Source organism: Podarcis cretensis (assembly GCF_951804945.1).
Source record: "Podarcis cretensis genome assembly, chromosome: 7".
NCBI classification, from domain to species: domain Eukaryota; kingdom Metazoa; phylum Chordata; class Lepidosauria; order Squamata; family Lacertidae; genus Podarcis; species Podarcis cretensis.
The window spans coordinates 61,440,826-61,512,914 of NC_137176.1; the positions used below are offsets into that span (position 1 = coordinate 61,440,826).

Here is a 72,089-nt window from a genome sequence, read left to right on the forward strand (position 1 = left end):
AGGGTTAAAAAAGAAAATCATTTACTAGAGACAAAGAGCAGAAAATAGGGAATATCTCTGGTAAATAGGGAATGTTGGTGCATATGAAAGTAGAGATGTCAGAGAGAAGGATTCTGTCCTTAGCTTCTCCCTGGAATGGATCAGGCGGCTCTTGTTCAGGGAACATTTTGAGCTAGGAAGAGCAATCAATCACGCCGAGCCTTCATCTGCAGTCTGAAGTCGTACAGTTTCCATGCAGGTTTGGTACTTCAATAAGAGTAAGGCCTGTACTATGGATAGATTGGAATGGATGCTATGCCACAGATTATAACTTCAGAAACAAAGGGTAGTTGCACACCAACATGTAATGAGTGTGGAAGGACTTATCGCTTTAATCGGTACTGGCCCGAGTCCATTTCAAAATGAAACACCATCACAAAATGTCACTCGTATTGATTCACAGCACATAAAGCCCTTGAGACCACCTTCTTTCTCATATGCCATTGTGATTCATACAATCAGTCATGGCTGTCTCTTGATGATGTGTTCCATGTGGCAAGTCTGAAGGCTTTGGAATTGCAAAGGTTGAGTGTGAATCTCATCTATGAAGTGTCCTGAAACCGAGGCAAAAAAATTATGGTTCAGGATGAACAGAAACTTCTGTGAATGACAGGAATTTGTTTGTTTGTTTGAGAAACTGTGCTAATATTATCTTCCTGGAGCTGTGAGGAGCAAGATGAGTTCATCATCCACATAAATATACTGTATACTAGCAGGACTTACTATAACAAAGCTCCTTTCATCTCATTCTCTCCCTCTCTCCCTCCCTCCCTCCCTCCCTCTCTCTCTCTCTCTCTCTCTCTCTCTCCCTCCCTCCCTCCCCCCCTCTCTCTCTCTGACCCACCACTGGTCAGCATTATGTGTCCAATGAGCACGTCTGGTACTCATTAGGCTATTTTAGGACATACACACAATTGATGCTCCTTACGTTTCAGATAAATAGAAAGTCCAAATGGCTATTATTGGCCATGGTCCTCCAAATGACCGAAGGAAAGGGCTATTTATCCCCTCTTCATAACAGAACAGCTTAACAATTTTAATAATAATAACTTTTTTATTTATACCCTGCACCATCTGGCTGGGTTGCCCCAGCCACTCTGGGTGGTTTCAAAACGTTGTCTCTTCTAAAAGTTGTGTAGTTCTTTATCCCCTTGACATCTGATGGGAGGGTAAATTGGACTATATAATATACACTGGATGACAGCAAACATTTAAATGTATGTGTACTCCATGGTTTGTTTTTTTTTAGATTCAATTTTTTTAAAGGCCATTAAAGCATTCAAACCCCTTCATGGATCACTGCCTTGCCGTGGCGAAGGGGCTTGAAGAACTCAGAGAAGCTATGAACTATGCCGAGCAGGGCACCCAAGATGAACAGGTCATAGTGGAGAGTTTTGACCAAACGTGATCCACCTGGAGGAGGAACCGGCAAGCCACTCCAGTATCCCTGCCAAGAAAACTCCATGGACAAAGACAACAGGCATATAAAAGTTATGACGCTGGAAGATGAGCCCCTCAGGTCGGAAGGCGTCCAACATGCTACTGGGGAAGAGCGGAGGGCAAGTACAAGTAGATCCAGAGCTGATGAAGTGGCTGGGCCAAAGCCGAAAGGACGCTCAGTTGCGGATATGCCTGGAAGCGAAAGGAAAGTCCAATGCTGTAAAGAAAAATATTGCATAGGAACCTGGAATGTAAGAACCATGAACATGGGTAAGTTGGAGGTGGTCAAAAATGAGATGGCAAGAATAAATATTGACATCCTGGGCATCAGTGAACTAAAATGGACGGGAATGGGTGAATTCAGTTCGGATGACCATCATATCTACTACTGTGGGCAAGAAACCCGTAAAAGAAATGGAGTGGCCCTCATAGTCAACAAAAGAGTGGCAAAAGCTGTACTGGGATGCAATCTCAAAAATGATAGAATGATCTCGATACGAATCCAAGGCAGACCTTTTAACATCACAGTAATCCAAGTTTATGCACCAACTACTGGTGCTGAAGAAACTGAAATTGACCAATTCTATGAAGACTTACAACACCTTATAGAAGTGACACCAAAGAAGGATGTTCTTCTCATTATAGGGGATTGGAATGCTAAAGTAGGGAGTCAAGAGATAAAAGGAACAACTGGCAAGTTTGGCCTTGGAGATCAAAACGAAGCAGGGCAAAGGCTAATAGAGTTCTGTCAAGAGAACAAGCTGGTCATCACAAACACGCTTTTCCAACAACACAAGAGATGACTCTACACATGGACATCACCAGATGGGCAGCATCGAAATCAGATTGATTATATTCTCTGCAGCCAAAGATGGAGAAGCTCTATACAGTGAGCAAAAACAAGACCTGGAGCTGACTGTGGCTCAGATCATCAGCTTCTTATAGCAAAATTCAAGCTTAAACTGAAGAAAGTAGGAAAAACCACTGGGCCGGTAAGATACAATCTAAGTCAAATCCCTTATGAATACACAGTGGAAGTGAGGAACAGGTTTAAGGATTTAGAGTTGGTGGACAGAGTGCCTGAAGAAATATGGATGGAGGCTCGTAACATTATACAGGAGGCAGCAACGAAAACCATCCCAATGAAAAGGAAATGCAAGAAAGCAAAGTGGCTGTCCAATGAGGCCTTACAAATAGCGGGGGAGAGAAGGCAAGCAAAATGCAAGGGAGATCGTGAAACATACAGGAAATTGAATGCAGATTTCCAAAGAATAGCAAGGAGAGACAAGAAGACCTTCTTAAACAAGCAATGCAAAGAAATAGAGGAAAGCAATAGAATGGGAAGAACCAGAGATCTGTTCAAGAAAATTGGAGATATGAAAGGAACATTTCGTACAAAAATTTCCATAATAAAGGACAAAAGTGGAAAGGACCTAACAGAAGCAGAAGACATCAAGAAGAGGTGGCAAGAATACACAGAGGAATTATACCAGAAAGAAACGGATGTCTCATATACCCCAGGTAGTGTGGTTGCTGACCTTGAGCCAGACATCCTGGAGAGTGAAGTCAAATGGGCCTTAGAAAGCACTGCAAATAACAAGGCCAGTGGAAGTGATGGTATTCCAGCTGAACTATTTAAAATTTTAAAAGATGATGCTGTTAAGGTGCTACACTCAATATGCCAGCAAGTTTGGAAAACTCAGCAGTGGCCAGAAGATTGGAGAAGATCAGTCTACATCCCAATCCCAAAGAAGGGCAGTGCCAAAGAATGCTCCAACTATCGCACAATTGCACTAATTTCTCACGCTAGCAAGGTTATGCTTAAAATTCTACAAGGAAGGCTCAAGCAGTATGTGGACCGAGAACTCCCAGAAGTGCAAGCTGGATTTAGAAGAGGCAGAGGAACCAGAGACCAAATTGCAAACATGCGCTGGATTATGGAGAAAGCTAGAGAGTTCCAGAAAGACATTTACTTCTGCTTCATTGACTATGCAAAAGCCTTTGACTGTGTCGACCATGGCAAACTATGGCAAGTTCTTAAAGAAATGGGAGTGCCTGATCACCTCATCTGTCTCCTGAGAAATCTCTATGTGGGACAAGAAGCTACAGTTAGAACTGGATATGGAACAACTGACTGGTTCAAAATTGGGAAAGGAGTACGACAAGGCTGCATTTTGTCTCCCTGCTTATTTAACTTATATGCAGAATTCATCATGCGAAAGGCTGGGCTGGATGAATCCCTAGCCGGAATTAAGATTGCCGGAAGAAATATCTACAACCTCAGATATGCAGATGACACAACCTTGATGGCAGAAAGTGAGGAGGAATTAAAGAACCTTTTATTGAGGGTGAAAGAGGAGAGTGCAAAATATGGTCTGAAGCTCAACATCAAAAAAACGAAGATCATGGCTACTGGTCCCATCACCTCCTGGCAAATAGAAGGGGAAGAAATGGAGGCAGTGAGAGATTTTACTTTCTTGGGCTCCATGATCACTGCAGATGGTGACAGCAGCCACGAAATTAAAAGACGCCTGCTTCTTGGGAGAAGGGCAATGACAGGCCTAGACAGCATCTTGAGAAGTAGAGACATCACCTTGCCAACAAAGGTCCGTATAGTTAAAGCTATGGTTTTCCCAGTAGTGATGTATGGAAGTGAGAGCTGGACCATAAAGAAGGCTGATCGCCGAAGAATTGATGCTTTTGAATTATGGTGCTGGAGGAGACTCTTGAGAGTCCCATGGACTGCAAGAAGATCAAACCTCTCCATTCTGAAGGAAATCAGCCCTGAGTGCTCACTGGAAGGACAGATTGTGAAGCTGAGGCTCCAGTACTTTGGCCACCTCATGAGAAGAGAAGACTCCCTGGAGAAGACCCTGATGTTGGGAAAGATGGAGGGCACAAGGAGAAGGGGGCGACAGAGGACGAGATGGTTGGATAGTGTTTTCGAGGTTACCAGCATGAGTCTGACCAAGCTGCGGGGGGCAGTGGAGGACAGGAGTGCCTGGCGTTCTCTGGTCCATGGGGTCACGAAGAGTCGGACACGACTAAACGACTAAACAACAACAACAAAAAGCATTCAAAATCTGGGCTTTTACTCAGCACTTGGATTTTCATAGTTTCTGGCCTATATAAAACACAGAGGCTACAGTCAATAGCAAAAGCAAATGGGGCTTTTTGGCATAACGTTGCTCATATATTTTGTTAAATGCCAGGTGAAACTTGAAACAAAGAAGTGGGCACAGAATAATGTGATACAAGTGCAGGGGATTTTGTAAAACTTAAGTCCAATACCTTGCATAATATTTTTTTATAAGTGGGAGACATAGTGGTTCTGCTTCAGCTCATAAGCTCCTCTAAGTATCATTTCTGGGAAAAGCACTAGATGTAGGCAACTGACTGAGCGTTGGAAGTGTGGGTGTCTTTTCCTCTCTTGAACACTGTGCTGTATTTTGATCTCAGTTACAACTATTTAACCTGGCAATATGTTGTGGGCTTAGCACTGGTACTGCTTGTGTTTTGAAATCTCTGCCCAAAATTTCAGAAAAGAGCTTAGGGGCAAAAGGACAGCAAAGAGAGACAACATTTTGAGCACACGAAGAGATTCACTATCACAATAGGAGTAATTATTATCCACCCACTTCTCTGTTGCAACTGTCCAACAGTTTGACTTCACCCCCAAAGGCACACTCCTCTATTATCTCCCAAGAAAGGCAGATGCCAACCAATCAGTGTGCCCACATACCTTTTAGTATCCATAATACATACTTGGGTCTGGCTATTTCTGGGTTCTAATATACCAGTTCTAATTAAATTCTAAAATTCATTAAACCCAAGCATTTAGCACACACTGATTTATAACAATAGGATTAAATGGTGGTGTGAGCAAATACAAATGAAGAATGGGGGTACTTCCACACTAAGCATTTGGTATGGCATTACTTCTTTCACTCGTTTATCTTCGCTGTGGTTCTTCCATCTTTAATTGCAGAAATGGTGGCTTTTTCCAGAAAAGCAGAACAATCTCCAGATGTGCAGTAGCCTTTAGTGCAGGCATAGGCAAACTCTGGCCCTCCAGATGTTTGGGACTACAATTCCCATCATCCCTGGCCACTGGTCTTGTCAGCTAGGGAGGATGGGAATTGTAGTTCCAAACATCTGGAGGGCCAGAGCTTGCCTATGTCTGCTTTAGTGCTACTATCTCATCTTTTTAAGAAGGTAGAATTTTGATATGGGCAGATGTGCACCATGAAAGTAAATGTATGACACTTTTTTTACTCTAGTTATTTGCTAATCAATCTTATAAATAGAGATAAAATGCTTTTCCAGCTATGTTTTTAAAAAGAAACAAAAACCTGAAGGATATGTTGGCAGTATTACTTAATGCTAAGGTTCTTTCTCCCTCCCTCTTGCTGCAGGTAAAAATTATTGACACAGAAATGCAAATGATAATTAGACTTGGCTAATTTGTTTGCTCCTATGTTTGTCTGTGTCAGATACTCCAGATGCTGGATTCAATATTATCGTTTAGTCTGAATGAGAAGGACAGCAAGCAGTTAACATCTGGGATTTTCCCTCCTCCGCAAACATGTTCTTCCCCCATTGCTTGCCTTTCTGGCAGGAGGAAATTGATTGCATCTTTTGCTCTCCTAACAGGGAACTTTTTCAGAAAATCTGTCTTATAGATTCAATGAATAGGCAGCTGTTCCTTGTTTCTTAGAGGGATCTGGATATCTTTCCTCAAAGTAGTGGTTCTGTTTCAGTGATACTGCATTCTCCTAACACACATAGCACTAGACTGAACTACTGGGAGAGTGGAAAATTCTATATTCCCTGCCCCACTAGACTGTCAATTGTGGCTGTCAGTTCTGGGAAAACCTAAGTCTTATTCAGGCATTATTAGAATAGGGATTTAAAAGCTTATCTGGGGACTGTGCACACCAACCCTGATTCCCAGTGTCGCCACCAGCTCTACTTCTGACCATCATGTGCTCAGAACAAAGATTGGAAAGGAGTTTCTAGCTGTATTGAGCTGAAAGTCCTTATTCACCATGATTGGGAATCCTGCACAGTCTAATTGTGGTGAGGCTACTAACTGCATCAGGACCACTGGGATGGGGGAAGCATAGTGCATTACTGCTGGCCACACACACAAAAAAGCAGTAATTTGATTGCTCTGTCACATGTCACAATCAATTTTTACCATGTGATGAGGTCAGTAACTTTTCTCACACCTAAAATGGCCACAAAACAAGTGGTCTGTGAGGATATTGCACCCGAGAGCTAAATGAGATGTCCATTGAACTCCGTGTGCAGAAAGAACTGATATTTAGGGCCAAACTGCATAGGATATTAGTGGGGGTGGGGGAGAAATTCAATTCAGTCCACATTTAAAGGCAAACCTACCTATTGAGCACATTCCAAAACAATGTGCAAGCCAAAGCACAGCCATCCATCAAAATTTATACTTCTCTGAATTTCATAATACAGTTATGCAGCAAAGTAAGTAGTAGAAAAAATGCACATGTGTGCATTAAAATACATACAAAAATTGCTTTGCAAAAAGTGTATATTAGGGGAAATTGCATATAGTAATATATATATTAAGGGACACAGGTGGCGCTGTGGGTTAAACCACAGAGCCTAGGGCTTGCCGATCAGAAGGTCAGCGGTTCGAATCCCTGCGACGGGGTGAGCTCCCATTGCTCAGTGCCTGCTCCTGCCAAGCTAGCCGTTCAAAAGCATGTTAAAGTGCAAGTAGATAAATAGGTACCACTACGGCGGGAAGGTAAATGGCGTTTCCATGCGCTGCTCTGGTTCACCAGAAGCGGCTTAGTCATGCTGGCCACATGACCCGGAAGCTGTACGCCGGCTCCCTTGGCCAATAAAGCGAGATGAGCACCGCAACCCCAGAGTCGGTCACGACTGGACCTAATGGTCAGGGGGTCACTTTACCCTTAATGTATATATTAGGGGAAATGTACACCAAGATGATAGTATGGAAATGTTGAGGACTGACCTGAAGAATCGGAAAAATGAGAAACTGAGAGAAATAAAAATGGTCAGTTTTGCATATCCTTAGATATTAATCATGTGTTTTAACAAGCATACACTTCATGGCTGCTTTTATTTTGGAGAAAAAGCAGTCATGAGTTCCTGATCAAGAACATGCTCCTGATCTGTATTGGGGCTCTGCATCACTTTTCTACATAAAATTGGTCCCTCCTGAGTGCATTTCCCCCCTGAAAATGCTGTTTACTGCAAACAACACCTTTCAGGGCACATAGCCAGGATGGGCAATTTTCAGCAGAAAACGCAGTGCAGATATCCAATCTGGGCAGTGAGTATTGCCCAGTGACTGTATTTTCTCAAAAATACAAGTAGTCAGCTTAAGCTTACTTGTCTGTCCTTTAGTCGTGTAAAATGTTCCTCAAGGTGCCATTCCTCAAGGTGCCAATGGATAATATATTCTCAAGCTCAGTTTGTGAACCAAGAAGCAAATGTAACCAAGAGAACTTTCTCCCTCTCTCTCGGAGTTTTAGCATTGTATCTGTTTATTGCTGGGAACATGAGCCTCCTTCCCATTGCTACTTGAAATCACACGGAGCCCAGAAGAAATACAAATGTATCATATGTACATAGATACATCTACAAAACCAAACAAATCTAAGCCTGAGAATAAATATTGCCTTTGGATGAGCTATGCTCAAGATATCCAAGGAATACTTCAGAAATTTATTGCTCACACAACATTTGTGGCTGGGGGAAAAGGACTTTCAACTATTTACATTTTAGATCCCAAACAGAAGCAAGCAGTCTATGATAATAGACGAGACATGAAATTCACCCCACCTTCCCCATCTAAAATTACCAGTATTGCTACCCAATGAGGAAGCAGCTTGTAACATTCTGTTAACTACAACTTGGCTCGTGTTAAATGGGTTATTCAAAAGGGATTAAACATCACAGTTTGTATTGCCTACATTCTCCCTAGCAGCAAGGCTATGCCTATTTACCTCTTCAGGAACCTGGAATACATTCAATGCAGCTCTTTCAAAGGTTACCCTTCTTTCAGTTCATTTTCAGCTGCATTCAGTTTGTTGTGTTGTCAGCCCAGGTTTTCAGCCTCGGATACTCAGGGCATGATTCCACCAGAGTGAAGCACTTCCAAGTCCCAAAGATTTCAATGGGAGAAACTGAAGCAGGTGTAGGAGCCAACTCCTAAGGGCTGAGGTCCCTTCAGCCCCCTCAATAAAGTATTTGAGGGAGCTGCCACCCCAAAGTTAATAGACATTGCCATTCAAATGGTGTACAAAGAAGAAGAAGAAGAGTTTGGATTTGACATCCTGCTTTATCACTACCTGAAGGAGTCTCAAAGCGGCTAACATTCTCCTTTCCCTTCCTCCCCCACAACAAACACTCTGTGAGGTGAGTGGGGCTGAGAGACTTCAGAGAAGTGTGACTAGCCCAAGGTCACCCAGCAGCTGCATGGAGGAGCAGAGACGTGAACCCGGTTCACCAGATTACAAGTCTATAGCTCTTAACCACTACACCACACTGGCTCTCATGTGGTGATCTATGATTGATTGTGTCGGGTGGGGCTTACCTGGGCCATCCCAATATTTTACTCAAGTTGGCACCCTTGGAATCAGGTATTTCTCTCTTCCGTTGCAAGCAATGAGACTTGCAAACACTTCATTTTGACTGGGATGTTGTGCCCTATGTTGATTTTTTGTGTGGAAAAAAAATCAATCCAAAGGTGCAGAGCAAAGCCCTGTCCTGTGTTAGCAGCAACGAAGTGACCTCCCCAGGGCACAACCATGGGCAGTGTGTATGGAGGGGCTCACTTTTGTGGTGTAAAGGAAAGCAGAGCAATACATTTGGCACTAGCTTGGCTGCAGGAGTTGCTGGAAAGAGGCATACAAATCTCCATCCAACCATCTTAGGGATCCACTGCAGATTTGTGTAGGGTTTACTCCTTATCTCCTCCAGAAGATATCCTGCAAGGCAGTGGAGGTTTAGGATCAGAATTTTCCTTTCCTTAAATGGTCTCCTTTCCCCAGTTGATGAGTCCCATCGGCCCCCCTACTTCCCTCTGCAGCACGTACAGAAACCACCTTCTTGACCATTGGACTCACTATTGGTCTCGTCAGCTGAATCCGCTGGACCCTGTCTTCACATGCGGGTGAAGTTCCTAACTCACTGAGGGTTTGAGACCCATTGGCTACTTTCATCTGGTTTAGTTGGCCAGTAGAAGCTGTTCCCAGAGTGTGGCTGCTGTCACCTGCTGATAGCTTCTAGGAGCCACTGGTAAGAGCTGAGTGCAGGCTGGGGTGAGAACCAAAGAAGGACAAAATACATCAGAAGGAGCGTATCATCAACCAGAGATACTACCCCTCCCCTAATGCCCCATACATCCCACATCATCTACAACCAGGTGTTTTAAGGGGAGATGCTGAGGACTGAACCTGGGTCTTTTTCTGCATGCAAAATAGGAAGTCTTAACTATTGATTATTCCTATGACCAACCTTGCCTGACTGGAATGCTTTTGTATATAGAGACCAGGGAGTTCCACTTTTGATACAAAAAGGATTCCAGGCTTATGCATAAGGTCTCACTGCAGTATTCTGCTTTTCTGGAGCAGGGTGGTGGTGTCCAAGACTGAATCTGAATCTGATATCCTCTAGGTTGCCAGTTTATAGCCCACTGTGGGCTGCTTAACTGCTGAGATACATTTTTGCACAGAGTCTGCCTGGATGATTCATTTATAAGAGCATTCATGTCCTGCCTTATTTCAAGGCAACTAGCATTAAATTTTTTTTTTTTTTTTAATCAGGAAATTTTTAAAACAGAAAAATGAGTTCATGTTAAAAACAGACAGGAACAGCACACAAAAAACCACCACCAAGCATAATCAATCTTTCCTGAATGCCTGTTGGAACAAAACCGTCTTCGAACAGGCCTGGAAGTTGTCACATTCTCATGGTTAAGGAACAAGCTGCTGTGAATATTTCAGAAGATGTAATCACAAACAGCAGCCTGATGTCATAGCAAACCATTGCTATGCCTTGATTTTCCAGGAGAGGGAGTGAGGCACCCACTGACTACTTTTCTGCCTTTCATGGCTCATAGTCAGTTTCCAATTCTTGCTTTTCACTAGGAAAGAGCAAAGATCCGGCTGTTGATTAAGGCCTTAAAGTATGCCTAATGCTTAGATAATATAGTTTAGTCAATCCACTGACATGTGTTCTTTTAACATCAGAGACTAGAAATAAATGAGAAAGAACTAGGGGAAGTGTGTTAAAAGCAGAAAATTTCCGCAGATTATGTTTGAAGTGACTAAGAAAGGAAACATATTGTTTGACAATGAGAAGCAGAGGGTGAACAGAACTCCTCACCTGACCTATATTTAAGGATTTTATTTTTTTATGCATATAGTTTGGTCAAAAGTCAGGGGCAGCTGACTTACAAAGTAATCCTATGTGTTAAGTGGAATTGACTATTATGTGCGGTAATGGCCAGCGAAGGTTGGATCTGCTGCAGTGGCCTATGCTGTGCTGAGCTCCTTGCTGCCTTGCTGCCACTCGTCTCCCTCTTGTAACTGGCACTGATGTCCATCAAACATATTGGCTTCGCTTGACAGTTTTTGAACTGATGTCATCCCCAATTGGGACAAGCCACCGGGGTGGGGGGTGGGGAGAAGACTTAGCTTAGTGATGGAGCATCTTCTCTGCATGCGGAAAATCCCAGGTTCAATTCATGGCATATGCAGGTAGGGCTGGGAGAGATCCCTGTGTGAAACCCTAAAAGAACCATTGCCAATATCTAGAGGGCTCGTTTTCTCCTGCTCCAGAGGGTAGGACCCGAACCCAACGGATTCAAGTTACAAGAATGGAGATTCTGACTAATAATTTTCTGACAGTAAGAGCTACAGTGGTACCTTGGGTTACAAACGCCTTGGGCTATAAAACGCTTCAGGTTACAAACTCCGCTAACATGGAAGAGTTATCTCAAGTTGAGAGCTTTGCCCCAGGATGAGAATGGAAATCGTGTGCTGGTGGTGCAGCGGCAGCAAGAGGCCCCATTAGCGAAATCACTCCTCTAGTTAAGAACAGTTTCAGGTTAAGAACGGACCTCCGGAACGAATTAAGTTGGTAACTAGAGGTACCACTGTATTTGACTGTGGAACGGACCCCCTCAAAAGATGGTGGACTCTCCTTCCCTGAGATCTTAAAGCAGAAGTTGGATGGCCATTTGTCATGGAAGCTTTAGATTCCTGCATTGCAGGGGGATAGACCAGATGATCCTCAGGGTACCTTCCAGCTCTACAATTCCACAATTCAATTAGCGTAGGAAGCAGATGGACCAATGGTCTGACTTAGTATATGGAAGCTTCCTACATTCCACTACTCTTCGATGGGGTTCCAATTGCATCCATCCATCAAGCCAAAACCAAGTATTTTCTCCAAACAAGTTACTCAAAAAGACATTCAAAACAGATATCCTTGTATTTTTACACAGGGACAGATTCAGATAACATGCCAGCACAGATGAAGTCCTTCTGGAAAGGTGTGTTCTCCACACGTGACACTGTGTGAAGAAGAACTAATGGACAGGTGCATTGATGCTTCTGGAGGAACATGCACAGATAAAATGCCACATCAGAATAAGTGCATGTTCAAATCCACTCACAATATTGTTGGATTAAATGGGTCTCACACATACTTGAGAGCTGGTGTGGTTAGAGTGCTAGACTTGGGGTTGGAGAGGCCTAGATTTGAATCCACAGTCACATCTTCTGGGTAACCTCAGACTACTCACTATCTCTCAGCCTGAACTATCTCACGGGGTTGTTGTAAAACAAGATGGGGCAACACCCTCAGCTCCTTAGATGCTTACACACATAGAAGTAAGTAGCAGTGCTTATCAGAGATGGAAACCCTTTGGAAGCAGCTAACTATGCTTCCTAGTGTCAGGTATGGAGAACAACATTTGCCGTCTACTGTGGTGACTCCGAGTGCAATGTGTGTAAAGAGGGTCTATATATTGCAGGCACCCATAGAGGGACCCCTGTGCATTGTTGCTCTGTCTCATAGAGATTTGCAGTCAAGAGAAGTTTGATAAAGAAGGAGGAGATCTGGATTTGGATCTTGAAGACAGACAGAGGGGTTACTGAGGACATGAAATATTACCATTTCTCTGTCAGGGAACATGATTTATTTCTTTTCCCTACATTATTTTCCATGAACAGGAGGGGGAAAAAATCTGTTTATGTACGCAACAACGGCCACACCGACATTGATCACCCAACACTGGAAAGAAGAACAAGTCTCAACTAAAGAAGATTGGCAACTTTAATTAATGGAATATGCTGAAATGGCTAAATTAACTGGAAGACTAAGAAACCAAGAAGACAACAAATATAAAAAAGAATGGAAAATGTTTATTGCATATATACAAAAACATTGTAAAGAAGTTAATACTATAGCAGGTTGTTTTTTTTTTTTAAAAAAAACCCCACTTGTAATATTAAGGACAATGTTCAAATCTGGAAATAATTGGAGGATAAGGAAATTATATACATGTATGATATAAGATAATATAAAAGAACCAGGGGAGGGAATAGAGGGAAGTCAAGGGATCTGAGTAATCCCAAAATATGGATTTAATAAGATGTGAAAATGTTTTATTTTCTATTTTTATTTTAATTGTATTTGTTTGTTATGGTGTATATGCTGATAATGTTTAAATGTGAAAATTAATTTAAAAAATTATTTTAAAAATACATTATTTTCCATGGAGGGCCATAATTTCCATGTTTGAAGCCATTTCTTTAGAAGGGCAGGCCTGCATATTGCCTTGAGTGGCCTCTATAACAGGTTGATATTCAAACTGTGGAAAAATTTTCCAGCACGAAAGGGCACTCTTTCATTAACTGCACTACTTGGCAGGCTGAATATTAGTCCAATTTTAAAAATAATTTCTTTCGCAATACTTGCACTCTCTTCACTGTTCATTGTTTTCCTGATAAATAAAATAAACCACACACCGCTTAGGCTGGCATATCAGCCCAATTCAGGCATTCATTACACCCATCATTACAAATCCATGTGCAGGAGAGAGGGGCTGTTTCTGCTGGCCCTCATCCTGCCATCTGTGGCTCACTGTCCCTCTGAATGTTGGAAGGAAGAATTTGAGGTGGGGAGTCTGCTCTGTGCCCCTGTAATTCAGAAGACTGCACATGTGATATAGAACCCTATAGAGCAGGCTCTCTGCTTTTGAAGGTCAGGCAGTGGGGATGTCAGAGGATTAGAATGGAAGACACATGCAGGTTGTGAGCAGAGATAGCAGGTATGATCCAGCTCCATTTTCCATGCATACATTACAGTCATACCTCGGGTTGAATGTGCTTCGGGATGAACGCATTCGAGTTGCGCTCCGTGGCAACCCGGAAGTAACGGAGCGCGTTACTTCCGGGTTTCGCTGCTTGCGCATGCGCAGACGCTCAAAATGACGTCATGCGCATGTGCAGAAGCGGCGAAAAGTGACGCATGCATGCACAGACGTGCCATCGCTGGTTATGTTTGCTTCTAGATGTGAACGGGGCTCTGGAACGGATCCCATTCACATCTAGAGGTACCACTGTATATGCCTGGAGAACCAGCATGTATGGACTTGTGAGTCCATTTTTTAATATTACACTTGTTTTCATCCTCATATCTTAAACCCTAAAACTTCATCCAAAATCTGTATAGGAGAGAGAGAACCAGGCTTTCTTTCAGTTGGAACTTTCCGGAACTTAGTTCCGGCACCTCTCAGGTAGGCGCCATTGCCATTCTAACAGAATGAGGGAGGTTTTCATGGTGATTTCTAGCATCTCTCTTTTTTAGAAAAATATCACAGGACAGAACATATCCATCAAGCGGTGTGAAGGTAAATTCTCCAGTGCAGACTTTCTTCATTGCAACTCATACAACCACAACTCATACTCCTAAGATAATGCAACAAAAGCTTCATCATGTGCTATTTTGTGACATTTTGGCGGTCGTAATAAATACATTTTGCCTTTTTTTTTCAAAATAAAAGCGGTAGTTTTTAACCCTTAGCCATGTGTGTTGATGTACTTTCTCTCTCCCTCTTGGCGAGATTCTGAGAAAAGCTTATTTATTTGGCATGCAGAGGATTTGCAAACAGCATCCCAGGAGATGACATCATCACCCCTGCTGTGAAATAAGTAGTGTTGCTTCAGCTCTGCCCATCCTCACCACTGGGTGAACCACATCATCTTGTGTATGCCCTTTAGTGAGGTCTGACAAATCTTAAGATGGTATGGTACAGGCTTCTTGGTATGATACTTTTCTCCTGGTTCTCACATGTATGTTTAGTAGGCCACGTGTCTGATAAAGGAAAAGTCAAATCACCTTTAAGGGAACAGCCAGCTATTACTGACTCCAACTTGACAACTCTCTCTGACACAGTTAAGCACAAGCGCTTTCCAAAGTGTAAATCTTTGAAAGAATTTGGATAAGTGAATGTGACAAGCACTATCAGGTAGCTAGGGTGAACTGCAATGTGAGAACTTCTTGGTCACTTACTTGAAACCTATTTTTCTAATGTCCAAAGCCGCTTTAGGATATTCTTGAAAGTTTATTTATGAGTCTGATCAGCAAAGTGTTCTCAACCTTCCTTAAATGTAATTCATTTAGTATTTTGGAGTAGCTTGTTTTTCAGTGTGGGAGTTGTCATGAGGAAAGCAAATGTTTTATGTACGCTAGTTTTGTGGTTGTGCCACTGTGGGACTGTGGTTTCAGTGGTGATTACTAGTTCTCTTCACTGCCTGGCAAGCCTCCTTTACCACTTAAACAAGCAGGCTGATGTTGTGGTAGGGCTAGCAGCCAAAGGATAACGAGTCAAGTCCAATCAATATACAGAAAGCAATTCTGTGTAATTTCTTCTTACCATGTTGAGCTATAATTAGTCAGTACACTGGTGAAAGGGATACCTTGCAAAAAAAATTATGACGACAAGGACAGTACATTTACATGAATATCTTCATTTAACAGCAATAACTCCAGCTTTTATTTAACTTTTTCATTTTCAGTTGACTCAGGTATTTTATCGGTCCAATTTCTTCTTTTTGTCACTCTCTCTTCTTTGTATTTATATTTACAATGGTGGTCACTGATGTATATTTATTTTCCCCCTCGTACTAATTGATTTGCTTCAGCTTTGGTTGGTTGGATAGACATGAATATAACATTGGCTACACAGTGAGACCAAAAACTTATGTCCAAGGTACTGGAGGGAGGGCTTGAACCCTCATATTCCAGCTTGATGAACATGAGATGAATAAGTGAGCATCAGCAATTTCTGTCTCCATTTCTGTTTCCATCAGCATTCTCAGACATCCCTACCCTCAGCCACTTTCAATGATAACCCTCAAAACCCTCACCTACCAAAATTCTTAGGAAAAGTGCCCTCAGATCAAGGCAGAAAAATGGAAGCCTCTTTCTCAGGAGAAGAAAACTTGCAACTAATTGGAAGATGGATTCTGCCATAGCTCTTTCCAACTTTAAAACTCTGGAACTTATTTTGACACGATAGTTTGATTTTCCTGGTTCACACACCTTCACCTTTTCTTCTGCTACCTACTCGTTGGATTAACATCATTTCCTTCATGCAGTTTTATCATGCACCTTTTGACTACAGGCTGGAAGAAACTGCTTTTCTAGCATTTTAAAGTGAAATGGGGAAAGTATGAAACATCTGGAATTAATGCATTCTGCTGCATTTTAAAAGACCCCCCCCCCTCCTTACAGATTTGGGAAGGGGAGGGGGAAATGTCAGACACTTTCATCCAGATTACTAAAATATATATTATGTCTTGCTGACAGGTCATTTTTGGAGAAAGTTATCATCCTAAGTCAGTGGGTGGGTGGTCCCTTCAGGATTTGAAGGGAGGAAGCACATAGCATTCATAGATTTGTACAGTATAAAGTGGGTTACCACACAGTTCCTGTGGGTACATGGCATGCTAGCTTTTACTGTGTTTGTAACATTTAATAATCCACTCAACATGCACTACATGGCAAAACCAAGGAGGCATTAGAATTCATCAACTATTCCCTCCCCTCCCCATGCTATACTTCTGTGTAGCAGGGAGCTTTATCAGGGATGGCGATAATGGTCCAAGTAGAACTGTAGAACAGATAAAAATGCACTACACCCGCAGAGCCAATCGGGTGCTTCTATCAATGCTTCGCACGACAGCAATCTCCACACCACCTGCCTCCTCCTGGGAAGCCACAGTAGCCCCCCCTGCCACGAAGTGAGTGTTGCAGCTCCGCCCCACTTGATGAACTTCTCCTGACCACAGATGATTCCTTAGAAGGTCAACTAGAGCCCTATTCAGGGATGAGCATATTGGCTTTGTTCTCTGCCACTGTCCCTGTAGCCCTCAAGGATATGGAAGCAGAATTTTCGGAAGTGCAGAACTCTTTCTAGTCAGGCAGGTTCCCTATGCAATTTTGAGTTCTAAATTGTTCACGGAGCTGCAGGTGGTTGTGTCCAGCTCATGAAGGGTGAGAAGAACAGTGTTGTGGGAAGGAGAGTTAGCATGCTCTTTCCTCCTCTCCCGCCATTGATTCTAAGTGCATGGGTGACTAGAATGCCTGTGCAGGACTTGTGTTCTACATCTCTGGTGGCTTCATTTAGGATTTCATCATTCCCTTTGAACAAGGCGCTTAAACTAGTGGATTGGAACAGCATCTTTGATTATTTGCAAACAGTGGGCACATGATGGCCAGAGTTAAGCAGTGTTGAATCCTTCAGATTTCAACGGGATAAAATGCACCTTTAATTTTCCCTGGATTGTGCCGTGTCATTTTTAATACATTGTATTTTATTAACTGACCACATTCTCCTGAGCATTATGTTTGCGTAAATTATGCCAATTTAACATTTGATCCACTATTGGGTAATGTGGTGCATTACTGAGAAGCCTGGTTCAGCTGCAACCCTGTGTATGTCCCAGGACTAAAGGTGGATGCAACCATTAAAGTCCAGCCTGTCCCATTTCTGAACAGGGAATTTTAAAAATCCATGCTTGAAACCTTGCAAGCTCTCACTCTGAGCTAGAGCAGACCAGCCACTAAAGGAACTCATGCTTAGTATTGCTAAAGTCTAGGTATACTCTGCACTCCCAGGCTACTGTGAAACTCAGGGAACCCAATCCTTCCTTTCCATTTTCTAAAGGTCTTTCTACACATGTTTTGTCCAAACCCCAGTCATTACTACTGCAAGTATCTTAGTGCATGTTCCACTTCAAATATGATGAGTGTGGCAAGCAAAACCTCTTGGCTGATAGAATGGTAATACTGTGATGTTGAAATCCACCCTTTATCTCTAATGATCTGCATTTAATCTGCATCTACTTGAAATTTATTTGTTTTTGCTAATTCCCCCAACTGTATATTGGCATTGATGAATTCCAAGTAATACAGTTGTACAGTGCAGTGACTGAAAACCATGCTTCTGTGAATACACATGTATGTGTTCACTTGTATGTGTAAATAGCAACATAGGCAAGCCTGGTAACATGGTGCAGTATATTGAATGGTGTGTTTGGCCTGGAATTGATTTGCTTGTATTCCACTAGGCCCTGCATAGACAACCACAGCTTATATATGTTGTGGAGGTTATTGTGCTGTCATCATCTGCAAAATGTTAGCTATGACATGGTCCTACTGAAAGCAGTGGGATGTAGATGGGCCTGTTCTGCTGCTTTCAGTGGACCATTACTCATGACTAATTTTTGCTCAGTTGTGTCCCAAGCAATGGAAAAGGCAAAAAGGAAATATACTTCCTACCATAAGACCATCAATTCATCCACCCACCATAGATCCAGAACATGGGCTATCACAAGTACAGATAAGGTGCCCTGTCAAGTAGATACGTTTGCTCTGCCAATGCTACTTGTAACTCAATACTTGTCTTATTATTCACATAATGATTCTTCAGAGAATCCGTAAAAAGTCAGAAATGGAGGGGGGAACCTGGCCTAACATTATATAGCAATTTGCCCAGTACAAGGAAACACTGTTTAGCCAGGTTAGCACTCTTGCCCGTAAGCTGAATTGCAAATGACTAGCAAATAAGCTATTAATTAAAATGGAAATTGAATCCATCTTATGGGATTTACGGGAGAAATCTGATTTTCATGAGGTCTCTTCTGAGTGCTCCTTGAGTATAGCTGGAAACAGTGCTTTAATCTTTATATAATCCAACTCAATAATTAAAATATTTTTTCCATAAACTTTAAAATATTAATAAAAACTTAACAAGTCTAGCCAAACTGCTGCTGGGCAATACTAAGGAGCTACTAATGATCATACATAATATATGCTTGCATTTTTGGCTCACTGGCCATTGCAATTTTTTAATTCAGAACTGCATACAATTACTGAAATTGAGCAATATTCACATGGCATTTCCCATCATTTTGTTAAATGCAATCTGCTAGTTGTGAGAATTTAAATGAGACTTTGAGGGACATTCAAAAGGAATGTGAATAGCATGCTAGCAAATAGGCAAGGAGCTGGGCAATAGATGTTGAATCCAATAGCCAGTATGGTAAGATGCCTTGGGTGCCAGAGTTCCAGGCACTGGGTGCATGAAATCCTTGAATGGGAACACAGTCTCCTCCTTGGGGGCAAGGGTTCCTGATTATACCATTCCCCCCAAAAAAATCCATGCCAATCAATGGAGCAAAAATCCTTCCCTGCCTTTCTTCATGAGTATGGAAAAGAAGCTGCAATATATATGGAAAAATATTTGGGGTGGAACATCCTATTCCTTGTAGCACAGAACGAGATGTGGGGGGTGCTTGTGTATTCCTGTCTCCTAGCTCAGAAAGATTGCTTGAATTAGGTCTTGTTCTAAGCCTACCCCACTGTCCTAACAGGGCCATGAGGTACATTGCCTTGAAGAAGCCATGGCTGCTTGAAAGAGGGCAGTTCTATGAATACAAGATTCCAGGTGGAGAAGTAAAGGCCTGTTTTCCTGGTTGCCAAGGATCCTTATCTGAGATTTTGTTGCCCCAGACTTTCAAGCTATTCTATGCATTGAGGGTTTCCTAGATTATTGGAAAAGAACTGTGCTACTCATAAGGTGTGTTACTCATAGGCTACCTTCTCTCCTAGAGGTGTCCAAGTGGGATCCATAAGCTGCTGCCTCCTTCTGCAATACCTTAGTACAACCGTAGCACAGTCTTCTTGGGTGTTGGAAATGGTCAATGGGCCTGACCCACTATGCAGCGGGGTGAAGCAACCTGGTTCAAAGGGATGGGCTATATGATGGTCAGAAATGATGCCTTAAGGATGCAGCAAGACTTTAAAAAACATTGACTGTAGAAATTATGTGTGTGGAAGGGAACATTTGGGCTCCTATTCAGGTAGCGAAATGTCTTGGGCCAGCACCAATAGTTAACAGTCCCCATCGTCACACACAAAAGCCAATTGAGTGTTTATAGGTCAAGGAACTGGTGGGGAAGTGAGCCATGGTGTTGTGCCCTGACTCTGACCTACACACATCCAGATTGTGTGCATTTATGCACTTAAGACTGTATGGATCTTAAGATACAGGGGCTGCAATAAATCTGCACAGTCTGCACACATAGAGTTTGCATGCACTTAGTCTGTTCGCACAATTTACTTAAGATACATTGATTGGAGGTAGAGCCTTCCATCAAGATCCTGCTTCGTCCCTCCATGCTCACATGAATCCATCAGGGATGAGGAACCTGTGGCCATCCAGATGTTGTTGGACTCCACTTCCCCTAGTCTGTGAACAATGGTGAATTCCATAATTTTACTATGTGTTGTATGAAGAAGTACTTATTTTTATTTTTGTTTCGCTTTTAACTTGTTCCCCCCTTTTTATGGTGTTATTGTTTCTTTTTAAATTTTTTACATTAATGTAAACCACTGTGATGTATTTTTTATGATACATCAGGATATAAATATTTTTATAAATAAAATAAAAATCTTCTGAGATTCAACTTCATTGGATGTCCATGAATTTGAGTGTTAAGGAGGACGGAGAAAAACTTTTTTCTGTCCATTTTCTCCATGTCATGCATAATTTTATAAATGCCTATCCAAATGGAAAAAGTCCCCAATGCTGCAAGTTTTCCTCTACCCACTTTATAATTCTGGTTGCCCTTTTCTGAAGTTGCTAGTGAGTGAGGTGTGCTGTCCTTGCATGGGTAAGTGAAAGAACAAATCCATAATCTGTGAGAGAAGTCTTGAGACCTGTATAAAATAGTGTCTTCTTACAATGTTAAGTGACGCTGGATATTATTGGTTGCCTTACAGAAGGCTAGGCAGATTGTCAGCATCAGTTCACCACAGGGTCTGACTGCATTCTTGTCACCAGTATGGCTAGGGCATTTTTTTCTGATTACAGTTCATCTATATGATGTAATCTGATGAAGCAGGAAAGTGGTCTGATTAATCGTTCTTCTGTATAACCACAGAGCAATGAAGGGCATCTGCCCTTTCTATCTGAACATCCTCACATACAAAATCCCCCTGGAATTCATTTGTGAAAGAGTGTGACAGCAGTGTGGTCCTTCCCAGCCATATAATTATGCTAAACCACGATTGCAGAAAAATGTGCTGGTTACCCACAATGCTATATTTCATGTTATTCTCTTAGGCCACCATTGCCACCAGTAGGGGAAAAGAAATCAGCTGAGAATAGCTTAGGAAAAAACAAAATCATTCTGGCGGCAAAACCAAATCCTCTGAAGAAGTGGTTGTGAGCTCATCCAGTCCATCTCCATCTAAAGTCAAGTGTTTGTCAGAAGGTCTCAGTATTTGGGCTTTGGACTGATCACCATTGCTTCTTATCATCAAGGATGGGTTGTCACATTTCCACTCAGTCTATTTTTGTAATGTGGAGAGATGGAAAGCCAATGACCCTCCAGATGTTGTTGGACTATAACTCGCCTCAATCAGAGCCAGCTTGGGCAATAGTCAGGGATGATGCCCAGCATCATTTAGAGGGCCACAGGTCGTCCCCACTAGTTTTAAGAATATGTGTGTGCCCACAAATTTATAGTAAACATATTCATGGAAACCACAGACTTGTAGCATGTATTTATGAAAGACTTTCATATGAATGCTTTTCAAATATTCTTCATGGTGCAGCTAACCTGCAGTATAGACAGTAGGCCCCATTTTGTTGTGATCTGTGAAGTGGTCCTAAGCATAACATGTAAATCCATACAATAACAACTCCCTCTTCTTTGTCACCTGAAATTCACAAGAAAGTTTTTACTTTAAAGTCTTAAGCAACCTAAAGTCTTAAGCAATACATGTAAGTGGGTTTTTTTTTTTTGGGGGGGGGGAAGCATTTTAATATCTGTCAGGATAAGAGTTTTACCCAATAAATAAACTGTGTGTGTGTGTGTGTGTGTGTGTGTGTTCTTAATAAGATCAGTTGCAAACTCACTAGTTAGAGATAATCTAATGCAAAGTAAATTCTTATCTACCTTCCATGTAAGTAATTCACTTTGAATCTAATGTCTGTATGGAGACTGATTCTAGCCTCGGTCAAACCCACATTTGTCAAGGTTGCAAAAATGTTATGTTCCCACAAATCAAACAAATGCAGTCAGAGCACAGTCATAAAGTTTAAGTGCTTATTTACTTTCTGATAATTTAACAGCCCAAACTGAAATTGTAATCATCTTAAGATCTATCGTTTCTGTTATATTTTCCTGAACATAAAAACTGCAATAAATTTTTAAGAGCAGATACAAAATCAGTATATCAGATCATAAGAAGAGCCTGGCTGGATCAGACCAGAGTAAAGTGAAATAATCTTTTTCATTTAAATTCTGATGGTGTAGGAGTATGCAAGGTTGCATGTCAGCCCAAGCAGACATCACTGAAACACAAACACAACATTCTTGTCTACAGGTTACTGTAGCAAAAAAAGATTAGAAACAGTGAACTAGATAATATTGATGGAACTTGTTCGGGAGATTCTGAGGCTTAATCAGAAGTTGAGTTTGCTGATGGCACTTCTGTTTTTCTTTTATATTGTTGATGTTTGTTATGTTGTTATTATGTTTGTATTAGGTATATTATAATGTGATTGTCATGGCCTTTGGCTAGCACAATAAACTTACCAAATGAGAATATGGTTACTCATGACCAGGTTATCCTAGTTATTGCTTGACTCTGATTTATATGATATGGCAAAGTGCCACTGAGTATCTCAAGATGGTAAAAGAAATGACCTCAGCTGATAAGATGCTACACTCTACCACTGTTGTTTCTCTTGTTGTTTGTTGTTTAGTCATTTAGTCGTGTCTGACTCTTCGTGACCCCATGGACCAGAGCACGCCAGGCACTCCTGTCTTCCACTGCCTCCCGCAACTTGGTCAAACTCATGTTCGTAGTTTCGAGAACACTATCCAACCATCTCGTCCTCTGTCGTCCCCTTCTTATTTCTCTAGTATACCTCAACTGGACCACTGAAATATTTCTTTTGTATTCAAGTGCAGGGATGATTAGCAATGGGAGTTTTCATTGGCATCAACCTGGCTTCCTATGTCACAACCAAAACACGCTCAGTGGCACCAGCTTACCTCAAAGTGGTGTGACGTGACCTAAACATACATCAAATGTTACCTGTGTCACACCTGGCTGCCACTTCTCTGTGGCCTAATCAGCACCAAGGTGTGAAAGATGTGGGCTGGATGGTGGCATGTTGGTCCTGACTACCAACAAGGATTTCTTGCCTTTATTTCTGGGTGGATCTCCACTCCTTCCAGAGGGTAATCAGTTTATTTATTTCAGGCCAGGGGTGACAACTTGAATAAAATATTGGGGCAGGGACAGGTAAGCCCCACCCTACATAATCCATCACAAAACATGGCACACTCACTATTTGAATCAACTATGTGACACATCAACCGGGGTGGGGCTCAGCCCCCTTGAATATTTTATAGGAGAGGCAACCTTGCCCCCCAGGAGTTGGCTCCTATGTTTCAGGTGCAAAACTGTCTCTGCCTTGCTCGGCTGGAGCTGAGCACACTTTTAAACCTTTTGAGTTCATCTAGGCGGGACGCGGATGGCGCTGTGGGTTAAACTACAGAGCCTAGGACTTGCCAATCAGAAGGCTGGTGGTTTGAATCCCTGTGACGGGGTGAGCTCCCGTTGCTCGGTCCCTGCTCCTGCCCACCTAGCAGTTGAAAGCACATCAAAGTGCAAGTAGATTAATAGGTACCGCTCCGGCGGGAAGGTAAATGGCATTTCCGTGCGCTGCCCTGGTTCGCGAGAAGTGGCTTAGTCATGCTGGCCACATGACCCGGAAGCTGTACGCTGGCTCCCTTGGCCAATAAAGCGAGATGAGCGCCGCAACCCCAGAGTCGGCCACAACTGGACCTAATGGTCAGGGGTCCCTTGACCTTTACCTTTAGGTGGGCTACAATTCTATCTCTTCCTGAAGGCTTCCCCCTCACTGCATCTCCCAGTGGCTTCTCTTGAAGAGCAGGACAGGCCTCCTTCGCCTGGAAATCCCTGGACCACTTTCAGGCCAGCCCGGCAACTCCGCGCCCCGCCCCTTTCCCACACGAGCTCGGCTAATTGTCCACTGACCCGCCCTCGAGCAGGTCTTTGAGTGACATCACGCGCAGCGTCTCACCGGAGCCCCTGACGTGGGCTGCTGCGGCATCCAGTCACCCAAAACGGGGTCAGGCCGGAGGTGGCTCTGGCCGGCGGGCGGGCGCGGTGAACGAGCAGGGCGGGCGCGTCCTGGTGGGTGTGGGCGCCCTCCGAGCTCGGGATAAAGGGCTGCCGGTGGCCAAGGAGGCGAAACAGAGCAGCGCCTCAGCTCCCCGGGCTCACCAGCGGCTGCCACTCGGAGGCGGGAGACCGTGCTCATTCCGTGCCGCTGAGGGGGGAAAAGGCGGGAGGCCCCCACGTAGCCAGAGCGCGGGAGAAGTGGCCGCGCTGAGGGGATAAGAAAAAAGGAGGGGGCGAGAAACTTGGACGAGCCAAAGTTTGCAGCAGGCGCCTGCTGGCTTCTCACAGGCCCCGAACCCGCCATTCACCTCCTCGGTGGGATAGGAGCTGAGGGGAGAAAGCGCGCTCGGCTCTCTCCTGAGCCGCGTATGCACAAGCGAGACCCCAGAGAGGCCCGAGGTAAGAGCTTTGCTTCACTCCGGCGAACTGCCGCGCGCTCGCTCGGCATCCCTGCCGGGAAATGAACTGCAGTTCTGCCGAAGCGCAACGGGGGGAGACGTGAAGGAACGAGCCGGCGACGCTTCTGCCTCTCTCTCTCCTCTCAGTGCCTCCTCCCTCCCGCCCTCCTCGATAGAGATCAAGGTAGCCAGCGGAAAAGTCACGCTCGCAGGCAGGCAGGCAGGCAGGCAGGCGATCGAGTAGCGCGCGGGGCTGCTTGGCACTCGGGAAACAAGCACGGACGGGGCAAAGGGAACGTTTTTTTTTTGGGGGGGGCGGCGGCGTGCAAAGCTCATGGACCGTTGAACATCTCAAGGATGAAGACCAAACGTGGCGTCTTGCAGGATTCCGAGCTGTGATTGTTTAGTAGAAGGGCAACTAAAGTTTTCTTTTTGAAAGTTTCTGAGATAAAGCGCTCTCTCCACCCCCCCCCCACCTCCCTTCATATGATAAAAACTCAGGAAGACCAGGGAGCCGGTCTGAATGGTTCCTAATGGGCAAAACCCCACACTGTTTAAGATGGCCATATGATGATAGGTGGGAGGTAGCAAATTACAGCCGTCACTGACATTTTCTTCAATAATAAACGCGCTCTGTTTCTTGCCCACCTCCCCCGCCCCCCATCATTTGGTTCACAGCTTTGAATGCAGGGGATGCTGAAACGTTTATATGGTTGTGGCCCCTTTCCAAGCTAAGCAATCCTGTGTTGATATAAATTAAATGATGTGCACTCCATTCATTTCTGTGAGAACTGCCCTCTCTGTTCAGGACATCTACTAGAATCATTTTTAAGAGTGTCAGCAATACTCCAAGGTGACTATTTATTGTAAGGTAGAGTAAATTTAGGCTGTAGTTTATAGATTTTGAAAACCTTATTATAATTTGTTGTTATGCTGGGCATTGAAAAGATTTTTTAAATGTGTGGCAAAGCCTTTTCACCAGACTTGTGGCATGATTGAGCCAACATTAAGTACTTTTACATTTTGGTGGGAGAGTTAAGCACATGGATTTCAGTGAGAATCAGTGAGATATGCTGCACAGCCCTATGCACATTTACTCACAAGCAAGTACTTCAGTATTTACTGGGGCTTCATCCCGAATAAATGAATTTAGGACATTTGGCTGGATTGTGCTTTTAATTCTTAATTTTTATTTTTAAATCTGACTCAAAGCTAGCTTTCTACATGATCTCTTGGATGTCTTCTTATGTTTATTTTAGGCTCATCATGCATCTTGAAGTTACAAAAATATTTTTAGATGAGCTTATGAGGGCAGAATTAATCTGTTAATTCTATGAATGCCTGTGCTTTCATGGAGAGAATGAGTTTCTTTCATGCAGGCTCGCAACTGTGCCTTCAGATAGATTTGTACAGCATCCTTCAGTTCATGAGAATGAAGATAAATTATCATCTCATACATACAGTATAATTGTTGGGTGTCTGCACTAGTTGGCTTCTTAGACAGTCCCCTAGCTACCACACTAGAACCCTCCTCTTTAAAACACAGTTTCACTTTTGTTGTTCACCAAATTAATTCCTAACTGTACCTTAGCTTCAGAATAACCTCACTCTCTTTTGCTTTTGCAGTAAGTCAACTTGGAAGAAGGCTTTATCTTGGAGTTAACCCAGAGGAGTTTTTTAAATCATTCATCATGAAGAGTGTAGTGGAAGACTGCTTCAGAGTAACTGCCTTGCTATTCATAGCTCAAGCAGTTTCTGCTATGGTACTCCCCAATGCAACACTATTTGAGGAGATGCTAGAAAAATACATGGACGAGGATGGTGAATGGTGGATCGCCAAGCAAAGAGGGAAAAGAGCTATCACTGACAGTGATATGCAAAGTATCTTGGACCTTCATAATAAACTACGGGGTCAGGTGTATCCACAAGCTTCCAATATGGAATATATGGTAAGGATGCATTGCTGCTGGTTTGCAGAAAGAAAGAAATAATGTAATAGTTTGCAACACTGAACAACATAGAAATACTGTATTAATTACTTGGCATTTCTATGTTTTTCAAAACTTGCTTCCTATTTAACTGTTTGTTTGTGGTGTTATGAGATTAATGAAGTAGGGTTTTTGTAGACCCAACACTTTGTTTCAGAAACTTCAACTTCAAAATGTTTATTCGGCTTTACGCCCATCATGAAACTCAACACAACAAAAACAAATCAAATAAAACAGCGGACTCGTACAAGCCACAAATAGTATAACACAATTCACGTCTCACAAGGACAAATATTGGCCATTCATAAGAAAAGATTAAGATTAAAATTAAAAAAAAATTTGCACTCCACTAAAATCAATATCCGATGTCGTTATAAAAAATTCTTACTTTCTTTGTTTCAGAAAGATTGAAAGGCTTCATCAATTCCAATTTTTAAAACTATTTAAATTATTTTAAAGGAATGTCTTAAACTAAGGGCATAACCCAGCAGTTTTAAGTCCTATTGAACTGAGTGAAGAAGACTTCTAGCAGGAAGTTAACTCTCCCGTTGAAATAACGGGGACCTTGAACTGCTTAATTTTGGCTGACACACATAATGTTGGACAGTTCCTGAAAATTGCTGTAGGAGCCATGTGTGCCATACCTAAGATCACTTTGCAGCCATCTGGAAAAGCAAGGGTTTGCAGCCATTTACTTTTCAGATTGGCTTTCCCCTCAGAAGGAAGCACTACTATTTTCAATGGGCCTAACTTCTGTTGTACTGTAGCCCCTAGCAATGCACATGTCTTCCCCAGGTCTTTTATAATGAGGTTAATTTTTCTGTGAGCCTTTTTTGTGAAAGCTTTAAAAACCATTCTACCAACATGAAGACTTATTTTTCCACAGGGTGGCTGGAGACAGGAACGAAACCTGATTCTCCCAATCATACCAAAAGACATACTGTTAGGATACATGGAATTTGTAGTTTCCTATTACACCCAACTCAGTTTTTGGAACTGGTGAAACCAGTATGTAAGTTGTAACCCAAGAGCACCATTAATTTTCTGGTGAAAAGGTTTGGGTGCATAGGTATGCTTTGAGGAAGCATCAAGGTATCATCAGAGCTCCAAGGAGAGGCTATTCCATAGGAAGGGGACTGCCAAAGAGAAGGCCCTCCCACAGGTTGCCATTAACTGAGATAGGGGCACAACCAAGAGGGCCTCCAAAGCTGAGTTCAAAGCTCAGGCAAGGCAGTATCCTGGTTCCATGTTCCAAGAGCTCTATGTTAAAACAGTCTGGAACTTGGCCTGCTAGCTTACTGGCTGCCGGTAACCCTCATTCACCTTGGTAGAAAGTGCTGCTAGCCAACATAGCCATTTGGGCTTCCAAAAACAAAGATGAATTACTCCCCAACTGAATACCTGTTCCTTTAGGGGGGGTACAATTTCATCCAGAAGTGGCACATTGCTGAACAACTTCCCTCTTGCCAGGATTCTGTTTCAGTTTATTGGCCTTTATCCAACCTGTTACTGCGTCTTGATTCTGGTTCAGTACCTACATGGCCTCATCTGATGCAAATGTAACAGAGAAATAAAGCTGAGTGTCATCAGCATATTGTGGACACTGTGCTTCAAACCTTTTAATGACCACTCTCAATGGCTTCAGATGATAAATAACATTGGAAACAGGACAGTCCCCAGTGTCACCCTATAACACGAGGGGGCTGAGGTGCAGTCATCCAATGCATTTAAAATACCAGTTCTTCAGATAGGATCCAAACTACATTCAAACTCCCATCTCACAGAGTAGGTCCAGGAGGATAACATGGCTAAGGGTATTCAAAGTCACTGAGAGGTCCAGCAAGAGTAACAAAGTTGTACTGTCCCATCTCCTGGTAAAGAATAACTACCAAGGTGACCAAGTGTGATTTAAGACCAGGATAAACCTGTGTTGAAATGGGTCTAGAATAATCAATTTCTTCCAAGTATTCCTGAAGCTTGCCTGTCACTACCCTCTCAAGCCTAGGAAGGGAGAATCTGTGACCAGGCAGTAGTTATCAAAAACCTCAGGGTTCAAGGTGTGGGTTTTTTTGTTTTTGTTTTAATTCACATTAGCTGAATTATCTAGGCTATGATACTGCTGTGATATCAATAGTGGTGAGAAGAATTGGTACAATGAGCATCCCTGCTGCCAAGCTAAGGCATGAGGGTGGTTGTTACAATTTTCATATCATTGACGTTTGGAAGAGTCGCATGCTACTAGAGTGGCACAGAAATGGTTTCCTTCTCTCCTAACCGCATCCTGCTCTGGGAAAGTGTGTGGCTTGGCTGAATGGGGAAAAAAAGAAATTACCTTGGTGTAGCTCACTGTTGTCTACTCTGACTACCAGAGAACTCTACAGGGTCTTGGGCAGAGGTCTCTCATATCATCTGCTACCTGATACTTCTTAACTGGGCATGACTGGGATTGAATTTCCAGTAGAGCATCTTTCTTTGATTTCCATGCCAGCTTAAATATGATTGGCTTGGATGGAGTTGAGAAAGAGGAAGAGGTGGCTGATTGTGTGTAGTCAGGGTTCTTCTGAGGCTCTGTAACAGAATGCAGATTGAGACATTCAGCTAAAAATCCAAGATCAGGCACCAAGTGCTATCATGCAGGGGTTTTCTTTTAGTGGGCATATACTGTATATCAGCCTATGAAACAATTTGAAAGGCACTCTACATGTTTTAGGCATTCACATTTTAAGGGCATGCACACGTTTTGTGGTGAATGACTTAACATTATGTTTAAATTTCAGAAGCTGTTATTGCTTTTTTATAGTCAAGTTTAATGTATTGTTAATATATATTTGTTACCATTACCACACCAAATAAACAGAGGAAAGCATTATAAATGGAAGAAGACAGAGAGCTCCCAGACAATGTCTGTTTTCTTCAGTGATCATAGTGCTCTGCATGTGACTTGAATACTGAAATGCTGGTTTGCTATGTGCTCTTGATATAGATGCTGAAAGTGCCACAAGTCATGCTGATTGTTGCTACTGAAAATATATTAGACAATATAGGGAACAGCAGTTGTTGTGTGAAACAATGTCTCTTCCATAAGGTACTTGCTGATGTTGTAAACTGCCCTGTGATCCTGAGATTGAAGGGAGGTATAAAAATTTAATAAATAATTACAATAATTTGCTTCTTTGTTAGGATTACCTTCATTGAAGAAGCTAACACTTGGAAGTACTCTGTTATTCAAGCAGCATGATCAGTCATATTTGCTACTATTTGGTTGGGGTTCTGTTATGCAGCCAAAAGTAGAGATGACACAAGTAGCAGAAAAGGGGAACTTGTAAAAGTGAACTCCCCTTGTTTGATCACTTGCAATGAGTTGTAGATTGAGCAGCTATCAATAGGTCCCCCTTGATTTGCACATTGAGCGTTCACTTCAGCAGTTGTCACCATCTTCTCTTACTTTGCAAAGAGTCATTTGAATGTATTTGAGGCAAAATAAGGGGTGCCACCTCCCAGCATCCCCAGTGACAATTTCTTCTTACAAAAGGTGATAGCACGAAAGCATGCTCTGTTGGGGAGCTGGAGCTGCCACTCTTTCTTCTGCCCCAGGTAAGATGGGACAGGAGAAAAAGGAGGCGGCAGAGGTGGGAACAATTCATGAGCACCCATGAATGATTTGTGTGCCCTCACTTGGAACATGCACAAAGGATTTAGCCCCTTCAGGGTTAAATGAAGGTACACTTGTGCACCTGTATTCAGTGGGTTAGAGGGTTACAGGTGCTGTCAAAAGATTCATATAAAGTCTACAAAAACATTTATTTTTGAATGAATGAGAAAATTATTACTGAACACTGAAATTTACACAATCACTTATAACATTGTAACTTACCAGCATTGCATTTGTAAACAGGATCACAGTGCCATTGTTTTATGCAACACAAGTAATAAGTTCTGTAAGCAACAAACTTTAATTTGATTCAGATAGAGCCTTTCTGGCTACAGTGTTGCCAGGGATATGGGTGGAACTGCAACTTGTTAAAATGTGACAATATGGCAGTGCTGAATTTATGAGCTTTTTCTCTAAGCTTGCTCCTGTCATGTATCTCTTAATTTGCAGAAAGTGGATGTACTTTCCAAAGGATAAATGGAATAAGTAGACTAATTACAGTCCCCACAAGATCCCCAGTTTATTAGAGTGCCACAGTTCTACTTGTTCTCAGTTCTGTTCAACATAAGTGCCATTGCTTTCTTGATGCAACTAAGAATTCCCTGGCTCCTGACCATGTGCTACTGAGCACAGTGTTTTGCACAATGTTTACTGGAGGGTAACAATAACGCATGGTTTTTACAAATTTCATAGTGATCTGGTTTTCTCTAGGATGAAGGAAGAGAAACAACTGTAGCATCAAGTTACAGTGGTGCCTCGCAAGACGAAATTAATCCGTTCCGTGAGGCTCTTCGTATAGCGGTTTTTTCGTCTTGCGAAGCAAGCCCATTGACAGTTTAGCGGATTAGCGCTATTAGCGGTTTAGTGGCTTATCAGCGGATCAGCTGATAAGCGGCTTAGCGGCTTAGGAAAAGGGGGGGGAGGGGAAAAAACCCGCAGGAACTCGCAAGACATTTTCGTCTTGCGAAGCAAGCCTATAGGGAAATTCGTTTTGCGAAGCGCCTCCAAAACGGAAAACCCTTTCGTCTAGCGGGTTTTCCATCTTGCGAGGCATTCGTCTTGCGGGGCACCACTGTATTTCCTTAAAAAGGCAGTGGTGAAGTAACTGAACCAAACAATTAAAAAAACAGAACAGTTAGTACACTTTTGACTTCAGTTGATATTTTATTGCAGTAAGGAAGTGAAAGGTCAAGTAGAAACATGGAGTCAACATCTTAGCATCTAGTAGAGTGGTTGAGACTATCCTTTACCTGCTGCAACATGCTACACACAGGCTGCAACCCATCTTTATGGTTGTAGTTTTGTTCATATTTTCATTATTTGAAAATGAAAATGAAGTCCTGTAGCTGGAAAGGGTTGAAAGGGAAAGGCTTCAGGGGCTTAAGATGAATCTTATAAAATGCAGCAGAGAAGGCATGAAAAAGACCTCAGAAAAGGATGAGACAGGTAACTGACAGAAGAAGGCATTGAAGAAACATGGAAGAAAACAAGAAAGTAACAAAGATCAAGCACGAAGAAAGTAGGTAGGATCAGCTGTGAGACTAGCAGAAATAAGGAGGAAAGGGAAGAATGTGGGGAAGTCACAGGGGCTTAAGGAAAAGAAACAGATGAAGATGTGGCTAGAGAGAAAGGAGGAAAGGAAAAGTGAAAGGAGGAGGAGAGCTGGAGAAAGCAAGAGGTCATTGGAGATAAGTAGGGTGGTCAAGTGTCCCATGAGTCTTCCATTTGAAGGGGTGTCAAAGAAAGTAATCTGTTTGAAAGACTTGTCCAGTCCAAGGACTCAGCTACATTGGTAAAGATAAAACGCTTTATATGTGTTATAACACTGTGACATCAGATGGAGCTGCGGAGTCCCATCTTTCGCCAACGGAATTTCTCTGTATGACGTTTACAACACGTTTAACTGAATTGCTTCTTTGATGTGTCTAGATCCAGCCCAAGACAGTCACAGGTTCAGTTCAGGAGAATGCTGATGTGGCCTCACATGTTTCAGTAGGGAGTAATTACTAAATATTATAATAATTATAAATTAGCGTGGTCACCTTTTATGCAAATTTGTGTCCTTTCACCCTCTTTTTTGCTGACGTATTTCCTGCTTTTTGGTGATGTGTTAGTGACAAAAGCTACTGAGTAGGCAAGGGAAGTTGCTTCTAGCACTATTTACTTAGTGATGCCTCATCTTTCTATACATATTTACATTGCTTGTCAGATATAATGAAGGTTTATAGCTGAGAGGAGTTGAAGGGGGGAACCAAAAAAAGGCCTGTTCTAAGGTTAACAATACAGTATTATATGAGTATACTTAGAAGTAAGTCCTACTGATTTGGATTTACTGCCAGGCAAACTGATATAGGATTGCAGTCTTAGTAATCCTATACTTACTTCTGAGTAGGCTTGTATAGGATTGAACTGGAAAAAAAGGTTTCCAATACAGTGGTACCTTGGGTTAAGTACTTAATTTGTTCCGGAGGTCTGTTCTTAACCTGAAGCACCACTTTAGCTAATGGGGCCTCCTGCTGCTGCAGCGCCACCAGAACACGATTTCTGTTCTCATCCTGAAGCAAAGTTCTTAACCTGAGGTAATATTTCTGGGTTAGCGGAGTCTGTAACCTGAAGCGTATGTAACCTGAAGCATATGTAACCCGAGGTACCACTGTATGCGTTCCTACTTATTTAAAATACTTTTCATATTTTTCTGCTTTCTTTTCTTTTCTCTCTATATTTATTTCATTTCATTTTTTATTTACAGTATCTGTACCCTGCTGTTCAGCCAGAGCAGCTAATATAAATTCAGTAGTTTCAGAGACACCTAATGAACACAATTCCCATTTTCAAGAACAGAGGACTATGGCCTGTGGGGCGTTTTAAGTGGTTGGTTTTCATAAGTAGAGCACTTAACCAAGAACCTAGCTGGAGTTTTCAAAGTGAAAATGCTTCCTCTCTAGCTTTCCACTTTCCTGCTTTACTTCAAAGCTTGGCGGAAGTGCTCCAGATTCCATGCCTTCACCCAGAGGCTATTGACATGGCATCAAAGGGCTGAGCAATGTCAACTTATCCTCTTATTCTTATCTGGAACTTTTCATCAGTAGATTCTGCCTTGTGAAAGTGGTCATGAGGGCATGTAGGTAAATCTCTGCTGTGATACTCAAGGATGTATAGTCTTGATGTAAAGTTTATCAAAGTGACAACAACAATTTTAAAACAAAGAAGCATTCTTTCATTTATCTTTCATTTTGTGCATTTATTTTCTGTTAAATTCATTTTAGCAGTATTGAGGGCTGCAGGCTTTAAGTACATGTAATCAGTAAAAAGGTAAAGGTAAAGGTACCCCTGCCCGTACGGGCCAGTCTTGACAGACTCTAGGGTTGTGCGCTCATCTCACTCTAGAGGCCGGGAGCCAGCGCTGTCCGGAGACACTTCCGGGTCACGTGGCCAGCGTGACGAAGCTGCTCCGGCGAACTGGCACCAGAGCAGCACACGAAAACGCTGTTTACCTTCCCGCTATAAAGCGGTACCTATTTATCTACTTGCACTTAAGGGTGCTTTCGAACTGCTAGGTGGGCAGGAGCTGGGACCGAACGACGGGAGCTCATCCCGCCGCGGGGATTCGAACCGCTGACCATGCGATCGGCAAGTCCTAGGCGCTGAGGTTTTACCCACAGCGCCACCCACGTCCCTTCATGTAATCAGTACACTAACCAAAATAAAAGATCAAATCAAATGCACACACACATACATAGCTTAGCACAATCACCAGATGTATGTATACCAGATCAAATCAATGTTTCACCTCTATGGAACTTCAGCCAGAGGTTAATTATAGTGACATTTTTAAACCGATGGCACTGAGATTGTGTTCTGGCCATTACAAAATTAGACTTGAAAGTGTGTGAACCATGCCATGCTTGGTGAGACTGCTGGAGGGGTGGAGTTTCAGTGCCCTTCATAGTTCTTGCCCCCCCCTCCACCATGATTTTAGTGGCATAAATTGCACAAAATAGTCCAAAGTGGGCATAGTTCCATAATTTGTAAAATTCATGCAGCTTTCAACTTCTTTTTGGCACTCAATTTGGGTCATTATTTTTTTACTTCAGAGTATATACACATCCATCAGTATAATGCAGATATGTTTTGGACAGTGTGTAATTTACTCAAAGTGGTAATTAGTACTTTGTGTTGAGTCCAGAATTAAGTGCCTAGGATAGTTCTGGTGAAAGCTGACTTCCCTGTCCAGTCCTATGCCATATGTAACATGGGGGGAACTGATGAGAAAGGAGGAATCCCTGCAAGATGGATGGAGACAACTTCATCTAGTGGAACCAGGAGCTTTGAATATTGTTTTAAAAAAGAGCCCAACTATTGGCAATTAGTTTGCAGCATTGTATGAGAAGTTCAGGTAATATATTTTTGAATAAGGAAGCTTCCCATTGTTTTTAAATAAGTGAGAATGCCCCTGTATGCCAGTGATATGTACTCATGTCTGTATATATCTTTTCTAGCAAATGCACACAAAATTTAAGCCCATGACTCCAGGTTCAGCAAGAGATATTCATGGAGGCCTGCTTCTCTACCTACATCTCTTTAGCTGGATCTGGGCATCTAATTAAAATGTGCTGCTTTGCTATGATATTTCCTATCCAGTTTTTGTATCCTTCTTTCACTTATTCATTGTGATTTGGCTTAAAGAATATAGTGGGTTTTATTTTAAAAGTAAAAAGCACCATACTGTACAGTGATATTTACTTTACAAGTCTATTCCTTATATTTAGAATGAATACTGCATTGAGGTTTCTATCATGCCACAGTAAATGTTTACTTTTGTTGGTGCCAACTGTATGCATTACTGTCTTTACCAAGTATGAATCTTAGCTCTTTTTAATTTACTTTACAGGTTTTCACATATTGCTTTGGAAAGGTTTTCTTTGTGTTCTGTATGCCACTCCAAAAGATTCTGTGATTCTTTGGCCCACTTCAGATTTCACATTAAAACATGGATTAAAATAAACTATGGTTAAATCATGCAAATACACAGTGTATTGGTGCTCATTGCTCAAATGTTTCTGGGGTGCTCTTTCTCCACTTACACTGCTGCTATGCTACAGATGACACAAGCTTGCCATGCCATGTGAGCTGGGCTTGTGGTACGTCAGGGTTCATTTTAGTGAAAGAAGCACTGAGCTTGGATTCTCATGATACAAAAAGCCACATTTTAACTGATCTGTCTGTCAAGTGAGGGCGGAGTGTAATGGGAACTTTTGAGCAGTGTGCATTATTAGCATGCTGCCTGTTCACATTTAACCATAGTTTATTTTAAATTATGGTTTAATGCAATGTGCACACCAGGCCTTTGTCTGAGACTCAGGATACTGATTAGAAGTTGCTTGTAGAAGTATTTCGGAGTACAATTATGAAACCAAAATCAGTGACATTTCTGGTAAATTGTTTGAAGATTATTTTATAAGATAGTTGCATGTTTCTCAGGGTGAGGCATCTGTCTTGGGGATTGGTCTTGAGGCAGCTGGAGATATCCTTTTTTCACATTTTAATTCATATTCAAATCTGATGTACATATTCAAATCTCTGTGCAACTTTGTGTCATACTGATTTCTGTGAAAATTCACAAACATTAAGCTGGTTGTATTTCCACATGTGAACTTTAGCAAACTGAACAGAGCTTGAGGGTTTAGTATGGAAACATGTATCTACTGATAACTATTAGTTATTGTACAATCATACTAATATAATTGCTTGGATATTTGTCTAAAATTAGGCTACAGTGGAGAACATCACTGATATATTAGAAACCTGTGCATGTCAGAATATTGTTTTGCAGCTAGTTCAATCTTTCCTTGCTACACTGGAATAATTTAATCACTGTAAATGGATTACAAATTAGTTTTAACTTTGTAACTGTGATTATTTCTACATCAACAACGACCCAGGTCATATCTTGTGTAGAGATAAAGATTCCCATTCCATATTATTTTAGGTGCTATTTAATTGTATGGTTAATGTTAAGTGGTATTTAACTTCAAAGATTAAGAGGTCTGTATTTCCTTCCTTTTATAGAGAATACAATCCCAAAACATTTGTGTCCACCTCAACATTAATTGAGGAGTTAGCTAGTGGAAATGAACTGAGCAACTGTGCATGGATCAGTACTCAGTGAACAAATACCTTATTTGCACCAAGCTCACATGCAATGCATATGTTTCAACTACAGTAATGTAGTTAACGAAAATATACGTAATTTTGCCTGCATTTAAACATATAAAAGAAAGGTAGATATTTTGCCATGTAGGCAATGTAGAAAACAGAATATTATTCTAATTATTTTAAAAAGTATAAACCTTTCAGGATGACTTTGAATAATCGATCCACCCTCAACAGTTCCTCAACAGAGCCAGTGTGGTGTAGTGGTTAAGAGCGGTAGTCTCGTAATCTGGGGAACCGGGTTTGCGTCTCCGCTCCTCCACATGCAGCTGCTGGGTGACCTTGGGCTAGTCACACTTCTCTGAAGTCTCTCAGCCCCACTCACCTCACAGAGTGTTTGTTGTGGGGGAGGAAGGGAAAGGAGAATGTTAGCCGCTTTGAGACTCCTTTGGGTAGTGATAAAGCAGGATATCAAATCCAAACTCTTCTTCTAAGGATGTATGTGTTCATCTGTCATGAGTGAACACAAGAAATGAAATGCTTCATCAAAGGCAGCTTTTGCAGTGCTTTGGACAGTTGTACTTCATTATTCACTGCAGAAAATGGATTCCCGCTAAAAATCCCACTTGACCACAAGCATTGCCTTACTTGCTGGAATATACTATAGGAAGATTACCAGTGGGATTCTCTATATATGTCCACTCAGAAGTATGCCCCATTAAGTCCAATGGGGCTTTCTGCCAGGTGGTTGCTATAGGATACATTAATTATTACCAAAGTAGAAACATCTCCAAAAAAAGTATGTAGAACAGTGAAGGGGGATCTGTAGCTCATCAGGTGTTGATAGACTACAACTCCCATCACTCCTGATAATGAATTGTGCTTGCTGGAACAAAAGGGAGTTGGAGTCCAGCAGTATCTGGAGGGTCACAGATTCAGAATCTCTGCTTTAGAAGAGCATTGTACAATTTGTTGAAGCATCAAATTTCTTGAATTTGTAAAAATCACTAGTTTAAATTACAAAAACCTTATCATTTCACTGGGTCAAAGTCAGTGTCCGATTTGACATATGGACTAACTAATTATGAATTCTAGTGATACCACTAATTTCAGTACAATCTGCTTCTCAGGTTAGCAAAGTGGGAAAAAGCTAATGACAACAAATGTGGTATTAACAATTTAGATGCTTGATAGTTGAAATAATCTTTATGATATAAGTAAACTAACTTCCTTGCAATTTGGAATCTGGCAACCAATTCATGAGTCCAAAGACAGATTATTGTGAAAATATCGAATCTTCAGGGGATCCAAGACATATCTGGAAAAATGTATGAAGGATATCTTGTGGCTTTCCATTCAGGTGTCTCAGTTTAGGCCTTGATTACAAGAATGAACTTTTCATTCCAAAGTCTTGCTTGTTTCCTACGTCTTTGTAGGATAAATACGATCAAGAACTCTTTTTTTTTTGCTGCTTATGACACATAATGTTCTAGATTGTGCAACTTGAGTAATAAAAAAGCAATCATTGGAATGGATTTGTAGAAAACCAAAGTAAGTACAAAGCAGAGGGGGAGGCATAGGGGGCAATAAATGAAAAGAATGAACATTGTCTTGTTAAGCAAGGTCGGGTGAAGGGGGCATGATTCATACCAATCAGTCAATCAAAGACTTATGCCATAAGTATTGCCAAATGAAGTCCTATTTCACTGGGATAAGTGGTGTCATAGGTTGTTTGTTCATGTGCATCACAAAATGTCCCTTTTCATAAGCTTAAAACACTTTCAAACAATTGCATTTTTCCTTCTCTCCCCACTTCCTCAAATATAGACATGGGATGTAGAGCTGGAGAGATCAGCACAATCCTGGGCTGAGACATGTCTTTGGGAACACGGTCCTGCAAGTCTTCTTCCATCCATTGGACAGAACTTGGGAGCACACTGGGGAAGGTATGAATAATTATATTTTGCAAATGATTTCACACAGTGTAAAAAAGCCCCCACATGTTTTCCTTTAAAATTTCGTATAAACATTGTCTCTGTTGATAACTGCAGCGGCTGTTTGAATTATTTTTGAGTTTTGTTTTGTTCCTTTTTTGTAGATATAGACCTCTAACATTTCATGTCCAAGCATGGTATGATGAAGTGAGAGACTTCAGCTATCCTTATCCTCAAGAATGCAACCCTTATTGCCCTTATAGATGTTCTGGTCCTGTATGTACCCATTATACACAGGTGGGTATGCATTATTCTTCCCAATATCAACAGTGATGTAATCAATTTGAGAAGTTTTTGCTTTGGATATAACACTAAGCCAGGGATTGTGTTTCTTTTCTTCCACTCACATATGGGAAAAGCAGGCAAAATTGGCTTATTCATGGTAAGCCATTAACTGTGGTTTACCTTGACATGTGAACTGGCCCAGTGTGTCATGAATTCAGTTTAAAGAGACAAGTATAGAATTTAGTAATGAAACATTCAGAATTCATTTTAAGCAAGTTTTGTTTAAAGTGACACTTAATATTATATATTATATATCCATTCTGCTTTTAAGAGCAAAATAATTGCATTTTTATGCATGATCAAAGATAATAACTGTTTTATTTTATTGAGATCAATAGATGATGTAAATAAGTGGAATCCCGTCAGAATCCACTCATCCTAGCAAGAGATCTGCAGTATATATACTTTCCTCGACTATTCAGTGTGTTGAACTTTAACTATATTAATTTTTCTTCTCTCTCTATGACTGCAGTACTGCCTGTATATATATTTTTAAAAAAGTTTTCTGGATAGTATTATAATATTCATTTGTTTTGATTTGAGTCAGGCTTTTAACTGTCTTTCTTTCGTTTTGTCCAATAGGTGGTATGGGCCACAAGTAGCAGAATAGGTTGTGCAGTTAATTTGTGCCATAACATGAATGTCTGGGGACAGATATGGCCAAAAGCCATTTACCTGGTGTGCAATTATTCTCCCAAGTAAGTATATATGACAGATTAAGAAGTTAGCTATGGTACATTGGTACACAGAGATAGGTATAAAAGAACCCCAGTGCCATTTTTTAAAATACAGAAAAGCTATTGGGAGGGTTACTTTGGGAGGGTTGGAACCCGTGGCCCACCAGATGTTCTTGGACCAGATGTTCAGCCCCAGATTTGCCCCAGCCAAAGGCCAAATGGTTAGGAATGATGGGTGTTATAATCTAACATCTGCAGGACCAAAGATTAGTAGTCATTCCTGGACTATAGAAATGACAGAGGTGGGTCTGCTTTATTATTTCCCCACACAAGCTGCTTTTTAATCTCATAAGGTACACATGGGTTTGTGACAATTTAACACCCCGCTCTCCCCACCATCATGTTTCTGTTCCATATTCCCAATCCCTAAGGTTTCTTTTCTTTTAGTGTGGGGGTGGGGTGTCTGTTACATTTATAAATATATCAGCCACTCCCCATGTGGTTGGATCTTTAAAATATTACCCCAGCCGCATGGAAGCTGGTCCCAGAAAATGTGCCTGTTACACATAATTAAACCTTGACACCTGTGTTTATTTCGAAAGGACAAAGGAACTTTTTTAATTAAGCTTTCAATTTTACATTTCAAAATAAACATTTTACAAACTTTAAAATATCCAATGACTTCCCTTCTTCTCCTTCCATGGTTCATTTTATGTATCACACATTCCTGCATATTTTGCTATAACCATTCACATCAGTTTTCCACTTTTACATCCATCAAAAATTATTTACTCTGTTGAATTTATCTTAGTGCTGCCAGCATTTTCAGCTGTATACAGTTATTTTCAATAAATGTTTTCCACTCTTTTTAAAATGTATGTTCTTCTTGCTCTCTTATTCTCTATGTTAAATGTGCAAGTTCTGCATATTCTATCAACTTAAGTTGCCAATTCTCTTTAGTTGGGAGCTCGTTCACTTTCCAGTTTGGGGCTAACAAAACACAGGCTGCAGTTGTTGCGTACATAAATAACCTTTTGCATGCCCAGTCGCAGACCCCTCATCCCCAGGAGCCAGGCCCGGATAAATAAGACACAACACAGCATAGTTATGGGATTAAAATTAGGTCACAACTTTATTAAATTTCAGATGTGGGAAACCTTGGCTTAGGCATTGGGCGTGTATCCATCTCAGCCCCCAACTGTGGTCTGAGGCTAAGAAGGGACAGACAGGAATTATGGGGGACACTGCAAAACATGTGTTTACGCAGCTGCCCCCTTCCAGTTCTGGGAGTTTGACCATACACCAAGCACTCACGGTCAGTGACTCCCAGCATAAACCCCTCTAACAGGGCCCTGCTAACAAGCATTTTCAAATAATTCTCTTTCAATGAATAAAGGTAAAGGTAAAGGGACCCCTGACTGTTAGGTCCAGTCGTGACTGACTCTGGGGTTGCAGCGCTCATCTCGCTTTATTGGCCGAGGGAGCCGGCGTACAGCTTCCGGGTCATGTGGCCAGCATGACTAAGCCGCTTCTGGCGAACCAGAGCAGCGCACGGAAACACCGTTTACCTTCCCGCTGGAGTGGTACCTATTTATCTACTTGCACTTTGACGTGCTTTTGAAATGCTAGGTTAGCAGGAGCTGGGACAGAACAACGGGAGCTCACCCCGTCACGGGGATTCGAACCGCCAACCTTCTGATCGGCAAGTCCTAGGCTCTGTGGTTTAACCCACAGCACCACCCAATTTCAATGAATAACATTCAGTAAATTCCAGATCACTTTTCCAAAGCTTCTCCCAGAGGTTAAGATCTATATTGTGTCCTATATCTATTGCCCAGTGTGTCATTGGAGCCTTACCTTGCTCGTCTTTTGTTTCCCATTCTTATAAAAAATTATGCATTTTAGACAGAAGTTTATCCTTATTTTGTAAGAGTTCTTTTTCAAATTGTGAGCTTTGGTCCAGAAATACATTCTTTCTATCTAATTTAAACATGTCATATACCTGGTGATATTGCAACATCTGTAACTTGGCTCCTTAAGTATTCCGTTGATTTCAGTTTGGGTCCCCCCCTCCCTGTACAACCCAGAAGTTCACTGTAAGTCACCCATTGTCTGTCCACAGACAAAAGGAACATTTAATCTATTAGGTAACAGAGAAAAATCAGACTGAATTTTCTGTTTTGAGTTTCTGTAATGTGTTGCATTGTTTCTAGTGGAGCTTTGACCCAGTGCAATGGTAACACGTTTTGAATTTTGCAAGCTCTAACCTAAATCTGTTTTAGTCCAAAATTACAACATTCCAAGCATTCTCGAAAATCTGCCAGCTCCATTTATATACACAATCTGCTCATTTTACAACAGATGATTAGAGGGGATTTGATTGGCAGCAGTTCACCTGCATTATGGTAATTTTGCATGGTGTTAAATAAGGCTGCACTCGGCTACATTCTTCCTTGGCTTTGGAACAGCATGGGCAGAGCAGACCTATACTCCAAATTTTTTTGGTTTGGGAGGGGAGGGAGATATGGCACTACTGTGCTGGCAGAATGATAGTCACGTACTGTACCCAAAGGAGTGGAGGGACAACCATAAAGTTCCCATAAGGAGAAAAATAGCAAACACCACTTCTCCCTCCCAGACACATGGAAACACCACCAAAATATGCTAATGAGGAGCTGTGCCAGACAGGCGCTTGCATGACAGACTTGGAGGGAGCCAATGAATTCAGATCCCAGGAGCAGACCCACAGCACTCTCCCCTGAGTTGCTGCACAACTTGGAAAATTACACCCCAATGCTCCCTTTCCACAAGGGCCATTGGCACTCACATAGGCAGAATCAACACCACTATTGTGAGTCACCAATGATCCTTCCAAGCAAAAGTTTGAGTCTCCCTTGTGTGGCTCATGATCAGCATTTCAGAACACAGCACACACAAAGAGAAGGAAAAAGATCCCACACAACGCTGTACCCACATAGCTTTCTGGGCAGGAAGCCTGCATAAAACACATACAAAGAGTATGTACCCCAATGTATACTCTCTTCTGTTCTCATTAGGAAAAATAAAAATACCCCTCAGTTTGGCCACTTATCAATCTCAGCCCTCATTTGTGAAATCAAGCAATTTCTTCTGTACCTTTGGCTCTACCAGCAGGAAGGATAATCTTCTGAGCATGTTTCTGGGGATTAGCTATATATGTTGCAGCTATAGATCACGTTGTCCTACTTACCAAATGCATTAATTGTGCCTGCAGCTCAATAAAATACTATATCAAAAGCTTATTAAGGCCAGAGAATACATGTCTCTGCCCTCCCTGCCCCCAGGCTATTTAGGGTAATGCTTTGGAAGCAAATCTACCATTTATGGCATGTCGCCATAGCTATAGCTGTGCCACTCTTACAGCACCATCTAGGAGGTATGACTTGTGCCCCCGAAAAAGCAGTCCAGGTGAACCAACCGCCCCAGTTGGGTGAGAGGAAGTTTCACAGACACAAGTGCCTGTGTCCTTACTAGGTCAGTGATAGACCTTTTAAACTGTGCAAAACAAAATATCATGAATATATTTCACTAAATAGCATTTCTCCCCTAGGGGTAATTGGTGGGGGCATGCACCGTACAAGCATGGTCGCCCATGTTCTGCATGTCCACCTAGTTTTGGAGGAGGCTGCAGAGAAAATCTTTGTTATAAAGGTGTGTATTCAGCAAATTAAATTGTATCTGCTGCCACTTTTCTTGGTATCCAAGGGAAAGGGAAGGGATCATTTGATTCCATGGGAATTCTATGTGTTGGTCAAAGGCTTATTTGTATTTTTTACCCCACATGAACTGACTTTGATGGTCAGAAAAACATAATGAATATTTGGCTTTAACAATTTGTACCAAAAAGCTTTTGCAAATCGACACCTATATCATTCCATCTTTTAAGAAAGACCAAAAATCATGCAATGAATTCATTAACAGTGCAAACCTATATATTTCTATTCAGAAGTGAATCCTACTGGGCTTACTTTCAAGTCAGCAAACATTGAATTGCAGCCTAAATTTATCCTAATTCAGAACCTTCTGAACACAACACAAGGCATTTCCACACTTTCTATCTGGGGATCAAATGTAGCATACAGTGGTACCTTGGTTTGCATATGTCTTGGTTTGCATACCTTTTGGATTACGAACACGTCAAACCTGGAAGTGTGTGTTCCAGTTTGCAACATTTTTTTGGATTACAACTCATTTTTTTTTTTTATTACAAACAAAATTTTTGGGGAAGCCCCATTGGCGAAAGTGTGCCTTGGGTTACAACCTGTTTTGGTTTACAAACAGACCTCCGGAACAGATTATGGTTGTAAACCAGGTACCACTATAATTGAAGTGCTGACCAACATGTACTTATTAGAATGTAAGTAAAGGTCTTCCCTGCGTAGAACTGTGCTTGAATAGAGTTTTTTCTGTGTAATCTGGAATGTTGCCTTTGCAAGCTTCCTGAGTCCATAGAGCAGGCATGGAGAAGCTATAGCCCTCCAGATGTATTTGGACAACAATTCCCATCATACCTGGCCATTGGCTGGGGTCAATGGAAGTTGGAGTCCAACAACATCTAAAGGGCCATAGGCTCTCTACCCCTCACTACTATAAACTGGCTCTCTACAGACATTATAATGAACCACGTACCGTATATTGAGGAAAAGCCTGTACCTGTGATGCTGCCTCTCAATGCATCTTCATTATCTCCAGATTGAAGAGGATAATCTCTCATTGTGTCAGCAGCTTTGCATCCTAATACATTTACTTTTGTTTGTAACCTTCACTTAGTGACATGATAGTAAAAACAATTATCACAAGCCAGCCAGTATTAAACATTTTCAAGTCCCATTAATTGTAGTGAGAAATATTTACTCCCAGCAGGGCCTGGAGGTTCTAAGTACTAAGCTGCATTTAGTACTAAGCTGCACACAAGCTCCATACAGTGGGACTTACTTCCAAGTAGACCTCCATCAGATTGCTTTGGCTTCCTGGTGGCCAGTTACAAGGCATACTTGCTATTCCATTTCTGATTCACAGGAATTGACTGTTGTTTAAAAAATGGCATTTGTTCCATTTGTTTGCTATAACAGAAGGTTCAGAAAGACGTTACTCTCCAGAGATGGAAACCAATGAGATTGAACGGCAGCAGTCACATGTTCAGGATTCATCACAAAACCGATTAAGGTCACATGCAGCATCTGATGACGGTGACAGAAATGAAGTCATAAGCAAACTACAAATGTGTAAGTCAATTTCATCTTTATCATCGGTTTCATTTGGTTGTTGGATTTTTCTAACACTTTGGGACACTGAAATAATAATGGCCACTTTCTCCCCCAGCTCAAATTGTTTCCTGTGAAGTACGGCTAAGGGACCAGTGCAAAGGAACAACTTGTAATAGGTAGAGCATCCTTCCAGTTTATCCAGAATCCATGGGATTACATGCATTTTTAAATTTGATTGTTTTTGCCATTATTCTCAGATCAAACTGTTTTCCTCCCTAGGTATGAATGTCCTGCTGGCTGTTTGGACAGCAGTGCCAAAGTAGTTGGAAGTGTACATTATGACATGGTAAAAATATTATAATTAACACTCACTGTAGCACCATTTGATTACATTTTTTTTATCTAGGAGGTTAGCTAATGCACACTATCATTGACAAAACATTATGTAAACAGAACTGGGTGAAAAGCAAGCTAAAATTGATAGAAATATCTGAGGATAACTGTTTGGTGAGACTTTACTCATTATCTTTAATAGCATAAAACTGAAAATGACTAATTGATGACTGACTTGCAGTGTGCCAGAATATAAGAAAAATACAAGAGTTTGCTTTGGAATAGAGGTGCTTCTCCTTTTGGAAACGTCATGGGGGAAATAATTGTTTGGGTATGGATCTTAATTTCTGTTTCTGTGTTTTTCTATCATAGCAATCAAGCATTTGCAGAGCTGCAATACATTATGGCATCCTAGATAATGATGGTGGCTGGGTTGATGTTACCAGGCAAGGAAGAAGAAATTATTTCATTAAATCCTATAGAAATGGAGTTCAGTCAATTGGGTGAGTAAAAATACAAATATTCAGCCACAAATGTTGTAGGTAAATCTCAGGTTTTTAATATATTAGCCTATAAGCATGGGACACGGGTGGCGCCCCGTGACAGGGTGAGCTCCCATTGTTTGGTCCCAGCTCCTGCCAACCTAGCAGTTCAAAAGGACGCCCAAAGTGCAAGTAGATAAATAGGTACCACTCCGGCAGGAAGGTAAACTGCTCTGGTTTCACCAGAAGCGGCTTAGTCATGCTGGCCACCTGACCTGGAAGCTGTCTGCGGACAAACGCCAGCTCCCTTGGCCTATAGAGTGAGATGAGCGCCGCAACCCCAGAATCGTCCATGGCTGGACCTAACGGTCAGGGATACCTTTACCTTTACCTAAGCATATTTATATATATAAAGGTAAAGGTAAAGGTACCCCTGCCCATACAGGCCAGTCGTGTCCGACTCTAGGGTTGCGTGCTCATCTTGCTATAGAGGCTGTGAGCCGGCGCCGTCCGAAGACACTTCTGGGTCACGTGGCCAGCGTGACCAAGCTGCAGCTGGCGAGCCAGCACCAGCGCAGCACACGGAAATGCCGTTTACCTTCCCACTATAAAGCGGTCCCTATTTATCTATTTGCACTTAAGAGTGCTTTCGAACTGCTAGGTGGGCAGGAGCTAGGACTGAACGATGAGAGCTCACCCTGCTGCGGGGATTCGAACCGCCGACCATACGATCGGCAAGTCCTAGGCACTGAGGTTTTACCCACAGCACCACCCGCGTAATTTATATATATATATATTTTAAAAAATCAAAACCAATGTAAATCCTGTTTTTCTGCTATATAAAGCTGCTTTTATAATCAAGTTTTTAAATGTTGTGAAATAAAAATATATATCCTGAGCAGAGATTTTGTTTTACCATATAATACTTGTCACTGTTTACTGTTATGTTGTAAGATAACATAGTATCTATGAACCTTGAATACTAATCAGAAAATTACTTCAGTAGTCATCTCAGTCTTTCTGAAATCCTCTGGTCTTTTGAAGTAACCTGGCTGTCACTCCATTCATCTCCCCAAAATTTCTGCATTATAATTTTTGCCATCTCTTGTTCAGTCAGTGGAACTTTAGGCTGAATCAACACAGTAAAGGATCCTCCAGCAGGTTTAAATCAATCACTTGACTTTGTGTTGGATGCTCTTAAATGTTTAGCACTTAAATACATATTTATGCAGCCTCATTGAATTTATTTATTTATGTAGAGACCTAAAGCTGCATTCTTATTCAAGCTTGGGAATGAGATGCATTGAAGTTAATGAAATCTGCTTCAGAGAAGACATGTATAACACTACACTATAAGTTAGAAAGATGCTTGCAGAGTGGATTTCTACACAGTTGTAGAAGTATTCAAACAACATATTTTTGTTCCATTTTCCAATTAATTTGTGCTCCTTTTGCTCAGTTATTAAAAATGTTTGCGGCAATTGTTTTATGATTTCATTGTACATCACTTTGGAGAGCATACATAAAGCAAATATATGGGTGTTGGTAATAATAGCTACGTTTCTGTTTTTATTGTAGCAAATACCAGTCTGCGAATTCCTTCACAGTCTCTAAAGTGCCAGGTTAGCATTAATTTATATAATACAGCATTACTCATTCATTAATGTATATGTCATCTATTAACATTTATTTGAGTATGCTTTTTAAAATTTCAGTGCAAGCTATCACTTGTGAAACAACTGTGGAACAATTATGCCCATTTTACAAGCCAGCCACACATTGCCCAAGGTAAGCTATTTAAATATGTCTGTTGTTTAATTGCCATTCCTATCACAATGCAGGGGAAAAGCTATTACAAACCATATGGTGATGTTGAACTAGAAATATTAGAGTCATTAGACTTCCTTATATACTGAACTTCAGGCTGCTGACATTATACTGAACCTTATGAATATACGTTCATACACTGAGGGTGCAGATGGGGGCCACTATGCCAATCCTGAAACAGGCATATTTATTTTCCTTCCCATTAAAACATTTTTTATGGGGAGAAATGGAAAGGGAAAAGGAAAGAAAGGAAAAGGAGTCTGGCAGGGCTTTGGATTTGGCCATTTGCTCACCACAACCACTCCTTATGTTGACTAAGTCAGATTGATCTGTAGTTGATACATAGGTGGAACTCTCTGAGCCCCCATTCATAAAAATGTGCTTCTCCATTCACACAGTGAGTTCTGTGTGTACACTGAAGCATGTACAAGTACTATGAACTGAAGGCAAAGCCAGAATCGTTGGGAAATCTTCAAGCAGTCCATAGTGTTAAAAGCCCATATGACCAAGAGAACAGGAAAAATAATAGAACAAAGCAATGCATGAACATAAAACTGTTCCATTAAGTGTGCTTTTCATTGGATGAAATGATCGAAAATTTGTACTTTACATGTGAAAAAGTTATAATTGTCTATGTTTTTATTTTATTTTCGATTTTCAAGGCTCTATTGTCCTCACAATTGCATGCAGGCAAATCCACATTATGCTCGAGTGATAGGATCAAGAATTTATTCTGATGTAAGTGAGATAACATATTTCTAAATCTGGAGTGTAAAATAATTGCATTTATACAATTATTTATTATTTATTTATACTAGCTTAGCAGGTTGGGAATTGAATCATTAAAAATATGTGGCTTCATTTCCAGTTTAGATCCATTGATATACAATGATTCTCTGATTTAATTTTTTAGTGCAAACAGACACTATGTTTACAAAGCTGCTTGTTGTCTGTTTTAGCCACTTGAACCAATTGTGAACCAGTATAGATACATACAGTTCAGATATATTCAGTTTCTTTCCAGTCACAGGATACTTTTACACATACTGTATCCATGTGGTAAACCCTAACAATTAAAACCTATTTCAGGATGCCACATGGCCGCAATACATATTTTGTGCTAGGAAAGATCTGAAATTGTCAAGAGGAATGTTGAACTGCAAACAGAAAGTAGACCACACAACACAAGCAGACTAAGAAAAGCCAAAGCAGGAAAGATTTCACTGACTGGCTGTTCTCCTCAGCTGACTGTGGCTCCATTCATACACTTACATGTCTTAGTTGCTGTTGGCATCGTCTCCTTCAGGAGACAATGGGGGAGTGCGCCTTTGGGGGCAGAGCCAAACTGTTGGAAGGTTACACCACCTGGTGTGGCTCTAGAGACTGAAGTGGAAGAGACATGTTTTGTTGCAGCCAGGGCAGATGAAGGTGTCCAGCTGTGCTGCTGCAGATGCACCATGACGTTTCTTCTCTCTGTACTCCTCCCAGCCATTATTTCTGACCTTTAAAGCCCTAAATGGCCTTGGTCCAGTATACCTGAAGGAGCATCTCCACCCCCATTGTTCTGCCCGGACACTGCGGTCCAGTGCCAAGGGCCTTCTGTTGGTTCCCTCGCTGCAAGAAGCCAAGTTACAGGGAACCAGGCAGAGGGCCTTCTCGGTAGTGGCACCCGCCCTGTAGAACACCCTCCCACTAGATGTCAAAGAAAAAAACAACTACCAGACTTTTAGAAGACATCTGAAGGCAGCCCTGTTTAGGGAAGCTTTTAATGTTTAATAGACTATTGTATTTTAATATTTTGTTGGAAGCCAGATGGGTGGGGTATAAATAATAAATTATTATTATTATTATTATTATTATTATTATTATTATTATTATTATTATTTTACTCTGGTCGTTGCTATGGATACATGACGTAACTGCCTGTCTCCAGGCACTGCAGTTGTCTGCAAGGGATTCCCACATGGTGGGGTTGATGTTACATGTCATGTTTGCAGACATCTTTGAACATTGAGTTGGCCTGGTGCTGGAAGCCAGCTCCCTGTAGAGAACGTCATTGGGGATCTTCCCATCTTCCATTCTGTGGACATGACCAAGCCAGCATAGGTGTCACTGGAACAGGAGTCTCAGTAGTGACTGGCTATATCACTACGCAGTACCCTCCAGATGTTTTGGATTACAGCTTCCATCAGCTCCAGCCAATATGATAGAAGTTGTAGACCAAACTATCCTGAGGTTATCATGTTGGGGAAGGAATGAGGCACAACTAGCAGTCTTATAAGCTAGAAATGGTTGCTGCCAAATTCATGTTTCGGTGGCTCACTTTTAATGCTTTTACCATCACTTGTTTGTTAGAAAATACTCTGGCAAGATTGGTTTATTCAGTACTTGTCAAGAAATGATGAAAGCCAGAAATGTGATCATGCCCTTCTACAATATATATGCTGGTGACTGCAGTCGTGTACAATAGTACAGGGCGATTTCAACTATGCTGACAATCTGATTGACATTTGAATTATATACACACATCTCTCCTCATATGTTTGAGAGCACATTGATAACTTTCTACAGCAGAATAGGTAAAATTCCCTGGAATTCCATCTGTCATCAATAATAAATATCTATGTAAATAAAGGCTTGAAAGATCCTTTTATAAGTGTTTAACATGCCTTTGCAGACTGATTCTATGCTGTTGTAAGTATCTGGAATTTTGCTGAGTAGCGAAAGAAGGAAAATGATTAAGCAGCTCGGTATTCAGATTCTGTGACCTGTTAAATGCTGATGAATGCCAAAGGGTTCACAGCACAGCAATAAAGCGAGGCCTTGTAATACTATATGAAATGTTCATGCTAACTTTTAAAGTACTTTAGACAGTCTTATTTATGCATGGGGCTGTACTGCAACCCAGTAAGACTATGGCCAATATATATATATATAATTGCTTAGTAAAGTGTGTTAAATGCAGACTATGAGTTACCCAGGACCTTTCATAGCTACCAATGCATGGTCATTTCGTCTTTATTAAAACTACATTTTCCCCAACGAAAATGATGGTGAATACCCTGGTGCTACATAAACCACAAAAGAGAGAGAGAGATAAAAGTTTCGTCACTTGATTTGAAATTTTTCATTTTTTAAAAAACCCTTCTATTTTAATTTTCTTAGGCATCTAGTATCTGTCGGACAGCTATACATGCTGGAGTGATTCGGAATGAAGGAGGCTTTGTTGACGTTATGCCAGTGGATAAAAGAAGGATGTATACTGCTTCATTTCAAAATGGGATTTTTTCAGAAAGGTACAGAGTGTGACTTTGAAGACCAGTGTTTACTATCTACATGCACACACCTGCCATTCTTTGCAATCCTACATTAATCCTGGAATAGTTGTGTTCTACTTAATGCTAATTAACCAGACGTGAGTTGTATAACAATGGCAATTGCCAGGGAGAAGCAGCTGCCTGTTTCCCGTAAGCTCAAATCATAACCCTAAAAGCTGCTTATGAATAAAAACAACTCTTTTGTTGTTGAACCAGTAGCAAATACCATAGTAGCTGATAAGAAAGTTGCATTGAGTTTCTTCAGTATTTTCAGGTTTGCTTCTGCCTAGGTATACACGTTTATATCCACAATTTATCAGCAAAGTCCTGTCAACATTAAGCATGTGAAATCTCATTTAATTCAGTGATAGAGTTGGCATTTAAAAGCAGAAGTGTTTCACTTTGTATTGTGCCCTAATTATTTAGTGTAGGTAGCTAAGTTCTTTTTACACAGGAGGAGTTCAACCCCCACCTCCCCAAATCAGACGGGCAATAGCTGTGCACTCTAAATAATCACCTTCTTTAGACTATATATATATGATGTGTAGAGGTATAGAGAAGATATATTTGGTGGCATGTGGAAATAAACAACAAAATAAGTTTTACTAAATTTGCAAAATTGCAAAAGAGAATGATAGAACTATCCCAATTCCCTAGTGTAGATGGCTTGAATGGTGGTGGTGGTTAGGATAGTGTGCAATTGCCTATCCATTGGATTTCATTGCTGGAGAGGAATCTACTGGTGGGGAGGCTCCGGCTCTGTGGGCAGAAGCCAGTGTGGTGTAGTGGTTAAGAGCAGTAGACTCGTAATCTGGTGAACCGGGTTCGTGTCTCCGCTCCTCCACATGCAGCTGCTGGGTGACCTTGGGGCTAGTCACACTTCTCTGAAGTCTCTCAGCCTCACCCACCTCACAGAGTGTTAGTCGTGGGGGAGGAAGGGAAAGGAGGTTGTTAGCCACTTTGAGACTCCTTAGAGTAGTGATAAAGCGGGATATCAAATCCAAACTCCTCCTCCTCCAGTAGGAGGCCCCTAAATGAGCTGGACCAGTGCCTTGTGGATTTCCCAAGGGATCCAATCTTTCTTCTCTCTGCTATGCCAGCCTTGTTTGGTAAATAGTAAATATAATGACAAAATCTGCAACCCCACCTGGCATGAGCTAGCTGGGCTCAGGATATGTCAAAGAGGCCTACTCTGCTCATGTCATAAAATGTGTGTCAGGATTTCTGATCCTAGTAGTTGTTTTGATAGCTCTAAGCTATTGAATTGTATCATAATTTTACATGCTGTCAAGCATGGGTCTGTAATAACCTTGAACACAAGATTGGCCTAGTGTGTTGTTGTTTTTCTGGGAGGGTTGCACTTATTGAGAACTTATTGAGAACACTTATTGAGAACTTCAGCAGACAGTATTGAGCATTTGGAAGTACAGATGGAAATACAGATAGAAATTTCTGCATGTCTATTTGCACATCTGATGGTGGGAGAACCAGGGCTTCTGCAGATGGCTTAAATGTATGGGTAGATTTATCTCTAGAATAAGTGCTTGGTAAGATTGAGATCTTAAAACACAAACTAACCTATATGAAATGTTACTACTTTTCCCCTTCTGTAGTTTACAGAATCCTCCAGGAGGCAAGGCATTCAGAGTGTTTGCTGTGGTTTGAAGGTAACAAGTAAACTGTAAAAACAAAAGCTAAATACAGTGCTTGGAAGAAGAGAAAGAAAATGCCATCTAATTTCCTTCCTCAAGTTTGTATAAAGATGTAATATTGTTGTACAGAATATATTTACTGTTTTCTGACTGAAAAGCGGTTTAACTGCATGTAAATCTTAATGGGGAAAATCTGTAAAGTTAAACATGGGAAAATGCATATGAAAAACTATGATGATAAATAACTTGTTTTGAATCCTGTGTTAAATATTGCTATATTTTCTTAGCATTTATTCCTATGCAATTCGTTTGAAGCTCATAAATGTTCCACAATTTAAAAACAAAACAAAACTGAATACATTATTATTATTATTATTATGGTGTTTTATGTATGCCACTAACATTAACTGTAAAGGTATATCTATGATAGATCTTATATCCACTGTATATATCATTTTTCATTGCTTAAAATTGGAAAAAATAACTAATTCCCTAAAGCAAGGTGAACATATATTATTGCAGAAACACACAAAGTCACAAGAATGAGATATTTTGCCATTTTTACACTTTTCTGTTTTGATCCAACTTTTTAAAATGCCAGTTAAAACGAATCCTAGTTGAGAGCAGTATATTTTTTTAAATATAATAACTGTCTTGTTTTTGCCACCAGCTTGGTACAAGCAGTTGTTTACATAATGATATGTAAAAGTTGGGTTAAAAGCCAGTAGCAGCCCCTGTGTGGGGGTGGGGGGGGGGACACTGGCTTTCTGGCATCGGCATCACTGCAGCTCACCTAGATGAGTCTGCATGAGTACGCTGGCAGAGTCAATCTAGCACTCTCACAGGTGCACACAAGGACCTTTCACCTCTCTGTCACCCTGTCCCAGTCCCATAAGCACTGCCCCACCACTCCTGTTAAAAATTAAGAGTTTTAAATCCTACAGTCATGTCAAGCATTGGTGAAACTGACATTTGAGTAAACCCTTAGAACTGGGTTTAAGACAGACTATATCTGTACTTTTCCGTGTATAAGACGCCCCCATGTGTAAGACTCCAAATAGAGAAAATGAGGGGGAGATTGCCCACAGTTGCTGAGCTTTTTTCGGTGGGGATTGTCCAGATTTGTAGAGCTTTTGTAGGGGAGGGGGTTTCCGAAATTTGCTCACCCTCAGGAATGCAACAGCCAATCGCATGCATATCAACGATGCCACCAATCATCTGCACACTCGCCAAAAGCAAGTACCAATCACATGCCCAATTGCCACAGCAGCCAATAGCCAGCAGACCTTGCAGCACCCACTAATCACCTGCAAAATGCAGCAGACATTATCTTGCTCACGGCAGCTACCAATCGCCCGTCACACTTCTCCACTATCCGTGTATTAGATGACCCCAAGTTTTTAGCATACTATTTTAATAAAATAACCTAGTCTTATACACGGAAAAATACCGTAGTTCATTTGGGCTCCAGTAAATCAGCCTCCAGAAATATCATGGACATAGAATCACAAAACCAAAAAGCTCTAAGGAAACACAAATGTCACCCTTCTTGCAACCCCCTGCAATGCAGGAATCTTTTCACCCAACATAGAGCTTTTTACCTGACCCTGAGATTAAGGTGCTCAACCAAACTGAGCTATCACTATGCACAAGGCTGTTTGTAAGACTGACACCCCATACTACATAAACTGTCTTGTATAGTACTGGTAAATGGTGAAACTGCAGAATAACGGAATTTGTAACATAGGCCCTAATACTTTTAATTTCTTCATCTGATGCATATTCCTGCAGGGCGGGAGACAGTGCCAAAGATTACTATCACATTATTTCACCATTTCATTTGATCTCATTTATGGTAGATAGCCCTGTGCATTACATCTGACCTATTGTGGTATACTAGAGAAATTATATAATGGTGACATTATCAAGCTTTCTATGAAAAGTGTATTGTGTAAGACTGTAAAACTGATAAATAGTTTTTTTATGTTATTTTTTTATCTTTATAGTTGTGGACTTTCTTTTGAAATGCCATTGGTAGTGATATTCTTCATACATGCATCACAGTATTATTTTGTTCAGCTACATGTACTACCTCATGTAGTTAGGCAAACTTTTTTTGAATAAAAAGTCTACTAAATGAAATGACAGTAAAATTGTGATTCTTTTTATAATGCTAAAGAAATATGTTTTTGGCATATCACATTTGCTCATTATAGAGATTAAAGCAGACCTGGGGTCTCTTCGAAAGAGTCCTCCATTTGAAGATCACCCTGTCAGAGTCTTCCTCGCTATGCTGAAATTATAGCGTTTCCATTTAGGTAAAGGCAAAGGGACCCCTGTCCATTAGGTCCATCATGGCTGACTCTGGGGTTGCGGTGCTCATCTCGCTTTATTGGCCAAGGGAGCTGGCGTACAGCTTCCGGGCGAAGCAGAGCAGCGCATGGAAATGCCGTTTACCTTCCCGACAGAGCAGTACCTATTTATCTACTTGCACTTTGACATGCTTTCGAAATGCTAGGTTGGCAGGAGCAGGGACCAAGCAACGGGAGCTCACCCCGTCACGGGGATTCGAACTGCCGACCTTCTGATCGGCAAGCCCTAGGCTCTGTGGTGTAACCCACAGTGCCACTCACGTCCCTTTAGTTTAGAGTAAATATTTCTAAATCAGTACATATAAATTAGCACATGCAAATGTTTTTTGTGATGCATTTACCCTTTTTGCATGATGCACACCAAACAGTGCATATACTATGAATACAGAAAGTCTCAGACTCAGTCTTTAGTACCTCCAGTTAGAGGATCATGAGTAGGAAAGACCTCTGAACCTGAAACTCTGGGGTGCTCCTGCTATTCCAGGCAGACATTAGCTGGCTGAACACATTAACACTGACTGTAGAAGGTAGCTGTTATTTCTTTTTTTTTTCTTTTTACTTATTTTTAATAGGAATTAAAAATAAGCAAAACACTGGGTCCAAACATCATTCAGCCAAGAACACACATGTGAAATTGCAAACATTGCCAGCGGTGGAGGAAGCTGCTCAGGTGCCTGGGGCGGCACACCCAGGACCCGGGCGACCCATCCATAGGGGCTGGGTGAGGGCAGGGTGAGCCGCCCATAGGGGGGGCGCACCGTGGGGCCTCCAGAGTCTTCCTGCCTCCTCCCACTCAGCCGCCCTATAGCTGGGGGCAGCGGGTGTACCATTTGGGCAGCATGGAGCCTGCACACACCCAAGCCACTGTGTCTCTCCCAGGAGAGACGTGTGGCTTGGGCACACTGCAGGCCCCAGGGTGAGTGCCACCCGGCATTTTGTCATCCCCCTCAGTGGTGACACCCGGAACGGACCACACCCACCGAACCCCCCTTCTTACGCCCCTGCATATTGAAGCCACTGAGGTCCTGTAAACACTTCACTGAGCCATCTGTGAGGAAACATCAAATGCATTGTCCTCCCCAGCAACCCTGGAGATGCATTTGGGAGGGCCTTCCCCATCCTTATGGGGTTCGTGGTAGGAGTGTGGGGAAGATTTTGCCCTCGGTTCAACAATGTCACAAAGCACAGCACTTTCCTTTCTCCATAGGACAAATGGTAACCACTTATTTACATGAGAAAAAGTAAAAGGATGCACTCAGAAACGCATTGGGGTGGAGTTGAAACCTGCTTCCTGACTGCTTATCCCAGCCATTGAAAAAGAAGCTTCTTTTGAATGATGACTCCGCTCTGTTTCCTGATCACAGCAGAGTATGACAGGATATTGGCAAGTCATGATAGGAGTGGCCAGCATGGTGCTGAATGAAGCATGTCTGAATGCAGCTCCCATTGTCCCTGACCATTGACTATACTGGTGGGACTGGTGGCAACTGTTAACGACATCTGTTGGCCAAGCCTGATCTAGAATGATTGTCGCAGAGCAAATCAGAGATGAGCAGTGCTTTGAACCCTGGCTTATCAAATTCCATTCTAAAACACCACTAGAATCCACAGTCTATTATCGTGTCTAAAAAATACAGTCCATCTGAGAATGAGATTGGTCAGTTCCACTAAATAAAACTTGCCTCTTAGACTGCAGAGTCTTTGTTCCTTCTTTGTCAAAATCCATCTGTTTCTTGTTTTATTTTTATTTGTTCTGGAAGCCTTTGCCTTCTGAATAAGCAATTCTATTCTTGTTTCAGGGCAGCTCCAAAACCTTTTGGGCAACAGGCAGTATTAAGTACAGAAACAGAGAAGTGATTTATTTATTTATATGTAATAAAATTTGCATAAAAGCTTAGGAGTTTTTTCTTCTTCTTCCATAAAAGCTTATTTTCCAATTCTGGATTAAAACCATTTGAAGCACACAAAGGACTGCATTGTGAGATCTGATTTAATACTTGCTGCGCTGGGGGTGATATGCCTACCCTGGCACAGCTATAACGGATCCAAGAGCTAAAGAAATGGCTTAGCAAAATACTCTGATCCTCTCTCATTCATCTAGAATGAATTATGGGCTAAATTAGATGCTCTGTGTATGTGTGTGTGGTTTAAAGAAACACTTATTTTTGCAATAGGGCTTGGCCTAAATATATCTTTAACCATTAGCATCAAGCTAATGGTTATCAAAGCGTGGTAACACAGGAAACTGTTTTATAGAAGGTGAGATTATTTGTCCATCTAGCCCAGTATTATCTCCTATTATAATGTCTCTCCAGAGTTTCAGGGAGAGAGGGTCTTCCCCAGCCATTTAATCTGAAATGCCAGGATTGAACATGGGACCTTCTGTGCAACAGCACTAAGCTACAGCACGTGCCCCAAAATTTAACTACTGCAAACAGAACTGCATTCTGACCTTCAGTGTGGAAGCTATCCAGTTAGAATTAATTATAAGCATCATTGTTAAATCGATTTAAAGTCAAAGTTTCTTATTGGTGCATCTGCTAATGCCCAACAGTCAGAATGGTAATTAAGCCTGAAGGGATTTCCATTTGGAACACAAAAAAGCCCCTGATGATGTAGCATTTAAGAATCATAAAACAGACAGACACGTTAATTGATGTATGAAGCCAATTTACCTCACATAGTCTTTATCAGACTGAGCCCACAGAGGTCTGAACTCCTTGGAGGAAGAAGAACATAAAACAAAATAATCAAGTAAACCAACCCTTTTGGATGAGATGTGCCAGCCTTTTTGTGATTGTATGGCATACTGTCACAACTTTCTTTGCTGTTCATGGCAGCCATTTTGTGCTGGCACTCACAGCACTTTTATCAAGATATGAATATCAGCATATCTCTCTCTCTCTCTCTCTCTCTCTCTCTCTCTCTCTCTCTCTCTCTCTCTCTAAAATACACACACTCTCTCTCACACACACACACCATAAGTGTATTTTTTGCTAGATGACTACTGGCACATGAGTGATGAAAAAGAATTGAAGGGTAAAGAATTTAGCTGAGTGGCAATGAGACACCAGTGGAAAGTGGACTGAAAACATTGGGAATGCTGAATTGGGCATAAGATAAACCTAACGTAGCATCATTTTACGTAGAAAGGGTGGGTTGTTCCTTGGATTATGGAACAAAGCTAAAACCTGCACCAGCATCAATGAATAAGTCAAAGCACTGCTTCCATCTTTTCCAGTTGTTTGCAGCCTATTTGGAGAGATCCAATGTGGGGGAATCTACAGACATTCTGAAAATGTTTTTCTTTTTTTAAAAAAGCTTTTTAAAAAATACATTGAATTTTCCATGAGGCTCACCATCTAGAGTCACATTGCATATTGCACCTAAAACTCACTTAAAACATTTTATTTGCAGCCGTATAGCTGAGTTCTGTGTCCAGGACTCCAAGCAGTTCTATACTTCCTTCTCCCTCTTTCAGTTTCACAATCAACCTGTATTGAATCCCACTTCAATAGTACCATGTGTTTTTCTCTGAATTACAGAACAAATCTAGAATGGAGAACTAACAGTATGTGTGACTTAATACAAGAGACCTCCATCATGTTTACCCTCTCAATTTGTTGTAGTTCACTTTCCGTCTTCACTCCTTGTTCCTTCCAGCCCATTTCTTAACGAAGCCTCACCCTCACAAAGGGAACCCAGTGAACACATTTTAATCAAGGAATTCTGCTTTGCCTTTGAGAGTTTCCTCCTTGTGTGTTCTCTTCTCTAGGCTCCATTTTTCACCAGCAAAATACTGTATCCTTAATCTCTGCTATCTCTCCTGTTGCTTCTGTATCCTTAATGGATGGCTGCCAAAAATCACAAAGCATCAGTGGCCTGACATCCAAAGAAGTAAATTCATCAGGATGCAGAGAATTTTGCATAACTATTCAGAAACAAAATGCTGCTTCTCTATAAAAAGCAAACAAAAGTACCCTACTGAAAAGAGGAGAAGCATTTGGGAGAGAGGGGAGTCATGGTTATTGTTTTTCATGGAAAGGTCTCTTGATGCCCTTGATCAAAAAAACCTTTCATTCCCTCTTGGAACCAGTTCCATGAATGGCATATGAAACACCTTCATCCCATTTAAGGCTTAGTTTAAATTGTCACCCTTTTCTTTCTATCCCCCAAGGCACTGCTTCATTTTTATTTTACTTAGACATGTAAGCAACCCAATTTACCTTAGATATTGGCTCTTTGGCAATCACAGGGAAAATATCATCTAACTACACACACTTTGTGTAAACAGCAAAAATAGCTTCCTTAATGTGCGTAGTAAAAGTAAATAAGTATCTTCCAACATAAGCAAACCAGTTTGCCAGCAAAGCCAGATAACTCCCCAGTAAGGTTTCTTAAGGGGGGAAAAAGAGTTGCCTTTATAATAAACTGTATAAAAGCTGAAGTCTTTTGCAGATTTTAAAAATAAGTCTGATGTTACAGTAAAAACAGTATGGGTTGTTAGAATTAAAATGTCTTATGCAAGCAAAAGAATTGGACATGTCCTGACTTTACTCCTTAGTAAAGTGAAAAATGTTAGCAGATTAGTGATATATACTGGTGTGCATGTGTGTGTGTGTGTGTGTGTCATAGCACTTTGTTTTTTAAACAAATTGATTGCTGTGTTAAAATTTTGAGGCAAATAATGTTAAAATAAGAACTGCTGCAAAATTGTACTGTTGATGATCCTAGGAAATGAAGAAGGTGCTGATAAGAACACGAAGTGGCATAAAGGATTGAAGCAAAGATACATCTAGACATACTACTATTTGTCCTTAGATACAGGGATTCAGAACTGTACAGATTTTGAAAATACAGTATCAGCCATCAGCCAAAGTTTAATTAAATCCCTTCTTTCTTTTGTTACTAGAAAGTCAAGACATTCAGTGAAGTTGACTTGCATTAGTTGACCACAGACAAAATGGTGCCCTTGTACCCATGGATGGACTTTTGGCCCAGCCAATGCATCTGCTAGTGGGAGGGAAGGGAAGATAATTTTTACTAATTTCCCTTCCCTTATGCAGTTCCCAGCACTCCCCAGATTGTGGCTCCAGAGAGTTGGGGGAGGGTGAAAGATGGTGAGGGGCACAATAGGGGTGATCAACAAAAATTACATTTCCTTCTCTTCCATTAACAGGGGTTTCCAAAGGACCAAAAGTCCTTTCACGAACACCAGGCACCTCTTGGATTCCACCCAATAAGTTCTTCACACATAGTGAAAGTATGGACTTTGTTTCCACTATTGCTCAGTCTGCATAGCAACAGTAAACTTTTCAGATTGTGCAGTATTGGTAGACTGTGACAGAAATGCTTCAAGTGTCCTATAACACTTTACTGGGAGCAAATCCCATTAAACTCCATGGGTCTTCTTTAATGAGGGATTCCATCAGCAACTTATAAACCATGTTGATATAATGGTCTTTTCGCATGTTATTCTTTCTCTTATAATTATTCTAGTAAATGTGAGGAACAATCATCATATCGGCCCAGTTTGCACACAACACTAAACCATACATTTTTTTGTGAATACATGAGCATGCAGGCTACCAGAAAGGAGATTGCAGCCACTTTGTTCCTTAGCATGCCATGGTTTGTTTACTCCGGACAAACTACAAGGGCTAAGTCAAAGAACAAACCTATGGAAAGCTAAAGTTATTGAATGTTCTTAGGCTGGCATACAGAACACATATTTAAGCCCCCTCCCAAAGAACTATGGGACCCATACTTGGTTAAATGCACTGAGAACTGTAGCTTGGTGAAGGGATAAACTAGAGTGATTTAAATGGATGGTGTGTATGCAATTTTAGTGTGCACAAAATGTTGGTTTCTGCTCTCTTCACTGTGCAGCGAAAGTGCTTGTCACGAGACAGGTGTTTACATTCCACAGAGTTGCTGTTGGGTTTTCCCATGGGAAAGGAGACTGGATGTGACGTACACTGGTTTCCTGTTTTTCACTGTTCTCACTGTTGTTCTCTCCGTGCTTTAGAGGAGAGAGGATGCATTTACTGCTCCGGCAGAGGCAAGATGTTTTTCTGTAATCTACCAGCTTTGAAATGTAAATAAAGCAATTAAGAGTATGTGCACGTATTCCTCATCATTCCGCTGTGCACGGGACACTGCAAATTTCAACATAACTGGTTATGGGGCCCAGGAAAACGCCAAGAGGTAGAATTGGGCTCCTGGCAAAGGAGCAAAGAATCGGAGTGCCGGCGAAAGGATCGGAATGCAGAAGGACGGATCGGACGCTATCTCTGCGCGTCGAAATGATTGATGAGGTATGTGCTACTGCTCTGGGCAGCCTGCCAGCAACTAACTAATGGCTTTATGGCTGGACTTTGAACTTTTATGGCCGTTTGCCGGGCACAGGCAAGGGAGCAAAGGATCAAGTTCCTATGCCGGGGAAATCGAAAGTAGCTTTTAAAAGTGCTTTTGGGCTAAAGCGGCTGCAGAGATTAGTGACGCAGCACTATTTAAGGCAGCAGAGAGAAAGCACTTTTGAACTTGCCTTTGGAATGAGGTTTTGAAGCAGCTGTACACAGGCGCAGCTTATATAAAGCAGCTTGATTTAAAGCAGCAGAGATGACGCAGAAGGCTAATGCCAGAGTCATGATGGCTAGCTGCAGAAGGCTGGCTGAGGCAAGTGGGGAATCTGAAGCCAATCAGCCACATGCTCAGCTCAGAGTAGCCTGTAATACTGCCATGATTCAGAATGGAGCAGATTGCCAGGGTGATAGCTGCATGGGTAAGGGGGAGACTTCACAGTCGTCATCCCATAGTGCAGTGGAACCACCAGATGGCGCCAAAGCTTTGAAGGCAGTGAAATGCTACTCGTGTGGACGTCTAGGCCATATGAAGAGGGAATGCAAATATCCCAGGGCCAAAACAGAGCAGCGCAGCGAAAGCTCATCGCGTGGAAAAGGCCGAGGCAAAGGCAGAGGTCCAGTGTCCAGGACAACGCAGCCCAAGGCAATGGTCTCACGCTTCACTCCAAAAGTTGCAGAGGTCCAGAAGACGTCTAGATCTTTCTTCGTTGTTGATTCAGTGGCAACGCACCACATGTGCAACGATAAGCGACTGTTCATATCTTTTACACCGCAGGAAGGTGCGATTCACCAGGCGGATGACCACACAATCCCCAGTAAAGGCTACGGAACTGTTGTTCTTCACAGTTTGGACTTATCGATACAGAATGTACTTTATGTGCCAGATGCCAAACATAATCTGCTCAGCGTTGGACAGCTGAATGAGCGGAAAATTGACGTTTCCTTTAAGAACAAAAGGTGCATCATCACAAAGAAAAATGATTATGTATTGTATGCTGAATATGTTGATCGTTTGTATGTTTTATATTATGATGATGTTGTGCAGGATGACACTTGTTGCATTGCAGGTTCTAACAAAAGTTTGCATGCAGAATGTATTCATGATTTTCATCGAAAATTTGGTCATTTGCATTTTGAGGCAGTATCTAAAATGCCTGCCTTGGTTGAAGGTATGACTATCAAACCCTGCAGGTACCACATGAAGTGCAAGGCATGCGCAGCAAACAAGGTGAAAATGGCTGCAAAAGGTAAGGTGTCTAGTAGACAAGCTACAGAACCATACCAAATTGTTCATGCTGATTTGGTTGGACCACTAGCGCCCTCTTTGGGTGGAAATAGGTACTTCATGGTTCTCATTGATGCATTTTCCAGGTATATTTATGTGTACAATCTCAAGCAGAAATCAGAGGCTTTTCCAAGGTTCAAGGAATTCTGTGCTTGGTTGGAAAATGTGCATGGTAAGAAGGTAAAGACTCTTTTCAGTGATCGCGGGGGAGAATTCACTTCTCAGCAGTTTGAAGCTTTTCTGACTGAGAAAGGAATTCAACACGATTTGTCTAGTCCTCGCTCGCCATGGCAGAATGGACTTGCGGAACGAGCAAATCAGACATTGCTTCAAGGGTTAAAAACCTTGCTACATGATGCAAATCTTCCAGAGAGTTATTGGGCCGAAGCTCTCTCGTGTTTCACTTACAGTTATAATCGCAGGTTATCTTCAGCGATTGGTTGTACCCCCTATGAGAAGATGTTTGGCAAGAAGCCATACATCAAACACATGAGAATTTTTGGTTCTGACATGTGGGTTCACTCACCACAAAACTCCAAGTTAGACAAGCGTGGTTTGCATGGTATCTTTCTAGGTTATCAGAAAGGTTCTTACAGAATAAGGATGACTGACTCTAAGACAATTAAGCTCACAAGAAGTGTTGAGTACAATGCCAAGTGGGGGGAGAATGTGGGAATTTTCCAATGTTATCCTGATGACAGTGATGAGACTGAGGATAGTCAAAAGCAACCACAGCAACCCACACCCACTGATGAAGGTTCTGATTCTGAGTCTGAAACTGAATCAGGTGATTCAGAGGATTTCAAGAGTGCGAAAGCCTCTATGCGACCCTCTGAAAGCTCTGATCAAGAATTGGAGGAACCATTGTTCACAATAGGTCACTTTTCTCCTAAGAAGGAAGAGGAGAGTGTTGAAGACCTAAGGCTAATTCGCAGGTCACAGAGAGCCACAAAAGGCAGACCTCCAAAGAGATTTGCTGATGAGTTTGCTAAGATAGCAGTAACAGCTGTTAAAAGCTCCAAGAAGGTATTTGAACCTTCAAGTTTCCAAGAAATCCAGGATTTGGATTCAAAGGAAGCTGAGCCATGGTTAAATGCCATGAAGGCTGAGCTTGATTCCTTGGAAAGGAACAAAACATGGGAACTTGTTCCAGTAGTTCCAGGAATGAAACTGCTTGGAAGCAAATGGGTCTTCAAAGCGAAGACTGATCAAAATGGCAAGGTAGTCAGACACAAAGCCAGATTGGTAGCCAGAGGTTTTGCACAGGTACCAGGTGAAGACTATCACGAGACCTACTCACCCACAGTGAGGTATGAGAGCATTAGGCTTATGCTCAAGCTAGCTGCCGAGGAGAATTTACACATTAGTCACCATGATGTGAATACAGCTTTTCTGTACGGATCTCTAAATGAATCACTTTATATGCTTCCACCTGATGGCGTACAGGTAAAACAGGGATTTGTTTGTGCTCTGAAAAAGTCCCTTTATGGTCTCAAACAAAGTGCACGGTGTTGGCACACAAAACTCACTGAGGTATTGTTTACTCTAGGTTTTAAGCAAGGGAAAGCTGATCCATGTGTATTTGTCAAAGAGGAGGGGCAAAAGAAACTGTATTGTTTGTTTTATGTTGATGATTTATTATTCTTTTGGGATGATGTCACAATGTACAATAACGCCCTAGCTCAACTGAAAGAACACTTTGACATGAAAGATCTTGGTGAGGTAAACAACTACCTATCTCTGGAAATAGAGAGAGATCAAGATGGTAACATTCTAGTACACCAGTCACGGAAAATTGCTGATGTGTTAAACAAACTAAACCTGATGGATGCTAACCCTGTAGACACACCGATGACAACAGGTTATCAGGTAGATGACTGACACTACACTGTACAGAAGTGTGCTAGGCAAGCTAAACTTCATTGCCAGATGTTCAAGACCAGACATTGCTGTTAGCTGTAATTTGCTAAGCAGACAAGTCAACAATCCTACTGTTAAGGATTGGAAAGCTCTGAAACGCATAGCGCGGTATTTGAAAGGCACTATGCATTACAGACTGAGATTTAACAATCAGAAGTCTGGTGGTCTTGAGATATTTGCAGATGCAAGTTTTGGAAGTGACACTACAGACAGGAAAAGTACATCTGGAGTTTGCTATATGTACAATCAGGGTCTATTTGATTGGTCATGCAAGAAGCAAACAACAGTTAGCTTAAGTACTTGTGAAGCTGAACTGAATGCACTGTCTTATTCACTTAAGGATTGTGAATGGTTGTTACAATTGTGCAAAGACATGAAAATTCCTGTCAAATGTCCAATCCAGGTTTACCAGGACAACAAAGCATGTTTGGCTTTGCTGAATTCTGAAGGTTGTAAGCAAAGCACGAAGCACTTGCAATTGAAGTTGCAACATGCTAGGGAACGTATTCAGAAGGGACTCGTAACGGTGTCCTATATGCCAGGTAATGAAATTCCTGCTGATGTATTGTCCAAGATTGTATCAAGGGAACAACACTGTACCTATGTGCAGAAGTTGGGTTTGTACTGATATTGTACGAACACGCTGCCCAGTGATGTTCACAGAAAGGGGGAGGATGTTGGTTTCTGCTCTCTTCACTGTGCAGCGAAAATGCTTGTCACGAGACAGGTGTTTACATTCCACAGAGTTGCTGTTGGGTTTTCCCACGGGAAAGGAGACTGGATGTGACGTACACTGGTTTCCTGTTTTTCACTGTTCTCACTGTTGTTCTCTCCGTGCTTTAGAGGAGAGAGGATGCATTTACTGCTCCGGCAGAGGCAAGATGTTTTTCTGTAACCTACCAGCTTTGAAATGTAAATAAAGCAATTTAGAGTATGTGCACGTATTCCTTATCATTCCGCTGTGCACAGGACACTGCAAATTTCAACACAAAAGTCAGGTACAATAATCAACTAGTATGAATCAAAATATTGCCAGGTCAATTCTTCCAGGATACCTGGATAATGTCAATGCAAAGATGTTGGAGTTGAGTTACGTTATAGGAAGTGGTTGTTGCTTGTACCCTACACTAAACTACTGACAGAAGGAGGACATTTCTCTAGCACCCAGAGAGGCCACCAGGAAGCTCTATGAGCTCAAGTCACATTGCAGGAATGATGTTGATAACTCTTCACAACATCTACTTCCCCATGCTAGCCCCTTTAGCTAACAATTTTATACCCTCAAAAGCACTATTCAACTCTTTCTTACAAGGTAAAGTCACAGTAAGTAATGTTTAAGCTGCTACAGTATACAACTTTTAGCAGGATTAGATTCCTCCCCCCAACTAGCTCCCTGTATTTATGAATTCATGAGCTCTGGAGATGATCCAGCTTTATTTTCCAACTTGTGACATGGTGCCTGGTCTCTGATCTGTACAGAAATGGGATCAAGGTGCAGGCATGCTGATTTGTTTACATTCCAATGAGAGTAAAGGGGCCCAGACTGAGACAGCACTAACTCTCTCTAAGTATGTTTTAATAAGGGTTTATTTCATATTAACTCTGGTCATTGACCTTAGCAGTGGAAAATATAGGTGTAATTAGGTGCTCAAGCATCATTCAGGAAAAAGAGAGCAAGCAAGCATCTGATTTAAACAGTGGCCTTCCCTTTCATACTTTAATGTATCTGGGATGAAATTTGGGTTAAGGGAATACATTAAAGAAATTGTGCTTTCAGAGGACTTTTTTTTCCCTACCTTCTCTCTCTGGTCTTTTAAACTGCTTGGGTAATTTCCCCTTGGATTCTTTGCAGGAGTACAAATTGTGCTCAGATAACAGCACACCTGAGGTTCCACGTTCTTCAAGGATACTTTTATTTATTTAACTTTATAAAAAGCATTTTTATACCTCCCTTTCACCATAACAAGGATCCCCCAAGGTGGTTTGCAAGAAGAGGCCCCCCTGTCACTTTAACAAGAACAGAATTACAGTCTCAGAAATCAAGACGAGCAGAGCTGAAACCTTCAACCTCAAATTATGATCCTTTAAAAGCCAATAAAAATGTTTCTGCTGCCCACATAAAAGTCATCACGGATGAGTCCACTCTAACCTCCCAAGGGAGGGATTTCCATAGCATGGTGCTGTCACAGAAAAGGCCCTGCCCCACATTCCCACTAGCCGAATCCCTTTTAAGTGATGAGATATACAACAGGGCTTTGGGAAATGATCTCAGTTTAAAGCCATGTTCATAGGAGGATGGGGTCTTTCCAATATTCTGGATTTAAATTGTTTAGGGCAGGGGTGGAGATGTTCCAGCCCGCAGGTGAAAATTGGCCCATCATATCTCCTCATTTGGCCTGCAAGGTCGTTTTCAGGAAGCCACACTTACCTGTTTTACACCTGATGTCAGGTGCGGGGCGGGGATTATTCAAAGGAACAATCAGGATGTTAATGTGGGCTCCCTATTGCTCCTCTGCTCCAACCCACCCATCTTCTGGAAGCCACTTCCTCCCATCACAGTATTCTGAAGCCCCAATTATCAGGAGTAGCACAAAGCTTTTAAGCAACCACCCAGATGCTCCTTCAAATGAGTTTTGTCCTCTTTTTTGATGATGCATAAGGACATACCTTGACTTGGGTGCTGAACTCTCTTGTTGTCACCAAACCTTTAGTTCATAACTCCCAGCTCTAGTGGATAATGGCTTATGCCTAAACTTGAGATCATGTGATTGACCTTGTTTCCTGTCAATTCTGGTTGTTGTGGGAAGGCTTTTTTAAAAAAAACAAAGGAAGTATGGACGTGCCTGCAAACCATAGGGGTCTCTTCCGTTTTACACTATTGGTATCAACCAGACCCATACCTGGGATACCCACTTTAGTAATAAAGGAAGCATTGACATGAAAACCCATTTAATGATCAGATTGACAATCGGGAAGAAAATATATTCAATATTTGGGCCTATTCCTTGTTGGGCCTCAGTTGTTATACTGTCCTGTGCAGCTGTTATTGTACACTTCAAATCATGTATTAGATGCTCTTGAGAAAAATATCCCAAATTTCCTTTTAATTTGGCTAAGGGGCATGTTTCTATATGAGACACGATTGGTTCAGAGTTCATTAGCTCTAACCTCCCTCAAGCTGTTGCTTATTCATCTAGTTTGGCTTATTCATCTAGCTGGAGAAAATGAAGCACATGAAGGAACATATTTACACAAAGCCTGATTTGGTAGAAATAATAATAATAATTTAGGCCCTAGGTGTTCAATAAAAGCCAAGTCCTACAAACATTAAGTGAATATTTAGATTTCAAGTTTCCGTAGTATAGTGTGGATCCCTTACAATTATGGCTGGAAAGGAACCACCTTTTCACTGGTTTCAAAATCCAACGTTCTACTTAAAAGTCTGGAAAATAAATAGAACTATATGGAAAGCAGCTTGAGAAGTCAAAAATGGAAAAAAAGAGGGGTGTTGTTCTCCTTTAGAAATATCATCATAGTCACTGAAAGCCAGGAGCAGGACCCAATGGCAGTAGGTCCAGTGCAGAGGCAAAGGTAAACATGGTTACTTGATTCACACCCTCCTGAGACCTCAAATACACAGTGAACTTGTCACACTGCTGCAACCATCTCTACATATGTATCTTTTGTTCATTATGCAAAATATACAAGGTCTAACTCTCTAATCTTATAGAGGATGAAATTGTTAATTCAGTCCTTGGACTGCTTGCTTGCTGAACATGTATAGACTGCTTAATAATAATAATAATAATAATAATAATAATAATTCCATAAGTGTTTGACAAAAAGCATTTAGAAGAAAACACTGATTAAATCAACAAACTTTAAAAACAGAAAGACGTAACAGAATTATTGAAATATTGATAAGACCAGCCAAGTTCAAGTTTACATAACAAAAATACATGTTTAAGCAGACCTGTTTAAACAAAAATGGCTTAGTTTATTTATTTATTGTCATTTTCAGTATATATATATTTAAATAACACCATAACATATATCTACAGAACATAAAAAAACCATAAAATGCAATCAACACAACTTTAAGAAGGCAGTCCCTGAATGACTTGGGCCCTAGGTACCTGATGGTGTTACTTTCCCTGTATAAACTAGTCCAGGATCTCAGATTGACAGAAGCAGCTCTTCTTGATGTCCCACTGGCAAATGTTGTTTGGGGGGTAGGTCCTTCTTGGTAATTGCACCCCAACTATAAAACTCTATTTCCTTGGAGACATGATTGGCTACATCACTGTTGAGCTCCCATCACTTAATTAAAACATATCTGTTCTCACAGGCTTTCATTGTAAATGCTGTGTTACTTTGTTTAGTATTGGAAACTGCTTTTTAACCACATCTGTGATAAAAAGTGGCCTACAAATTTTACAATAAACAAACAGAACAAGGCAGGACAGGCTAAGCAACGAAAATATTATGCTTTTGTTTATATCCTGTTTCTTGAAAATTAATAAAAGGGAGAAAAGAAGATGCTCAAACAAAATTTTAACTTGGAGCCAAAAAGCTGACAAATTGGCAATAATTGCACAGGACTCCATTGCGACCATGACAAGGGAGGCTTTCATCTTCTTTGCACAGGAGCCAACTCCAGGGGGCTGTGGGTGCTTGGGCACCCAGAAGAATATAATTGTGGGGAACCTGGTGCCCACAAAGTCAATGAGCAAAGCCAGACAGAAGCAGCCAGCCAGCCTCTGCGGTGCAGCCTCTGAGAAAGAGGCAGTTCAGCTCTGTCCTCTACAGCCATCCAGCAAGTCACCCTTTTCCAGGAGATGGCGACTCAGACACAGAGGCAGAATCTCTCTGCCTCCATGTCTAAGCCTCTTCCCGCAGAAGAAGGTGCCTTGCTGGCTGTGGAGAGGAGGAGGAAGAGGATCTGCCACTGCCGATCACTGCACTGTGGACATGTGACATCACATGCACATGCGTGCACGTTTTGGAGGAGCCCCCCTCCCAAAATGTGATGCTCTGTTGCACGTTGGGTGTGTGACATCATATGCACTACATGCAGGCCTGCGCGTTGACATCGCACATCCACATGACAGTGGCAGGCACCCACGATCCTGAGGGTGAGATGGCGCCCCTGCCTCTTTGATATATAATGAGTAGAAAGTACTTCAAGAAGTGTTCCCCCACCAAAAAAAGAGATTTTATTAGAAGTCTGCTTAGTGAACTGAGGCTTGAACAGATTATATCCTTTAAGATTAGACTACTCTCTTTGGCACACCATTAGGCTTGAATATGTGGGCTGAAATTATTTCATCTTTATAATCCAAATCCACACACATACCTTTTAATCTAGAAACTTTTCCAACTTTCCTGGAAGAGAAGGCACCAAAAGATAGAAAAAATGTCACTCTTGGAATGCATTTTTGTTTTGGATAACTGAGAATCCACCCAGACAGGTGTTTTATTGCAGGTGTAATCTGCATTATTATTATTATTATTATTATTATTATTATTATTATTATTATTATTATTAAATTTGTACACCACCCTTCATCCACAGATATCAGGGCAGTTACCAACATAAAATTTAAATATAAAACCCACAAGCCACTAAAATTGTGCATTAATAGTGGATTTATTCTTCTCTTTTAATCTGTGGTGCTTCTGCAGTGCTATCCCATTAATGCTGTCCAGAGGGACTACCGTGCCACAAAAGTAAGACAAAAAACTCCAGAGCATCTATACTAGGAAAAGTTAGAGGATTTCACCTGGAAGTTACAGGATGTGCACTAATTGGAAATGAAGCACTATGACTACCCCAAAACATTTGCAAGCACAAACAGTATTGAAACTGGGATCACTTACAATCAGTCTAATAATATAATGAGCACAAACCATCATGAATGTGTATTCAAAGGGCCAGCCCAAGACATTTTGACACCTGAGGCGTACCCCCAAATGGCGCTCCCTTCCTGCCAGGGTAAAAAGGGGTGAGTGAAGATGTACATCAGGAACAAGGGGGAATAAAGATCTACCTCAGGATCTACTGCTCCTGTGGATCCTGCTGCCTAAGACAGTTGCCTCACCTTGCCAGCCTTGTCCTGAAACATCTAAGCAGTTCAAAGGAAGTATCTATACAAGCTTTCTACTGCACTCTGAAGATGAATAGTGATGACATCTTTCAGAACTAAACATATACACCTGCCACATACAGGAGTACAATCTCCTCTGGTGGCCTATGGCTCTCCACGGTTTCAAAGAAAGATTTTGTCTCTCAGTTCTGCTACTTGAGATCCTCTCGACTGGAAATGACCGGGGACTGAACCCAGGGTCATTTGCATGCAAAGCCTATATTGTACTGCTTAAATGCCTCCACAGAGAGGCATCTATACATGCCTAATTTAAATGCCTTTACAGAGAGGCATCTATCCCTATAATAATCTACTCTGCTGAATACTGTGCCTTACTAATGTAAGGTGAACTACCTGATTGACATAAATAGAAGTGACATGTCACCACACGCTGCGTCACTGTGGCACATAGGAACAGATGTGTTGTTCAGAGGCCTGCGGTTAAAATATCTGTAATGTGTGATTAAAGCAATATTTGTTTTTCAAATGCAATAGATTTTCTACCCACATAAAATATGCCAGACTAGTTAAGGACCTTGCTGCTCAGTTACAAGGCTTCACGCTTTCAACATTACTGCCACTATGGCATTGTATGCTATTTACAGAACAGCCCTATGTAAGTCTACTCACATGTACAATATGTCCAGTTCGGTTCGGTGGGGTTTACTGCTATGTAAGGGGGCAAAAGATCCCTCCTTTTCTTTGCCTCCAAGTACCACTATTCAAGGCCTATGCATTTTTGCTCAGAAGTCCTGTTAGAGTAATCTCGTGCTTAGGAGTTCAGGCATGGTCCCCCTCTGTAAAAATAATTTCCTACTTTCTATCAAAGCTGTTGTTAATTCCCCTCTTTGAGGAGAAAAGGGACAGAAAATCTAAGCAACAGCTACTGCTGTAGTCAAAAACATCTGGATATGGCCAAGGTTTCATACGTATTAGATATAAATAGTAAAATTAGTGCAATTATAGCCATTTAACCCTCTCCCCCTTTCAAAATAACTATGCTGGGCTTAGGGCAGTATGTATTTCATAATTTTTTTGTTTTAAAGCAAATTTTCCTTAGATTTCTCTCTCTCTCTCTCTCTGTGTGTGTGTTTGTGTGTCTTCAGTGGGATATTAAATGGCTCAGCCAAAGTTTAAAGCACACCACAAAAGCACCTTTGCACTGTGCTTTCTTAATCCCACAAAGCTTTTTAACTTCTTTCATTCACTTTGACATTCCAAAAATGCAACATGGGCTCCTTGCCAAGAGAGAAAATTTTGTACTGAAATCTAATTTAGCACAAAGAGAGTGACTGCCGTGTGTTTTATAAATATAGAAGCTTATGTTTATTGAAAACATATGTGATCCTCATGCATTTTCTTTATGTTGCTGGGAAATAGAATGATAGTATAATTGTACGATGCACTGTGAGACCAATCTAACTCTGGTTTCTTTTGGAACAAGAGAAATCCACAAATTGGGAAGGTTGGAAATCAGGCTCTCAGTCTTCTGAGACAATTCACTACATACCATACAAAGCTCTGAATGGATGATTTGGAAATGCATCATAATCCTCTTCCATCACAGTACTTGTTGCATATGTCCGCCTTATACACTGTATGTTTGAGATGGTTTGAAGCCCTCCATCTTAATTGAGAAGATACTTAGAAGTTTGTATCTTAGCAGTTTGGGGGACAGGGGGCGGGTGGGTGTGGAGGACTTC

The 72,089-nt window shown here is 41.4% G+C and overlaps 1 protein-coding gene across 3 annotated transcripts; it reads left to right on the top strand.

Annotated features, from left to right (window-relative positions):
• The first annotated feature begins 24,245 nt into the window (after nucleotides 1-24,245).
• On the top strand, nucleotides 24,246-52,955 carry CRISPLD1 (cysteine rich secretory protein LCCL domain containing 1). Of its 3 annotated transcripts, none has more exons than XM_079983132.1 (15): nucleotides 24,246-24,693; nucleotides 26,319-26,641; nucleotides 38,313-38,431; nucleotides 38,584-38,716; nucleotides 39,347-39,462; nucleotides 43,031-43,131; nucleotides 44,553-44,705; nucleotides 44,803-44,863; nucleotides 44,967-45,033; nucleotides 45,393-45,523; nucleotides 47,081-47,124; nucleotides 47,218-47,290; nucleotides 47,992-48,067; nucleotides 50,495-50,625; nucleotides 52,260-52,955. In XM_079983132.1, exons 1-15 carry the CDS (start codon nucleotides 24,663-24,665, stop codon nucleotides 52,309-52,311), a joined length of 1,611 nt encoding a protein of 536 aa, XP_079839258.1. In that variant the 5' UTR covers nucleotides 24,246-24,662; the 3' UTR covers nucleotides 52,312-52,955. The 3 variants fall into 3 exon arrangements, with proteins under 3 accessions (XP_079839258.1, XP_079839260.1, XP_079839259.1); XM_079983134.1 differs by lacking the exon at nucleotides 24,246-24,693 and adding an exon at nucleotides 25,197-25,218; XM_079983133.1 differs by lacking the exon at nucleotides 24,246-24,693 and adding an exon at nucleotides 25,490-25,545.
• Nucleotides 52,956-72,089: the final 19,134 nt, after the last annotated feature.

Excerpts from the sequence above, each read along its gene's own strand:
- CRISPLD1 (XM_079983132.1), top strand. The coding sequence starts at position 24,663 with ATGCACAAGCGAGACCCCAGAGAGGCCCGAG. Across the intron at positions 24,694-26,318 it reads AGACCCCAGAGAGGCCCGAG|TAAGTCAACTTGGAAGAAGG; the intron begins GTAAGAGCTTTG and ends TTGCTTTTGCAG. Across the intron at positions 43,132-44,552 it reads AGAAAATCTTTGTTATAAAG|AAGGTTCAGAAAGACGTTAC; the intron begins GTGTGTATTCAG and ends TTGCTATAACAG.